The following is a 71,771-nucleotide window of genomic DNA, read 5'->3' as shown; positions in this document are numbered from 1 at the left end:
ACCCCACTCTGCTCCTGGGGATTCGCCCTTCCCTCCAGAGCACCCACCGCCAGGTATCGAGCTGGGGAGTTGCAGCCTTCGCGCTCCCCCTGTTTACAGTCTTAATGGAATTTAAACCCTCTTCTTTCTCCTTTCTCCCTTTTTAGTTCAGTCCCTGCGGCTGTTTCCAATTTTCTACTTTCTCTCCAGCTGCTTTTGGGGAGGGGTGCTTTTCCCGTATTCTTCCCCCGACCCTTGACTCCCTCCTCTCTCTGCCTGCAAAAGCACCTCCCTTCCCGCGGCTTCTTGCTCCCCAAGTCCGCCTCTCTGCACCGCTTACCTGCTAAATTCTGTGGCTCAGGTTGTGCAGATTGCCGTGTTAATCCTCCAGTCCGTTTTCTAGGTGTGTAGGATGGTTTAGTGTTGGTCTGGCTGTATTTCACAGACGGAGACACACAAAATCTTCCATGCTGTTCTGCCATCTTGGCTCCTCCCCTCCCTAATTTTATTTTTTAAAGATTGTTATGTGTTTATTTGAATATGTTGTGCAGACAGCGTGAGTCACAAATTTAAAACTTTTGTGCATCAAAGGACATTACCACGTCAGTACAAGGCAGGCAACTCAGACAACGAGAAAAAATATTTGCAAATCATATATCTGATAAGGGCCTAGTATTCAGATTACATAAACAACACTTACAATTCAACAAGAAGAAGAAAAATAGCCATATTTTTTAAAAAGAGCAGAGGATTTGAGTAGATTTTTCTTCAAACAGGATATACAAATGGCCAATAAACACACGAAAAGGTGTACCACATCAGTGATCAGAGGGAAATGCAAATCCAAACAATGGTAAGATACCACTTCATACCCACCAGGATGGCTGTCATCCAAAAGACAGACAAAAAACAAACGTTGGCAAGGAACGATTACAATTGGAACCTTCAAACATTGCCAGTCGAAATATAAAATGGGGCAGGAGCTTTGGAAAACAGACCGGCAGTTCCTCTAGAAGGTAAACGTAGAGTTGCCATGGGACCTAGCAATTTCACTCTTAGATTATATCCAAGAGAATTGAAAACATATATCCACACAAAAATGTCTATACAAATATTCAATACAGCTTTATTTATAATATCCCAAAGGCCAAACAACCCATCAACTGATGAATGGATAAGCAAATTGCACCGTATCCTTAAAATGGAATACTATTCAGTCATAAAACAGGATAAAGCACTGATTTATCAAGAATGCTTCATGTTTCAGGGGTGCCTGGGTGGCTCAGTCGGTTAAGGTTCCAACTCTTCATCTCAGCTCAGGTCATGATCTCTAGGTTCTGTGACTTCAAAGTCCCTCGTTGAGCCCTGCATCCATCGGTCTCTGGGCTAACAGCAGGGAGCCTGCTTCCGATTCTCTCTCTCTCTCTCTCTCTCTGCCCCTCCCCACCCCACTCTCTCTCAAAATTAAAAAAAAAAAAAAAAAAGAATGCTTCATGCTTCAATATGAATAATGCTTCAAGACTGAAACTGGAAAACATTACGTGAGGTGAAAAACGCCAGACACAAAAGACCACATATTGTAAGATTTCACTTGTGATAATTACCCTGAATAGGTGAATCAAATCCATAAGACAGAAAGCAGGTTAGTGGTTTCCAGAGAAGAGGGAAATGGGAGTCACTGCAAATGAGTACAAGGTTTCCTTTTGGGATGATGAAAATTGTCGGGAAGTCCATAGTTGGTGATGGTTGCACAACTCTGTAAATAGGCTAAAAATCACTGAAATTCAGTACACTTTTTAAAAAGTGAATTTTATGGTATGTGGATTATACATTAATTTTTTTTTTAATTTTTTTTTCAACGTTTTTATTTATTTTTGGGACAGAGAGAGACAGAGCATGAACGGGGGAGGGGCAGAGAGAGAGGGAGACACAGAATCGGAAACAGGCTCCAGGCTCTGAGCCATCAGCCCAGAGCCCGACGCGGGGCTCGAACTCACGGACCGCGAGATCGTGACCTGGCTGAAGTCGGACGCTTCACCGACTGCGCCACCCAGGCGCCCCTATACATTAATTTTTTAAACTGCAAAGACAAACTAATCTCTATCCCAGAATTACCTACTTTGAGCACAATATACAATGAAATGAGTGGTAAGCACACTCCAAAATATCATGACGGAAAGGGCAAGTTTCAGGGGCGCCGAGTGGCTCAGTCAGTTAAACATCTGCCTTCGGCTTAGGCCACGATCTCGCAACTCGTGAGTTTGAGCCCCACATTGGGCTCTGTGCTGAGAGCATGGGGCCTGCCTGGGATTCTCTCTCCTCTCTCTGCCTCTGCCCCACATGTGCTCTCTCTCTCAGAATGAAAAAATAAACTTTAAAAAAAGAAAATGAAAGGGCAAGTTTCAAGGGTGAGTCTGAAAAGAAAGCCCTGTGAATTCATTCCTTTGGTCTGAGGAGTGATTTCTGATACCTGTCAAAATGGCAAACCAATATAGGCTGCTGTTTCCTTCTTCAAAAAAATCAACTTTGGAGAAACTATTTAAAAACAACAAAAGGATGGGGCGCCTGGGTGGCTCAATTGGTTGAGCGTCTGACTTTGGCCCTGATCATGATCTCAAGATTTGTGGGTTTGAGCCCTGTGTTGGGCTCTGTGCTGACAGCTCAGATCTTGGAGCCTGCTTCGGATTCTGTGTCTCCCTCTGTCTCTGTCCCTCCCCCAGTCATGCTCTGTCTCTCTCTGTCTCAAAAATAAATAAACATTAAAAAAGAAAATTACAAAAAAATAAATAAAAACAAAAAAAGGAAAGTATGGCTTCCATAAAATGCAAACCAACAACAAAATGTTAGAAAAACTAGCTGGTTGTGGGAATACTGGTGATTTAGCCTGGGCGGTGGCAGCTGAAAATGACACTAAGAGGTCAGGTTGGGGAGAGATCTTAAGTTCTCCTCTTCTTTCTTCCCCAAAATGCCTCCCCTGCTTAACCAGAGAAGTCTCAGGTCATGGGTGTCTGAGGGCACCACATGTCCTTGCTGGGCTGAGGAGTTGATATACATTAATGTATGTGTATGCCTACATCCATATATAATGCATACATATGTCCTTAATATAGGCACATATATACACGTATTTTTATATATCATGAGTCTCTTAATTGCATTTTTCAGATTTTTGCTACGTATATGCATAGTGAGAGGGAGGAAACTCTACGTACCAAACAGCAGAACACATCTTTTTCTGCACATTTTGGGGTACATGTGGAAAAAATATCAAAAAAGTAGACCATAAATTGGACCATAAAAGAGACCTCAATAAATTCCAGACGAACAGGATCACATATGCCATATTGATCATGTTCTTCAGCTATAATGCAATAAAATTACAATTTAATACCAGAGGATGACCACAAAAATGCCGTATGTCTGGAACATGAAATATTAAGAAATAACCTATAGTTGTAAAGGAAACAAAAAAAGAAAGAAATTCTTAGAACTCAATGATAGTAAAAAAAAAAAAAAAAAGAAAGAAAGAAAAGAATGATAGTGAAAACATTTGTCCATAACGTTGATGGTCTGGTGAAGAATACTTCTGCCGAATATTTCTGCCACAACTGGAGTTGTGCTCACGTGGCATATCCCACAGTCTGGAATCTCTCACTTAAGGATGAAGTTGCATGGATTTTAATGGCGTCCACAGTTTAATGGAGCATTTGGATTTTTAAGGAGACCAAACTCTGATGCATATGGTCCAATCATTAAAAGTTTGCTTTCTTCTCCTGAAAATCAATAATTTTCTACCTTTGATGAAGAAATAGCTCAATGATGTGTTGTTGGGAATAATCTTAATACCACATCGAAATGCTTGACACAACACGAAGAAATACAGCCCATGCCAACAGCAAGGAAAACAGGAGACAGGAATTTGCACTCAGCTCCTACTCAAGTGGAAATGGAAACTTCCAGAACAAGTGTGACATGTTGGGTGAGCCAAGGATGGGGCACTGGAAAGAGACTTCCCTGAGGGATCTGCCCATAACTTCTGGTCTTCCTTCTAGCTGAGCATTCGTAACTATCTGAGCTGCTACATGCTTGCTGCCATTCTCAAAGACTCTTAATGAGGAATTTAGTATATGAAGTAGGCAAGTGTTGTTTTTCCCCAGCAGACATTAATGCCCCACTTCTCTGATAACCGCATTCTAAATTCACCTTGGAAAATGACCCCCTTCTTGCTCTCAGGCTGTGCAGTACATGTGGATGCCAACCTAAATTTGGAGGATGGGTACAAGTCCAGGCCTGTCCAGGGATTTCAGCATTTCCTGGGCACAGTGATTGGTTTATACCCAGGAAGATGGATTTGTAATCAATCCATCCTTTGGGAGATTTTCACAGGGTTTTTGCTGAGAGAGCCACTCTGTCCTTTTGAGAGCATAGGCAATAAGATATGTAAGTCTGGAGCAGGCTGGGGTTATCTTTGCTGCCACACGGACAGAAGGCCTAGAATGGAAGGAAAAAATTAGAACCAAAAAACAGGGACGGTGGGACCCAAGAGATGAAAAGAGACATGTTCTTGATGACATTATTCGGGTGCCTAGATCCAGCCATGCGTAAAATTAGCAGTATCTCTGGAAGTTTCTGGTTATCTAAGCCAATAGGTTCTTTTTTTTTTTTTTTTAATTTTTTTACATTTATTTATTTTTCAGAGACAGAGTGCAAGCGAGGGAGGAGCAGAGAGCGAGGGAGACACAGAATCCGAAGCAGGCTCCAGGCTCTGAGCTGTCAGCACAGACCCTGACATGGGGCTCGAACTCATGGACTGTGAGATCCTGACCTGAGCTGAAGTTGGACGTTCAACCGACTGAGGCACCCTGGTGCCCCATGAGCCAGTAAGTTCTTTTTTAAATTACACTAACTTGATATTTATCACTTCAAGGGAAAGAACACTGGCAAGTATAGCAACTAATAAAAAATAAAAAACGAAACCAGTCGGATTCGGAGCCATACTTTTGGCCCAACTGATCCATCATCAACAATGTCCAACTATGGACACCTTCTTAAAAGACAAGGAACGGCATATCCTAGTCACTCATATAAACAACTATTATTCTTTATTTAAAAATATGTTTTATTTGTTTACAAAGAATTACAAGGGATTTTAAAATATGTTGAATTTTATTTTATTTTTATTTATTTAAGTAATCCCTACACCCAACCGGAGGCTTGAACTCATGACTCTCAGATCAAGAGTCACGTGCTCCTCTGACTGAGCCAGCCAGGCGCGCCAAATATGTTGAATTTTAAAATAAATTTGGAGAGCTGCGTGTACCCCAAGACCCCATTTTATACTCCACTGAGGTCACCAGTTTGAGAAACTCTGACTCAGCTTTATCCCTCCTTCCCAGCCTTCCTTCCACAGTGGATTTACAACCATCTCGTTCTATATGGAAGTATGTCTTCTGACTGTTCTTTAGAAGCCTGTTGAAAACATTTTACCTGGACAGGGAAACGATGAGACCTTCACTTATGTAAACATATTGGCTCTTTCGTTGGCTTCTGGGCACATTTTTTGGGTGCTCTTTAGAGCTGCCGTCTTAAAATTGACGTGCTTAAAATCACATGCTCTCTGTTCCGCTGAGAAGGGCGTTATAAGGAAAAGAATAGAAGATTTAGAAAAGGAACAGCGCACATGTGTATTAAATTCTGAGCATATTTGCATGCACGAGTGATTTGCAACAGGGAAAACCATATTGCGCATCAATATTTACGTTAAAAGAGCAAACTACCATCCAACCAAATGAGGATTTCAAACCTCTCCTTGCTGTCAGCTCCCTCATTTGCACTTGAAAAGAGCTATCAGTCAAGATTGGGTTTTTTTGTTTGTTTGTTTCTTGGGGTTTTTTTTTTTTGTTGTTACTGGAGAGATGATTCTCTTGGAAGGCTATGTTTTTTCTTTTTTTAAGCTACAACATGCTTCACAACTTAAAAGTGTGTTCATCTTCTTAAAATCACATAGGCTTCATTTTTCAAGCCTTGAGTTAAAGGGATATCGCCCTGGATAAAAATACATCCACGGGGGGAAAGGGTTATTTGCAATTCAGAAATGCTAGTCTAATGCATTTGGTGGCGGCGTAAGTTGGGACCGACATAGGAATCTAATTTAAAGTTTTAGAAACCGTAACTGTTTTGGTTAAAGTAATGCGAAGATGAGTCCGTTTTCTGACAGCTCAGCAGGCCTCCCAAGCTGTGATTGTCAAAATGATAGACACTGACAAAGAAAATCAATTCTATGTCACAGTGAAACCTATTGCTGAGGTTTTTCATTAAAAAAACTGCAAGAGAAGCCCAGGCAGGACTCTTGGGCATATCTATAAGGTGTGGAAAGCAGCAGAAGAGGTATCTGAATCAAACTGAATTGAAAGATTTCTTTTCCAAGAGAGGCCCCCATTCAACCACCTTAACACTTTCTAGAACATTGCATGTCTTCTGCGCCAACCCCAAGGGTAAGACAGCTAACAATTCATTAGTAGAATTGCCATGTTCTTCTTTTCCTTTGCTTTAACAGCAAATGCCAGATGCTTAGAGCCTGGAGCCTGCTTCTGATTCTGTGTCTCCCTTTCTTCTGCCCCGTCCCCCACTCGGGCTCTGTCTCTCTCAAAAGTAAATAAACATTAAAAAAAAAAAAAAAAAAAGACTCCCTGGTTAGTACTCCTGCTGAATGGCCGCTGCTCTGTGCCTAAGTCACATCTGCCACTCTCTGAGCTCCCTAACGTGGTGCAGCAGTGATAGTCCCTGCTTTCAGTTGTCTTGGAAATGACGAGTAACTGAGGAATCCCTGCTTCCCCCCCATCGCTGTGGGGCTGGTGCTTTCTCATTTCCCACCCAGATTCCTACTGGTGTCCCACGTTGTGAAGCGATGCCTTACACCCCAGCCCTGTTCCCCACGATGGGCATGGACCGAGGTCTCTCTCTCAGGCATCATCCACATCGCCTTCCCTCCTTCCACCCTTTCCCCATACCCCAGCCCTAAGCCAAGGAAGCAGTTTGTAACTCTCCCATTTCAGGGCTCTGTAACATAATATGGTGATGCGGTATAGTGGAAGGGCGATGGCTTTTGAAGTTTCACCCAGTATTGTGACTTTAGGCCACCTAACCGCGGTTCTCGCTTTGCAAGGTCGTCGTGAGGACTCAGGAAAAGAGGATTATAAGGCTTCTGGAACCTGGTGGTACTTGGAACGGAAGGTCGGTTTCATAAGCACCGTGTATGCGCGCGCGCGTATTAGGGGCAGAAATGACACCAACTGGACCGTTTGTTTTTACTTCTATCCCTCGGATGGTCACTGACTGCGGAGCGGGCTTGACTCGGTCCCTCCTAACCTGCTCCCTTTGCCAGGCTGGACTGCACAACATGTGGGAGAACGCGCCTCCTTGTGGCCGGCCAGAGAGTTGCGGTTACTTGCCTTGTCTTGCATCACTACTTTTTTTTTTTTTTTAAGATGCAAAGTCACTTTCCTGACCCAGGTGCTGAGAGGGGTGTTAGGAGCGCGGTGAGGTCACAGGAGTTGACCTTGGGAGGTTGCCTTCAGGGAGTTACGGTAACCAAGGTAACCAACCGTTGGTTGGTTGGCCGGTGGGGGCTGAAGGATACATTGTTATGCTGAGGTTGTTTTTCCCACTAGCAAAGCATTAACTTTAAGACAGTTGGGAGTTCCCAGGGATGTCAGACTGTGCCAGTCTGGAGTATTTGTCAATGGGCTGCAGATTGTAAGGAGATTTGATTTTGTGTACATTTTCTTTTGCCTTTGTTCTCCACATCAGCCTGTGGAGGGGGACATCCAGGACTTTAGCAACTCCTGGACAAGCTGGGACACGGTCCCCACTAGGTTTATCTCGCTCTGTTGCTGAGCTGAGACCAGGTCTCTGCAGGGGTTAAATCACAACACTGGCGGTTTAAATGGGAACAAGGATTGAGAAAAGTCTGGAGAATGGCACAATTTCCCTAAAGGTCAGGTGTAATCAGGGTACCAGCTCAGAGACTGGGGGCGGGGTGGGCCACGTTGGGAGAAGGAACTCACAAAGAACAAAGTTCCTCCCATTGTGTCTACACAGCGACGTTCTGGACTCTGTGATCTGGCTTTGTCTCTAATCTTTCTAGGACTGGTCTTCATCAAAGAAAGCCTTTTGCAGATTTATGAGCTATGGGGTAATTGTTTTTCTTTTGGCAAGACAATTTAAGGGAAGTTTCTCTCTCCATTATTACATCCCACAGAGCCAAAATGAGAAACTTCAAGCTGTCCTTTTCATCCACCAGTGCTGTGCCAACTTAAACATTCCAAACAAATCACAAATTAATATCCCCTAACTAATCACTAGAAGCGGAGAGAATAATTATGGTTTAGTCAGAAGCAGAGAAAGGCACCATGTGCCGTGAAAATTGGAAGGAACACCACGGAAGGTAACCTCAAGCACCTGGACTGGAAATGGGCCAGGACCACACGGTTCACACACCGCTCAGGCACAGGTGTTCCAGTGAATGAACCAGAGCGACCTCCCAATCTTTTAAGTCACTTATCAAATTACCCCAATTCTACTCCTGTTGGTCCTTGGAGGTTGCCTTTGCAAAGACTTGCCCGGTTCAGTCCTGCCCAGTGAATCAAAGCTCATCAGATGAAAGAGGAAAAGGACCAGGGTGTTGACTCCAAGACTTCCAGTCCCCTTTCTATTGTAAAGCTGCTAATGCAACTCTCTGGGTTTATTATTACACAACAGCAGTTTCCAACTGGGGATCATTTTGCTTTTCCCCTCCCCACACCGGGGGGGGGGGGGCATTTGATAATGTCTGGAGACACTGTGGTTGTCACCACTTGGTGAGTACTACTGACATCTAGGGGGTGGGGCCAGGAATGCTGCTGAATACCTCCCAGGACAGGAAGCTCCCAGGACAAGGAAGTATCCATTGCCAAGTGTCCATGTCCAGAGAGCCTCCAAGATGGCATAGCTCTGTCAGGCTCTTCTGTTTTCCTTTTTCTCCAACCAGAGGAAGAACAACTGATTTGTATGTTCACGTTGCTGCCATGGAATAGCATCCACACTTTCCCGGGAATGTTCAACAAAAACAGAATAGAGGGGCGCCTGGGCGGCTCATTCGGTTAAGCATCCGACGCTTGATTTTGGCTCAGGTCATGATCTCACGGTTCATGAGTTTGAGCCCCGCGTGGGGCTCAGAGCCTGCTTGGGATGCTCTGTCACCCTCTCTCACTGCCCCTCCCTGTTTGTGTACTCTCTCTCGCTCTCAAAAATAAACATTTAAACAAACAAAAGCAGAATAGAGAATATAGGGTGATGTTAAAACCCTGATACTTTCATCAATTTACTGAGCCCAACGGAAAGAACTGAGCTAACTCCATTGTAAATTGGTACAGCTCAGGGAATAGGTCAAGGGTTCAAAGCTAGGATCATAGGTTTGTGGTCATATCCAGAGGACTGCCAATACCATCCAAAAGAAAGGTAGAAAGACAGGAATAAAGTATTGTGGAAACTCAATGTGTAGCCACATATCATATAATTGTAGTATTAATTCAGTTTTTACACATGGCCAACGGGGAAATTTACAAGATGCATGTAATAGTGCCAGAAAATAAGAAAGTGCTCACATAAATAAAAAATACAAGAATGGGGGTAGGGGGCGCCTGGGTGGCTCAGTCGGTGAAGTGTCCAACTTCAGCTCAGGACATGATCTCATGGCTTGTGGTTTCAAGCCCCGTGGCAGGTTCTGTGCTGACAGCTCAGAGCCTGGATCCTGCTTTGGATTCCATCTGTCTATCTGTCTGTCTCTGTCTCTCTCTCTCAAAAATAAATAAACATTTTAAAATAATTTTTAAAAATACCATGATGGGGACATGTCAGGGACACATGAGCCAGCTGCAAGAGCTCCTCCCAGTGGCCAAAGCTGGAACATCCTGAACAACAGAAAAACGAGATAGTGCGGGATTATAAACCAAAGTATAAAATAACTAGCCATGAATCCGTAATACCGTAACTAAGTGAGGAAGAATAACTAAATCTATTCTGGGTTGGGGGATAAGAAAACTCATATTTTATTTTTCGAAGCTGTCTGTTAGAGGCGTGCTAGCATCTACACTCTGGAGGCAGAGGGACTTCCTCTTCTCTCTGCCACTTCCAGCTTAGTCAACTTGGGCAAGTTGCTCGTCTTTCTAAAGGCTCATTTTTTTTTTTTTTGCATAAGCAAAATGCAGATAGTAAGGGTATCTACCTCATTATCGTGTGAGTCTCTTACCTTGGTGCCAGCACAATTCAGGAATTTAAGAACTTTTCTTTCCTCCTCTGTATTATTTGCCAGTTGGCATCTCCTTCTTGCCTCTAACCTGTGAGGTCAGTCAGGACAGGGACTGGGTCCCTCATCCCCAAAACATTCATCACATCACCGCATCCATCACAGTGGTTTCAAAGAAGCCTCTGTTGAACAAATGAATGAACCAGTGAATGGAGGCATGTGTAGATGTGATCAGAACTGCAGCCACACTGGCTGAAGGCCACGGTGTCAATAGAATGGGAATCTTGGTTTCAAGCAATGGGGACAGGGAAGGTGGGGAGTCAGCAGGTGGGGTAAGACCTTCAGACTTTGGATCTGACTGTGTTTGGCAATTCTCTTGACTGTTTCTGTCTTGGAGGGAGGCATGCAAGTTACCGAGGCCCTGCCAATCCGACTCTTGGAGATGCAGAGTCTGTGAGCACTTCCTTCCTCCTGTGAGTAGCAGATGACCTGGGAGAGCTTACTGTCACAAAGGAGCTCCACAAGAAGCAGGACTTATATAAGACACAATCATTAAAGGATATCGTTCTATGGGGTGTCCAAACATACCAGTTGTATGCTAGTCGGTAGAACATACAACTCTTGATCTCGGGGTGGTGAGTTAGAGCCCCATGTTGTGGGTAGAGTTTACTTAAAAAAAAAAAAAAAGGACCTCCTTTGGGAAGTATTGAATCTACTTTGAGCCAATTACCTTTCAGTGCCAAAAGCACACCAATAAGAACTCTGTTGTGTTTGGATTTTATAAATATATCCGTATATATGCACACATACAATTTCTTAATACAAACAAGTTACACTGTGGATTTGTGTATGTTTTTGAAATACATGTTAGATCCTAGGGTTGTTATAGGCTCTAGCAGTAAAGTTTTTATTCTTTGATTATGATCCTTTCAAATGTGTTCTAACTTCAATAAGATCATACTTATTCCTGTGATTTTAGTCCTAAAGGAACTTTCCTTGGATAACAAGGGTGCATTTTCCAGTTCTTTTGATAGCCACAGAAGATAGCTATTGCATCCAGTTTAATCGTCTCATGATTATCATGAATTAATGCTGTGTGTACTTGTGTGGACTCGCTCGATTTTCTGGATGTGTAAACAGTAACAAAAGTGGGCTTCACTTAAAATGGCAAAGCAGGGTAGCTACCAATGCCAAATTTGCCAAAGGAGTCCTTAATTCTCTGTTTGTCTGTACAGACCCAGCAAGACGTTGTCAGAGCTGGCTCAGGGTGTGATTGGTGAGTCTGCTTGAAATTCCAGACTTTCCATCACAGAGTGCTGGATGTGATAAATGGGCTGGGGTCTGATGGTTAATGACTGCTCTCAAGGACAGCTAGAGTATCCTTCAGGCTGAATTACAGTGAACTACCAAGAACCTGCTACATACTCAAAAGCTTTCTGCAAAAGCTATACGTATTCAAGGATGGCTTTTTTTTTTTTCCTCCAAACACAGAGATTTTCTATTCCCTTCTTTTCTAACCCCATCCTGGACCCTCCTCCCAGTATTCTGACAACTGTATCAGGCAAGCTGCTCATCGGTTTTCCAGCCAAACGCACCCCTTGGCATTTTAAATAAAGATGTCTGTATGATTTAGTTAAGAGGGTAAAAATTATGCACTGTGGAAGGTGCCTAAAAAGTGGTTTAGAAATTGAGATGTAAGATGTCCTTAATGCAAATGTTCTCTCTATTTTTCCTGGCAAATAATGTCTTCATTAATGCTTGCCACTAGCTGGTGCTAGGGCACCACTGAGCAAGCGTGCAATTTCATTGAATCCGTCCACCAGGATTAGTCACCCTAGGTGGGTCGTTCCTCTTTGTTTAACATCACGCCCTTATGTCGTTTCCACTCTCTGGCTAATCAACATGTAGGAAAGCAGTTCTCCAATCTTCCCACCCCACAGCTGCACTTTACAAACATCGAGGAAATTTCCTTTTGAATGAGATGAGCTTTCAAAACACCGGGATTTTCTCATTTTATTGTCACGTCCAACACATAAAGTTATTTTGATTGTTCTTCAATCTTATAATATACAGGGTGCATCTGGGGGACCAGAGATTTTAAAAACAGAGGCATCCTAATAAAGGTACGAATCCCCAAATTTATATTGTTCAAGTCCTCCTTAAGGGAAGCAACAGGGCTAGATAGCTAGCCAGAACTCTCTTTTTATTTACAATTTTACATTGGACCATTTATATATACGTTGAAAGACTCTGCCTTAAAGAGGTCTGAAAGCCTCTCTATAAATGTGGGGTCTTTCACACTACTGGAAAAACAATGCAGAAGTTCACATCCTGCTGTTTGTTGGTTACTTCTGTTATCCTCAACCAGTAAAGAATAACAAATTTTATGACAAAAAAAAAAAAAAAAGAAAGAAAAGAAAAAGCACAGAAGAAAAGTTTAAAAATATGCTGACAATTCCATTTCTGGTTAAGTTTTATGTAAATATCACCTTTCAAAATACTTAGGAAATTTGCACAAATTAAGTTTCATTTTAGTATACTATCATCATTATACATTTTGCTTTTAAAAGTCATTAGATTTAAAAAAAAAGTGGGGAGGGGGCACCTGGGTGGCTCAGTCGGTTAAATGTCCGACTTCAGCTCAAATCATGATCTCACGGTTCGTCAGTTCGAGCCCCGCGTCGGGCTCTGTGCTGACAACTCAGAGCCTGGAGCCTGCTTCGGATTCCGTGTCTCCTTCTCTCTCTGCCCCTCCCCCGCTTGAGCTCGCTCACGTTCTCTCTCTCTCAAAAATAAATACACATTAAAAAAAATCAATAAGTAAAAGTCATCGAAATAGTTAGAAATACCATTATTTGCAATTGTCTGAATTAATTGCTCTAAAGTGATCAGCTCTGGCATTTCTGATGGTAACATGGAGTGCTCCTCCCCCCTGTGGAGATCAAGGACAGGATGCGTTCTCAAAGGTTTGTGACACATGTGAGCCACTCTGTTTGTCAACAGCAAATGTAAAAGTCTCCTATCCCCGTTCTGTCTGGTATATAATATTGCACCAGAAGTTTAGAGGAAGTGGACAGCTTGGCCAGCAAGCAGCGTTTATTCTTCCTGGCGTCCTGTGTCACATCATGTGTTGGGTTGTTGTTGAGGTAGGAGGGTTGGTAGTGTGGTTAGAAAACCTAAAACAGCAGGCTGAATGAAGGTATCAGCTATTTCCCAGCGTACTGACTTGTAACTTTTAAAGTAGTGTCGAGTTTTAGCCTCAGCGACAAGGTGCTGGAAATATGAAATAAATTATTATCTTTCCTTAACTAAGGCTATCCAATGAACCAGAACAGCGATCATTTCCACTAACTGTGTCAAAACCACAACAATCACAATTCCATCTGGAAAATAATCTGTCGCTCACACAGTATGTCAAGATGATTTCCACGAGTGGCTGGCTGGCTCAGTAAGAGGAGCGTGTGACTCTTGATCTCGGGATCGTGAGTTCAAGCCCCATCTTGGGGGTAGAGGCTGCTTAAAAAAGAAAAGAAAAGAAAGAAAAAAGATGATTTCCAAATCGACCAAAGATCTACATTTTATAAATGAAATTATATAAGCACCAGAGAAAAAGTAGGCAAATTCCTTTGTAACGTAGGAGTGGAGAAAAACCTTAGTCATTATGACTTGAAATTCAGAAGCAATAGAAAAAAGAGATTGTGAATTTAACTCCCCCAAATAAAACAAAACACATCGAAGACCTTTTAAATGGCGAAACTACTAGATGCAAAGGCAAAAGACAAGAGGGGAATGATTTGCAACTTATAGAGAAGGGATTTATAGACAGCGCCTCTAAAAGTCAAGAAGAAAAAGTGATTTTTTTTTAATGGATGAAAGTTACAAACAGTTCATAGAAAATGAGAAGCAAATGGTTTTTAAAAAGAAGATAAAGATGCTCAACGTCACTCAGAATAGGGGAAACGAGAAAACCTCACCGAGGGGTTATTCCTCACCTATCAGAGTTACACACATTTAAAACTTTGACACGAAATGCCATCGGTGAGACTGCGGAGGAAACAGGAATCCTCATACATCATAGGTAGGAGTACAGAATAGCATAAGCCCTGTGGAGGAGGATTTGGCAATATCTAGCAAAACCCCGTATGCATTTATCCTTCGAAGGAACAATCCCATTTCTAGGAAACTATCCCAGCGATTCATCCGCAAACAAACAAGCAAAACACAGGACGACATGTGAATTTACTCATACATATTCAGTTACTCATGACAACATTATTTGCAATGGTAAAACACTGGAAACAGCACAAATAGCCCTCAGTAGGGAAATGGTTGAATAAAGTATGAAAAATCCGCACAATGGAGCACTGTGTGTCGTATAAAGGAATGTGGACTATCTCTGTATTCTTAAATGGGGTGATATGCAGGATATATTGGTAAAAGAAAAGGCCATCCACAAAACACTGCATGTAGCACACCACCTTTTCAGTAAAGGAGGGGAGGAAATACTAATGCGAACACACACACACACACACACACACACACACTCACACACACACACACACACACACACACTTATATTTCCAAAAGGAAACACAAGAAGGATAAACCAGTGGGGAAAATATTGGGAGGAAGAGGGAGAGCATATGAGGCAAAACAGAAATAGAAATGAGACTTCTCTGAATAAATCTAGCTATAAAGCTTTGACTTGGGAATCAGGAAATATTTTACATATTTCAAAAAGAAAATTAAATCAAAAGGCAGGGAAAAAAAGCATTTCCTTAAAATTCGAAAACAAATCCAAACAAGTGCTGAATTATATATGAAACTGATGTACCACTAAGATCACTAAGATAAAGAGCTATTTCAAGTTAACTTTGGTAGGCAGCATTTGGACTGCACATCATTAGAATATTCTGAGGCTAAAAAGAACTGGGAAGAAAATTTGAACTTCAACAGTCTTTTATGAGTCTCAATATTGACATTTTGAAGTTATTATATGTGTATGGTAGATTAATAAGTCATTACAGCAATAAAATTATTGTTAGAAATCAAGATTTTTTTAGTATAATGGAAAAGACACTTCTGTTATAAACAAAATTAAAGAATTTAAGTGTCAACCCAATGATGTTAAACTTGAAGCGGAAATATCACTACAAATACTTCAGGCTTTTTGCTTTTGAAAAACAGTGAAAGATGTGTTTTCTAAATCAGTTAACAGAGGCAATAACAGCTCAGTAGCAATGAATATACCATTCCCCACTGAAACAAACAAGGCTTTTTAGAGAAATAGCTAAAGCTAAATTGGAGGCAGGAAGTGTATGAGCTGGTCCTGGGGGCTCTGGTGCCAGAAAGCAAGGAAGCAAAGACGAATGGGGTCATGTCAAAAAGCCACCTTGTGGGGCTACCATGGCCTAAGATGGGACAATTTGAGCTTCAGAAAGAATAATGATTGCAACTGATCAACACATAACAAATGTATGAGATCCTGAGTTCACAGTGATAATCAGAAGAAGGGAGAGGGATGGCAGCAGTAACTCAAAACATTCATCGGGCTCTATTGAAGCAACTATTGGAAGCTAGAACACCAACTCTTTTACGGACCGAATGTTTGTATCCCCGCCAAATTCAAATGCTAAAACCCCAACTCTCCAGTGTGAAGGTGTTCAGAGGTGGGACCTTTGGAGCTTTCTCTCTGTCTCTGCACCACATGAGGACACAGCAGGAAGGTGGCAGTCTCCAAGCCAGGAGGAGGGCTCTCACCGGACACTGAATCTGCTGGCAACTTGATCTTGGACACCCCAGCCTCCAGAATTGTGAAAAATAAATGCCTACTGTTGAAGGCACCCAGTGTGTGGTATCTTGCTACAGCAGCCTCAGCTGAGACGAACTCTCTACTCTGAGAAGTGGTAATGCGAGGGAAAGAATTAAGCTTTCCTTCTGCTTGTTCCGTGTGAACTGTATTTCTACGTTACTAAGTAGTTCTAGTTGATGAAGAGAAGTTCTTCTTTACAAGAAAATTCCAGCTAATAAATGTGATAGAATAACAATGGTAGAAAGATCACCACTTTTCAATTCCTAATTAAATAAGTGGTCCAGATGCAAAACCTAATGGTGATGGTTGACAGGGACATTTACAACGAGAGGTCGGACTGTCCCACCTGAACCCAATGGCGTGTCCAGCATCACTGTAGGTAGGACAACCAGTAAGTACCTGCTGATGAGACACCATAGAAACTACAATAGAAAGTACCACTGTGATGTATTCTTGCCAAAGAATTGCCAAAACCTCTAAACCTAGCTTTTAGTTTGTAGAACAAACAAGGGACAAACACCAAGTTAAATGTCTCCAGAAGAAAACTAACAAACACGTGCAGAATGTAGGGCACCCTGTAGAAAAGCAGATGCAGTTTCTAAAATAAGTCAAGAGCATAAGGGAAATAGGGTGGAGGGAGCAGGGGTTGGGGGAATGTCCCGGGTTATAAAAAAGACTTGAGAGCCATGATAATCTTCAAATGTAATGAGTGGAAAATTAGAGTATGCACTGACTAATCGTTCTTATTAAGGAATTTTTAACTTCAGTTAAATGAGGTGATGCTATTGTGGGAAATGCCCTGATAGTTCAGAAAGATCTACAGAAGTATTTCAAGGTAAAATGACATGGTGGTAAGGCTATGCTTTTAATTAGTGATGGGGGAAAAAAGACAGGAAGGAAGGGAAGGAGAGAGGGGAAGAATGGTTAGATAAAGCAAGTATGACAAAAGAAAAATGTTGAAATCGCTAATGCAGAGAAATGGGTCCGTGGGGGTTAATTATTCAATTCACTGCATTTTTGCGGGAAAAAAAATGTTCATAATAAAATGTAAAAGACAAAACAATAACCATTGTGCACTTTGCCAAAAAGATTTCAGATGATCAGTGTATCACCTAGGATAGACCTTCTGGTCATGAGTTTCCTGCACCCAGGTGCTGACAGTGACCTTCCCAGGTAGTCCAGAGAAGAGAGATATGCAACGATGGGGTGACAGGTGCTCCAAGAGTCCCTCGTGAGCTGCTGTGTCTTCACTGTCCCCTTAAGAAACATTTTATTTTAAAACCTTTCTTTCCTGGAACGCCTGGGTGGCTCAGTCGGTTGAGCGTCCGACTTCAGCTCAGGTCATGATCTCATGGTTTATGGGTTCAAGGCCCGCGTCGGGCTCTGTGCTGACAGCTCAGAGCCCGGAGCCTGCTTCAGATTCTGTGTCTCCCTCTCTCTCTGCCCCTCCCCCGCTCATGCTCTGTCTCTGTCTCTGTCAAAATTAAATAAACATTAAAAAAAAAAAGGAAACCTTTCTTTCCTTTATTACTGATCAGGCTGATTCAAACAGTCCATTTAGCAAAAGTGCCCGACAGGTCTGAAACATACCGTGTGAAACCAAATGATGTGGCTCATTCATTCCCAGAAGGGAATAGCTCTTTAGTATAGGCACAGAAAAGAACAAATGTTTTTATGATCTGGACTTAAAAAAGTTAATGTAAGGAAGAGTGGGAACATACTGGATTGGGAAGAAGAAGAGCTGGGTTGTGCCAGTAAAGGACTGTAGGGTATTTGGCAAGTTGCTTAACAGGAATAAGAGTGTCCAGGGGATCCCCAGTTCTGGGCTTCTAGGAGCACGTAGTCTCATGAGGTAGTGAGCATCTGCTCGCGGGTGGTGCATGAGCAGAACAGGAGCCAGAGACAGAATGCAGAGCTAGGAGATGATTGTAAGGTTCCTTGTGACTGTGAGATCCTGGGATGCTGGGACCCAGGTGCCAGAATAGCACACGCGTGGAAGGGTGTTCATAGGTAAATAAAAGAAGCTCCAAACTCCAGTTCTGTGACGGGATCCGCTGCCTTGCCTCCGGCTGGAGTGCATCTCTGCTATGAAACACAGTAGCTTGTTTCTGGATAGGCCGGTCAATATTTGGTTTTCCAGGCAGTGATTCTGGGGTGCCCCAGAGAATGTGGTCCAAGAATTCCTGAGGGATCCTGGTAGCCCTTTCAGGCAGACCTCCCTTTGTCAACCTGTCTGATTGAAGCAGGGGTTTCTCCATATACCTAACCAAAACCCAACTCTAGAAGCAGGTATGGGAATCCAGCTGTCCTGGATGACACCAGACATTAAGGAGATTTGCAAAACTGTAAAACAGTGTCACTCTTCTCACGAAATTGGTTTTGTTTTGGAATTCGTAGTTATTTTTCATTAAAAATGTGCTATGTATGGTAACGTATAAATGGGCTTATTGTATTTTAAATAAATCTATACATATTTTTAAATGTGTATTTTTGAGAGATAGAGCACAAGTGGGGGAGGAGCAGAGACAGAGACAGAGAGAGAGAGAGAGAGAGAGAGACAGAATCCGAAGCAGGCTCCAGGCTCTGAGCTGTCAGCACAGAGCCCGATGTGGAGCTTGAACTCGTGAGCGGTGAGATCATGACCTGAGCCGAAGTCAGACACCCAACCGACTGAGCTATCCAGGTGCTCCAATAAATATATATTTATATATTAAATATATATTTATAGTATATATAACAAATATATATTTTTATATATAATATATAAAAATGTATATTTTATATATAATATATATTTATATAAAAATATATATAATATATAATATATTTATATATATAATAAATACATATTTATTATATATAAATATATATTTATATAAATAAATATATATTTTAAATTTTTAAAATTTTCCCAGTTTTAATTTCTAATGTGGTAAATATCGGTAGATATACCACGTAAACAAAAGCTCTTTGTGGTCCTAAATCATATTTGAGTGTAAAGAAACCCCAAGATTGAAAAGCTTAAGAACCATCGTTCTAGAAAAATCTGACCTCGGGGTACCTGGGTGGCTGAGTTGGTTAAGCATTCAGCTTTTGATTTTGACTCAGATTATGATCTCCTGGTTCTCTCTCCCTTTCTCTCCCTTTCTGTGTGCTCCTCCTCCCCTCAAAAAAACAAAATAAATAAAATAAACATTTAGAAAAATCTGACCTCATTTTACTTCTAGCCTCTTCTTACCAAGGATGAAACTTAATCCTTGCAACAGCTCTTGAAGGAAGACACAGATGGAGAAAAGAGGCTCAGAGGTAAATCACCTTGTCCAGAGGCTGCCAGCCCCAGCACACTTCCACTGTCGGCTCAGAAGTCAGAATTAGTTCCCTTGCCAGTTCTAAATCAATCACTGGAAAGGAGATGAGATCCATGATTGATTTAGACAGGTTGCTTAGGGATAATGGATGTTGGGGTGTCAACCACAGATTGTCCATTCTCTTTATAAATGACAAGTCCGTGCAATGAAATGGCCAAAGAGAGGTGCACTATCTCATTATGGATCAGACCATTCCCGGTGGCTACAACAATCCTCAACCCGCGGTATTAACTGTCACGGATCACCGAGGAGCTGGGACCCAGGTGCTGCAGCCCCAGGACCCTATAATGTAGCCTCTGTGTACCTCCTCCGCCTTCTCCGGACAGCTGGGCTTGGTGCTTTTACAATTGCTGGCCATATCTAAGTCCTTTTAATACAATTCTAATTGATTTCTTAATGTCATTGCCTCGGCATGCAAATCTATAGCTGTTGACTCTTCCCACAACAGCCTGAAAGGTTGTAATTTTCCAGAGCATCCATTCAGTTGAAGCAATGGTCAAGTTTCCACTTCCTGAAGGCACATTCAGAGGCAAGAAAACTGTGTTTACTGTGAAGAAAAATTAGCATCAATCATAGGTTGTACTAAAAGTCAGCTGACTGATTTAGGAAAGCTAATACACGCAAATATTTGTTTGGGTTCTCAGGGCTCAATGCAAAGCTGGAGACACTTAACTTTTATTCTAAAGGAGCCTCTTTGGCATAATGATTGATGTACTGAAGTTCTTCCAAAGCTCAAACCCAGAGCAAGGCCGCCCGGCCACAGACTGCTTCTCCAGACTTCTCACGGTGTTATTTCTGGAGGAGCTGTGGCATTGATAACTCAGGGCACACACTGATCTGTAAGCAGACTCCTGGTCTGCGGACTGGGGGGAGGGGGCACTGAGAGGCAATAGAGCCAGAGGCTAAGACCTCAGGTCTCAGCTTTGCCACTTAGTGTTGAGTGCCTTTGGGCCTTTTGCCCTGACCATGCCTCAGTTTCCCTGCTGTGAAACAGGAATAATAAATAATAATAGTGTGCACTTCCTGGGTTGTCGTGAGCATATGTAAAGCTCATAGAATGATGTGCAGCATATGACGAGGGATGTGTGTGTGTTTACTATTATTATTATCCCTCTGGGATTGAGGCCGGCAGGGTGAACCAGCGAGGTGGGTAAGGAGGTGTGGGGTTGGACTTGGAGACAGATGCTAGGGAAAGACGCGGGAGGCCCAGGGCTTGGTCATGCCCCTGGGGTTGTTGGTGCTTGTCCAGTGCTTGGGAGTGATGGGTGTGAACACGCACTTGTGGAAGAGAAATTTCATCTCCCGTGGCCCCTACTAAGCCCGTCAGGAAACTTGTCACACAATTGGCTTTCCCTGTGCAGATACCTTTTTTCTTAGATTTTTTTTTTCAAAAATTGTAAATGTTTATTTATTTTGAGAGAGAGAGAGCATTAGCAGGGGAGGCGCAGAGAGAGAGGGAGAGAGAGAGAATACCAAGCAGGCTCTGAACTGACAGCACAGAGCACCACAGGGGGTCAATCTCACAAACCTCAAGATCATGACCTGAGCCAATATCAAGAGTCTGACGCTCAACCGACTGAGCCACCCAGGCACCCCTAGATTTTATTTTCTTCAAGTAACCTCTACACCCAACATGAGACTCAAACTTATAACCCTAAGACTAAGAGTCACAAGCCCCATCAACTGAGCCAGCCAGGTGCCCCAAAGATGGCTTTGGATAAAAACGAGTTGCCCTGCCAAGGAAACCCACCCTCCGATTATGAGTACGTATACCAGAAAACATATGAAATAGAAGGAACCCAGCCGATTAAAATGCCCTCAGATTTGATTTGCACAGGGTTCTAAGTGTTGTGCTCCTCAGCATGGAGAGATTAACAAGCAAGGAGGTTGAATGGAGGTCTTTGTACTTCGACCCAACTGTTTGTTACCAGAGGGTCTGTGGGTTTGGTCCGATGCCTAGACCCACAGATGCAGACGGAGAGACACGTAGCTGGCGCGGCACGATGTGGGGTTTATTTACTGAGTGGGCTTGGGCCGCGACTGGAGTACAGCACAAATCTGTGACTCAGACCCTTGTTGCTGCTGGCAACTCCCCTGGGTGACCCCCCAGGCTGTGTGCTCCCCATCTTGTGCTCACCATGGCAACCCTTCATAACCCACAGGTCGATGACCCGGGATTAGCTGAGGAGCTGATTTCAGGGCTTGGCCACTGGGGACAGCCTGACCCCAGTGAGCAAAGCTTTCCCCCGTAAATAGCCATATGCTCTGTGTGTGGGGCACGGGGGAAGAGAGGCAGCAGGCTTCTGTCAGAGCCTTGAGGGCCCCAGAGGGGATGGTGTGGGGGGCCATGCAAAAATGGATCTTTTCGGGGCTCCTGGATGGCTCAGTCAGTTAAGCATCTGACTTCAGCTCAGGTTATGATCTCACAGCTTGTGGGTTCGAGTCCTGCATCAGGCTCTGTGCTGACAGCTCAGAGCCTGGAGCCTGCTTCGGATTCTGTGTCTCCTTCTCTCTCTGCCCCTCCCCCCCGTCTCTCTCAAAAACAAATAAACATTTAAAAAAAGAAAAAAAGAAAAAAAAAAGGAAATGGATCTTTCCCCCCACCGGTTTTATGCTCACACGGGAAGGGCAGGTACACCCAGCACAGGGGGCGAAAGGACATTTGTTTAGTGCGGTGGTTTCCCGTGGCTGCCATAACAAGGTGTCACAAGCACGGTGGCTCCAAACAACAGAAACGTATTCCCTCCCGGTTCTGGAAGCCAGAGGTCCAAAGCCACGGTGTTGCAAGACTACACTACCTCCGGATTCTCCAGGGGAGACTCTGTTCTTTGACTCCACCAGCGTCTGGCGGCTGCTGGCATTTCTTGGCTTATGGTGCATTACTCCAGCCTCTGCCTCTGGGGTCACCCCGCCTCCTCTTCTCCCTGTGACTTCTCTTTTTCTGTGTCTTATCAGGACACATTGGATTTAGGGCCCACTGGGTAATCCAGGATGATCTCATCTAAACATCCTTAAATTAACTACATTTGCAAAGACCCTTTTTCCAAATTATGTCCCATTCACAGGTTCTAGGAACTTGGATGTGGACCTATCTTTTTGGGCACAACCACTGAACCCATTACACCCAGGTACAGGTTCTATACCCAATGCCCTTAGTCCCTTCAAGAAGGTCAGAGGCCACAATACAAGGCAAACAAACCGAATTGATAATCTAGGCTGCTAGATAAAGTTTTCCAGAAGAGAGGGGGAGTTGAATACCTTGTTTCTTAGACTTTTCAATTTATTTCTCTAGGTGAGACAAAAGCAGTCAACTGAGTGAGCCTGTGTAGGAACAATGTCTTATATTGGGGGATCAGTGACACAGTGAGAGCTAGAGGTTTGGGACGGAGGTCCTTCACCTCCTATTTTTTTTTTAAGTTTACTTATTTATTTTGAGAGAGACAGTGAGCAGGAGAGGGGCAGAGAGAGGCAGAAAGAGTGAGAATCCCAAGCAGGCTCAGCACCATCAGCGCAGAGAATCATGTGGGGCTGGAACTCACGAATCACAAGATCATGACCTGAGCCTAAATCAAGAGTCGGACTCTTGATGCGTAACTGACCGAGCCACCCAGGCGCCCCTCCTTCACCTACTATTGTGTGGCCTTGGGTAATTCAGCCACTCCAATGTTTGGCTTTCTCACCCAAAAGAAAAGGGCAACAGCAATACCCACATCTGAGGGTTGTTGCAATGCATGTAGAGACTCTAGCATGTTCTAGGACGTGATGGTTGCCAAATAAACAGCAACTCCTATTGCTGTTGTGTTGTTCTTTTAAGATTTTATTTTCAAGTAATCTCTACACATGACGTGGGACTCCAACCCACAGCCCCGAGACCAAGAGTCGCGTGCTCCACCAACGGGGCCAGCCAGGTATCCCTACTGCTTTGTATTTAGAAAACACTTCCACGTGCACTATGGATTTGTTCCAGGTGCAAACAAGACTGTGGACCGTGTTATTATTTCTATTTTTGCAGGCGAGGAAACAGACAAGTAATGTGCTATTACATGAACTTCGAGCCAGACACTCCAGCATTAGACTCCGTGTTCCTTCTACCCCATGGTTCTCTCCCCTTCCGGGTGGCTCAGTTGGCAGCCTGCTGAGGGCAAGCTCATCCATCGCCGTGGAGTATACAGGAGCGTGGGGGAGAGGACCGAACAACGGGGAGGTGGGAAGGCACCAAAGAAGTTCCTAATGTTGCCACAACCATCTTTGAAGTTGTGTTGCTCTGTGTTTGGGTGTCTGACTGCCATCTGACGCCATGGCCATTGAACTCTAATCCCGTTGGAGATCTGTGAATGAAGAGTGTGCCTCAGACCCCAAATAGTTGTTTCCTTCAGCCACAGACCCAAAGAGATATTTTCATCATTGGCACGCTTTATGAGTTATTAGAATAATTCTTCTCACTGTTAACATCTATGGCAGCGCCTGACTCACAGGAAAGTGCTCCATGAATATTTGTTGAATGCTCAGTTGACGTCGGTATTTTATTTTCATTAAAGCGTTTCTGATCACGCAGAGCGCGTGTCGAGTGAGGAAGGCATTTTAGGGTGACTCACCACAAAGGGTAGAGAAATGAGTGCCGCTGGGTCTGCCTTTCTATACCGCTCATCATGCAAGTGTTGGCTTTGCCTATTGTTCCAGGACACATTTCTGTCACCGTGGATTCCTCCTACATGAGCGAAAAATTGGAATGACAGTATCGGAAGGTCTGGGGACATCTGTCTGTCACAAAGGAAGCATGGTAGCTGCCAACCCATTGTTTAGAGAATCCAGGGAATGGCTCCAGGTCAAGAGTGGATGAGGTCAGTGTCGCTTTCCATCTGGGATGGGCTGGATGGGCCATGGGGAGCTGCCTTCCCAGATGGGCTACTCATGGGGTGTGTTAATTTCCTAGGGAGGCTGTAACAAATTACCTCAAACTGGGCGGCTTAAAACAACAGAAATTTATTTTTCATAGTTCTGGAGACAACAAATCTGAAACCAAGGTGTTGGCAGGCATACCTCCCTCTGAAGGCTCTAGGGGAACCTTCCAGCTTCTTCAGCTTCCTGTGGTTTCCAAGGGTTCCTTGGCTTGTGGCTACATCACTCCAACCTGCCTGTGTCTTCATATGGCCTTCCCCACCCCCATGTTTCTCTTCTTCTCTTTTTACAAGAACACTTGTTATGGGATTTAGAGTCCCATTAATCCAGGATGATCTTGTCTTGAGGTCCTTAACTCACTTACATCTGTAAATACCCTTTTTCCACATAAGCTCACCTTCACAGGCACAGGGGGTAAGGACTTGGACTTCCTCTTTTGCGGGCCTCAGTTCAACCCATTAGAGTTGGGGCTGGCTCCCGTTTCTGAAGGCGATACTGATAAAACAATTGTGGACGGATTCCCAGTCGATTCCAAGCATACTCCTTATTTCCTACTTAAAAGAGGAAATGTTCAATTTAATTTTGTGCATGTAGACATTCGTTTTCATTTCAGAGAAGGTGACTATCATGAAATCTTGTGATTTTTGACAACTTCCCCAGAAAGATTTTGGACTCTGGATCACCAGAGGAATTTTCTCAGGAGCCAACTTCACATCTTTAAATTCCTTTTCTTCTACATATTAGAAAATCCCTTCCAGCATCTAACACATCACCTTATACTTAAAAAAATACACTGACTTTTAAATTCACTCAGTTCTATTTTTATTAGAAATAGTTGACTAGCTCCAAACATGTTCTCATGGAAGGTAAATGAGACATTTCTATCATTTTGAAAAGACACAATAAATGTATTTTATCAAAATGTTTTCATATAGAAAATAAGATCAGGAGGTCATCTGAAAGAGGACAGATGGATAGGAACGAAAGATCCTTGTGAAGTTATTAGCCATTTAAATCCAATTAATTTAGACCTTCTTCCTGGGAGCATCACACTTATGAGGAAGATGTCAACCAATTCCTAATCAAAGCTGGATAATTAAATATCCAAAGAATTAGTTCATGTTTACTTTTATTTTTCCTAGGGGACAAAATCCTCATCTCTAGAAACACGTACATTCTTTTATTATGATGAGCCCATTGGTCGCAGCATGATTTGTAATTCAAAAATTTAGAAACATCCTAAATATCCATCTGCAGGAAAAGAGTTAAGTAAATAATGGTCTGGTCATGGTCTAGTGCTCCACACCAGCTACAGAGATATACTGGAGCTCCACACTCAGTGAGGAAGAATGTCCCAGTGGAGGGCGGGGGGTGGGGGTGGGGGGAGAGCAAGTTACAGAGAAGGATTCGGAGCAGTTAAAAGTTGAAAACATGTACAACAAAGCTACATGTTGGTTATGGGTGCCTACATATACAATAAGAAGAGTGGTAGAGAAATATACATGTTTTCCAATGAAATGTATGCAATTCAGGAGAATGGTCCCTCTGGGAAGGATAAGAGGAAGGAACTGATGTCAGGAGAGTACCCAAGGGACAGTATGTGCTGGGGGTAGGGGGGTTTCTTTCTCAAAAAAAAAGTATGTAGAAAACATGAGAATACATTTGGGTTTGCTAGAATGGAATTTGGGCATGTGGGGCTTTCTTTCCCCCGTATGTTTAAAATATTTCATAATTAAAAAAATAAGTTCCCCATTTTCCACTGGCTGAAGAAACTATATCTTCAAAATGCACTACTGTTGAGCTGATAGGGAAACAAGTGATTAAAAAAAACTTTTTTTTTCCAATATTTACTTTTGAGAGACAGAACTCAAGCAGGGAAGGGGCAGAGAGAGGGACACACAGAACCCGAAGCAGTTCCAGGCTTGGAGCTATTCGCACAGAGCCCGACATGGGGCTTGAACTCACGGACCGTGAGATCATGACCTGAGCCGAAGTCAGATGCTCAACCAACCGAACCATCTAGGTGCCCAGGAAACAAGTGATTTTACAAGAAGACTTGTGGGGGCTCCTGGCTGGCTTAGTAGGTAGACTGTGCGACTTTTGATCTCCAGGTCACGAGTTCAAGCTCCACGTTGGGCGGAGAAATTACTTAAAAAAACCAGAAATGACACGTGGACCAAATAAAGGAGGTCCAGAGGATGAATAGAGATGCCTGCACCCTGGTTATGCTTCAGGCACATTGTAAATCTGTAATTTTAGGTAACCGTTTGAACCCCAATGTCTTCATCCCTAAAGTGGGGTTAATCTCTCTTGCCTACTTCACAGGGATGTAGTGAGAGTAATTGGGGCTATCATAATTGAAGCAAGAAGTGGTCGTTGGAATAATTGCTGCTAATGACTGAGCAGTTACTGTGTTTTCAAACAGGCAGTAAACATTCATTATTTATTTTAAGGCTGATAACAACTCTATGATGTAGGTATTATTTTCTATGCGTGTGTGTGTGTGTGTGTGTGTGTGTGTGTGTGTAAAAATAGTAAGGCTCAGAGACAGATGGTTTATTCATGCTCTTCCCTCCAGAACCAACCCCTGCCAACAAGGAATGAGCAATGACGAGGGGTGGGGGTGAAGTTACCTACAGTGGTCGGTGACCCATGTGGCCTGGCACAGGGAGTTCTGACCAACAAAGACGATGGGTAATAGCCAAGCAAAGCAGATTCCCTCGGGCATCAGAAGTCTTAGAAATGCAGTGAATCGGTCCAGTGGTGGCAGAAACCAAAGTTGAGGGAGGCTGTTGCTCTGGCAGGGTGCACGTGCCTCGGGGGCACCACTGGCCCATTTGTGATTTAAGCTAGGAGATCTTGGAAGTTCTAGATCCGCAGAGGCCAGGAAACAGCATGGCGTTGGCCGGTGATGGTAGGAAGGACGGGAGGGAATTCTAGATGTTCAACACAGAATTCCTGCTCTTTCTCAAACCCGAAATACCCACAGCCTTCCCCAGTGACCTGATAGTAACTCCACTTTCTAGTTGCTCAGGGCAAAGTCCTTAGAGTCATTTTGATTCTGTTTTTTTTTGTTTTTTGTTTTCCATATCCCACGCCCAACCCATCAGATAATTCTGTTGACTTTATTCAAAATACAGTCAGAACAAGACCACCTTATGCCACCTCCACTACAGCCATCTGGTCTGAGCCATCAGCATCTTGAGCCTGGATCTGATAACACTGGCCTTTTCTTTTTTTTTAAAGATTGTATTATTAACTAATCTCCATACCCAACATGAGGCTTGAACCCACAACCCTGAGATCAAGTGTCACATGTTCTACCAGCTGAGCCAGTCAGGTACCTCTATCAGACTGGCTTTTTAATTGACCAGTTCCCAACCAAGAGTGAGAGTGATTTGTTTAAAGTTTTATTTATTTATTTTAAGGGGGTGGGGAGGAACAGGGAGAGAGAGAGAAAGAGAGAGAGAGAGAGAGAGAGAGAGAGAGAGAGAGAATCCCAAGCAGGCTCCATGCTGACAGCTTGGAGCCCAATGTAGGGCTCGAACTCGTGAACTGCGAGATCATGACCTGAGCTGAAATCAAGGGTCAGACGTTTAACCAACTGAGCCACCCAGGTGCCCCGAAAGTGATTTATTTAAAAATGTCAGATGTTTTTTTTGAAACAGCACAGCTCTGCTCAAAGCCTTCCAATGGCTCCCCATTAAGAGCACCCCCAACCTCTCTGGCTTCATCACCTACTTTTCTCCCCAGAATCCATACTGTTCCAGCCTCCTGAGCTTCCCTGCCTTCCCCAAACACCAGATGGGCAGACGTGCTCCTATCTCAGGCCTCTGATGTTCCCCTGCTGGGAAGGCTTTTCATCCCGATGTCTCTCTGGCTCACTCCTTAGCCTCTTCAAGAACCTTTCCAAACCTTGGCGAGGCCTTCCCCAACCCCAATTCCACGCTTCAGTCCTCCACCTTACACTGCTTCTCCCTTCCCCTGTTTCTCTCCACTGTCTCTACTGCCCGCGAAGCTTCTACATACTCTATGACTTATTTGGGGTGCAGTCTGTCTCCCATGCTAGACTGTAAGCTCACGTGGGCAGGGATTTTTGTCAGTTTCGGTCACTGTGTATCCCCAGGACCTAGAAGAGGACCTGAGAACAAATGTTTGTTGAATGAATGAATGAATGAATGGATTATTCATCCCACAAGAGAATCTCTCTCTTTCCAGAACCCCCAAAGACCTCGTTGACACCAAACACTCCCTTTCCAAGTGGCCCTGTGCCATCCACAGCTCCAGCCTCATCTACGGGGTGGACGTCAGAAGCAAAAGGAAGCTTCCACGGGTCCCTTTAGTTGGAACATTCTTATCCCTCCTGAGGTCACACACGGGACGCTCTAAGTAGTGTTAGTTGTCCAAGCACATATTTCAGATGATGTCTTCAGTGGCTTCCAGAGGGCAGCCGTCATTTCAGAAGCAGCTCCCTGTGACTGGCATGTGACTTTTTCCCCCGAAAGATTTGCATCAGTGGGAAGGTAGAGGCAGTAAGAGAGAAGGGAGCAGGAAAGGAAAAAATGGGAGAAATGAGGTCTCAGGACTGCATATGATTCTGGCGGGGAGCCCTTGGACGCAGAGGTAGAACACACAGTGCTTTGCTTCAGTGTCTGATAAAATGACCGCCGGAGAGAGCAGAAATGACGAGGAATCGTTTGGGGGAATCCAGGCTGGCCCTTAGCCTGTACGAGGCAGATACGTGTACCTTGGATGCTCCGGACTAAAAACAAAACAAAACAAAACAACCCACATTCTTCACAGCAGTGGGTCAATCTTCATGCTTTGACTCCAAGATTTTAAATTTATTCTGCAGTATTTCCCATGAATGGTGGTTACATAATTTATATTTACTGAATTTAAGAACCCAGGCTCTATGACACATCCTAACACAATGTTAAGCCTCAGGTAGAGCACAGAGAAGTGTAGTCTTTTAGGCAAGGCAAGCTCTCCAACACACAAGTGCACGACTGAGTATTCCAAGCATGTGTCCACACCCAGCCGGCTCTCGGGGACCGGCCTCTCCCACTTTCACTGGACTTTTGATTAGTCGAGAAAGGTTTCATGTCAGAATACACATTATTGCCCATCGAAGCATTTGTCCCAAGCCGCCCCATGCCCTGGATACTAAGAAAGATGGATACAGCAAGGGGTTCAGTTACTTGTTCTTTCCCGGTTCATGAAAGGTGGGGCAGGAGGCAGAACTATGTGTTGGTTTTCAACTGGCTCTTTCAGGTTGACAAAAAAAAAAAAAGAAAGAAAAAAAAAAAAAAGGTGTGCATGTCCGTGTGGCAGGGGTTAATACAAGGCTCTGATCTGGTGTAGTTAACTTAAGCACGCCGGCTCCCAGGTGCCTCTGACGGGAGAATGGATGCTGTCATTTCCATGAACTTCCAGCACCCCTTGGTGGCTCCATTAGGGCGCAGTCCTCTTGTGCGGGGAGCGTGTGAGGCGACGTAACTGCACACGTGGTGTGGCTGAGATCTCTGTTCTCGGTCTTGAGGCCACGTGGACGTGGCTCGTTTCCTGTTAGAAAAGGGATGCTTTTTTTTCTTCACCGTCTCAAGGACTTTCTTACAAAGAAACTGTAGCCCAAAGAGGTTAAATGACTCACCTGAGGCATTCCTGTTGTAAACTAGAGAACGGGACTCAAATTCTGGTCCTTTCCACTATGCTTCATCGGTTAGGAAACAGGCACCCAGAATTCCTGATGTCTGCCCCATCCAACGATCCCGATTTAACCAAAACAGAGCGCTGCAAGGAAGGCATGGTACTCAGGGCTCTCGTGCTCCAACTTCCAACCTTTAGGAGCAGGGATAGGTTGGGCAGGGAGAAGGCCCCAGGTGTGGCCCTGGAGGCCACACTGAGCAGTGTAGGTGGGCATGGGAAACAGATCAACCGCCAGAGAGGGACAGAGCGACAGAGGCGGGGCGCCTGGCCACTGCGGTCTCCAGAGCGGGTGGAACATTTGCAGCGGAGGACCACAAAGCAGGAAGATGTCCCAAGGACAGGAATTCCGGAGTGACAGTCTGCCCCGGGGCCCACAGGCGGTGGGAACACCCTCACAGGGCTCCCTGCCTCTTCCTGTGTAGCCAAGCCCCACACACCTGAGGCCGGGTTCCCAGGGAGGACTGGCAGGTACAGAGGGTAACTGTTCCCTCACCTGGCTCCCATCCAGTGCCGTCCAGTGTGGAGAAATCAGGAGCTAGGCAAGACCTTGTTAACTCTTTGGTGACCAGAAGGCAAAAGAAGTCCCAAGGTGCCACTTGTCTCATCCCATTCCTCACCTTGACCTTAACCTCTCTACTTTGACAGAGCCCTACGTGAAAGGTGTGTTTGTGTTTGTTTCCAGTGGATGCATTTCCCGTGACCACTTAAAATTCACTCCCAATCAAGAAAAGAGGCATATGTTTCCATAACTTATAATCTTATCTGGAGGTGTTCTGAAGTGTGACCCAGACATGATCTTTCCAATCAAAGGCCCGACTCATCATTACACGCAATCATCTGTTTTATTTTAAAACATGTCTATACTGCGTTGAGCACCAACACAGATGTGACCAAGAAACCCACAGTCCTGTCCCAGCAGGCGGCGGGTCCAGTGTGTGACTTGGGGCGGACGGTTATGGTTCACAGTGACAGAAAAAAAGAAAAGGGCAGGAAAGACAAAACGGACTTTGTCCTCAATTCCTGTTCAGGAATCTGAGCGAAAGAAAGAGAGGGATCCTTAAGCTCACAAAGCTCTTCAAAAGCCCCTTCTCTGAATTAGCGGATGTTCAAATATAGACCCTGGGTTGGTGGGCCAGCCGGACTTGGTAACAGAAGAGCAAAAGCTGTTTAATATAAGATCCCCACGTTACTGCAAGAAAGAGGGAAATGGGCTGTGCTTTTTTAGTTTACTTTTTCGTACAAGTGGAGAGGACATCAGCGTTACACAACCACAATCGTGACAGACCATCTGGTCAGTATAAAAACTCTGCGTTTGGGAAAAAGATGTCACCTGACCTACGGGAAGAAATGGACTGAGCTGGATGGTGCCTACACCAGATGGCAGCTTGGGTTCCTTTACTTTAATGATCTTTTCAACGATGACGCCACGGAAGGGTGTGGTATGTGTCGTGAAGACTGGGAATCTCACTTATTTTTACATCAAGCCCTTAAATCCACCTGCTTCCTTAAAATTACTATCGTACGGGATTCTTCTCGTGTCCACATCGGTCCTCTGAGGCAGGAAGTAAAGGTTAGAAAATTGGCAGGTTCTGTTTCTCAGGCCAGAGGAACGCACAGGGTTTCCTTCTGTTTCTTGGTTTCTGGAACACTTGAGCCTCAGGCACCATCGGGCCTCCAGCAGCCTCCTTGGCATCCAGGGCTCAGACTTCCCTATTCTCAATCCGGAGGACTTATGTCATGGAAAGAAAAAAGACTGCCCCAAGAGTCCTTGGCTCCTGGGCCCTCATCTGAGGGAAGAGGAAGCAGCAGGTAGGAGCAAACCTTTGAGTCACCAAGTCATCACTGGAGAAGGCAATAAGCAAGCCTAGAGCCTGCCTGATGACCTTATTGTGAGAAACACAGTCCCTTCTCCAAACCATAGACTTCCTGTTTATAATCTAAAATGGGTGTCTTTGAAATGACTTACCCCGGGCCAGTGAAAGGCAATCGCTCATTACATGTTATACTAGGTTAGATTTCTACTTGATGATTCACATGAAATTTGAAAACGGGCCAGACTACCTTGGAATGTGTGTGTTTCAACTGATCAGAAATTGCAAAAGGCTTTTGCCATTTACGAATATAGCACTTGAACCCAAGGGCTCCATTGGTATGAATATTTCCAGACTTGTTTGCCTTTTAACAATAACAGAGCATGGTTGGAATGAAGACCTGATTACAGTTTCTAACATCGATTAAATTATGTCATCTTAGTTACAAATCAATTTACGCCGTTTTGCTCCATTTTCTATGCACTCTGTCTTTTAAATCATCCGGTATGAAATTTATATTTAAAAAATTTTTCAAAAGGCAAATGCCTAGAGGAGCAAGTCGTTTGCATTGTCTTTCCTTGAGTTACTTTGGGTAAGCGGAGGGATCACCATGGATTTGGAGTGGGGTCGCCAAGCATTTCCATGGGTCATCTTCTTCCACGTGCCCCAGGATGGGGAAGTCGGAAACTCTCTTCTAAACATGTTGGCAGAAGGGCACAATTTCTCAGCTCTTTAGGGCCTGTGAAAACAAAGAGAAAGGTGGCTGTCACTTCGCTTACTGGCACCGTGAATAGTAATCCCATGAGTCATGGTCCTATTGTCCTCTTGTCTAAGACTCGCAGTTCTGGAACCCGGACCTCTTCTCCTCTCTCTGCTCATTCCTCCTGCATGCTTGGTCCTCACATGGCCAGGGGCAGACTTCCAGGCATTTCCAAGCACATAAATCTGTGATGCTATTGTGGGCTGTGTCCCTCAGCCCCCAGTTGTAGAACATTTTCCCTCTCTGCCACCCTCTACCCCACTGTATAACATCTCCCTAACAGAAATAAGAAAAAGACTTCCTCTGGTTATGAGTTTGAATCTTCTGAGTTCTTATGGAATTTTCAGAGACAGAAAGCACTCCTTCCCCTCCTCAGTGGTCAATTCTAGGAGTTCACTACCATGTGTGTGGGTGTGTGCAGGGCAGAAGTGGAGGGAGGAGACCTCACTACCAGAAGAATTCTCATCAGAACGGTGACCTAGCTCTGCAATGAATGCTCTTCTGGAAACCACCCAACTCCCTCTGATGCCTGGGAGTGGGGAGATTAGGTATCAAGGTGAAACTTGGTTTGGGTTTTCTTTCAAGTTCAGTTAGTTGAAAAATTAGGACAAGAAGCCAAATTTGGTTAGAGCTCAATAGGAGTCAAATAAAAGCCATCTCTGGCTCTAACTCTCTCTCTCTCTCTCTCTCTTTCGAAACTTAGAAGGGCCAGTTACCTGTTTCTCCCGGGGAAACTTCAGATGTAGCCCTCACAGAGGTAAGGGGCTTCTGAAAAGGACTCTTTGCTTTTAAAGTAAACTCTATGCCCAACGCGGGGCTCAAACTCAAGATTATGAGATCAGCGGTTGCTTGTTCCTCTGACTGAAGCAGCCAGGCACCACTGAACGTGATTTCTAGAGGTTTCTATTGGCTCGAGGTTGGGGTTCTAGATATGACCACTCTCATTTATCTACCACATGGGTGTAATTTCTTTACTTACGAGTACCTTCCTGACATTTTTCGAGCAACCAAAATGATGATCCCACCAATGAATCCAATGGCTAGTAAGACTCCAACTATGATTCCAACCAGGGTCACTGTCGCCAGGCCATCTGATTGAGGAGGGAAAAAAAAAAAGCATGAACCCCAGATAAATGATACACCTGTGTCATTTATAAACAATACCGCTGTCCCACTAAAGACAGCAAATAATGTTCTAATTTGCTTTTCCTTATCCAGTAGGAGTTGACTTAGAAGAGAGGAAACCTTGGGCTACTCTAATCCCATCTTATGAGTGGCAAGATTCCTGGGTCTCAGGATCTATCAAGCATATCACTCATACTGGGTGGCTTCACTGTTTATTATTAGGTAGTGTTTTTCTGCTGCTTTTAAATTAGCCCCTACTTTTATTCTTAGTAACAATAAATTATATGACACCATTCTCCATAGCTGTCATTAAGTGAGTAGACTCATTTGTGGTTTATTTTCAGATTCAGGTAATTTTCTTTTCTCTCTTAAAAGAGGTTTGAAACCTGTTCTCAGAAGGTTCTGTATTGCACTCTTGTTGACTACAATCCAGGAAAGAATGTCATTCATCAAAAGATTAGCTTCAAAGAAACTTTTTTAAGCTCCCACAAAAATATTTTGATAACAAAATCTAGCTTACCTTTCTCAACTGTTGTCTCTGTGTCTTCACCTATTTTCTCTGGAAAGAAAGAGATGTAATGATACAGAATTATTAGGATTTAATAACTATAATTTAACAACTGGCAAAAGATTAATTTACTCTAAGTGGAAGGCAGCAAGGCACAAGCAAAGAGGATAATTTCTTAAATAAATTGGATCAGAGGATTTTTAAGCAAGCTCTGACATGATCCTATCTTCAAAAGTATTATTATTGAATTTATGAATGCTTCTTCACACCTATGGGCCCATAGCACTTTGGTGTATCTTTTTTCTCACCCACTTTTGAGAGCAGAGTCAAGGAAATTGACCCACAGAAATCTTACATAAATGGTCACAAAGTTTCAGAGGTTTGAATGACACAAGAAGCCAAGGCTGTCGATTCTATGGTCCAATGTCAAGACCGTAGAAAACTCATTCACAGTGATGAGTTTGATTTTGAAAGATTTTGTTTTAGAACAATATACTCTAGTTCTGGAAGATGGGCCCAGACAGTGATTTGTCTTACGTATCAGTTCCCTGCTTTTTCTTTAGTAGCAAAACCCACATCTTACAGGGCAGCAATATGCCCAGCTGAGTTTAATGAGGGAATATACCTTAGGGCACCTGGGTGGCTCAGTCAGTTAAGCACCTGACTTTTAGCTTAGGTCATGATCTTGTAGTTCATGAGTTCAAATCCCACGTTGGGCTCTGTACTGACAGCTCAGAGCCTGGAGCCTGCTTCAGAATCTGTGTCTCCCCTTTTTTTCTGCCCCTCCCCTGCTCACGCTCTGTGTCTCTCAAAAATAAGCATTAAATTTTCTTTTTTTTTAATGAGGGAATATACCCTTTGTGTTTAGCCTCTGTTATTTTAGGATTTCTCTCTGTAGCCAAACCTAGTCCCATAGTTACAATGTGAATATTCTCATTAAGCTATCACATGGGTTTGAGTTATTAACTTAGAGTAAGTAAGTAATAAAGCTGCGGGTTTCTTTCAGATAATTTTACACAATGTCTATTTAAAAATATACGCTTTGGGTTTTATTTTTCCCATCACCCTGCTTGCACACTAAGTCCTTAACTCCTCTGGGTGGTGGTGATTTACCTAGTTTGCAGATGGAGAAAAAGTCAAGAGGCTTTGATTCAATGAAACAATAGAGACGTGGATCAATTAGGTGCCTCCCTAGGACTGTAGTTCACAACCTGCAAATACCGCAGATATCCAAGAGCTTTTCTAATCAAAGGGGAAAGCACCATCTGCAAGATGCTTAACTTTTCCTAATGCTTGAATTTGAAAGAAGTCTTCGTACCAAGGCTCTCTTCCAAAAAAAAAAAAAAAAAAAAAAAAAAATGCACCTTTTCAAGATGGTCCCAGGATAAGAGTGTCTGAATCCAGCTCTGCCGGCTGGCATGAGCTGAACTCATAGCTGTGGAGCATTTATATGGAGCTCAAGCTGATGGTGCTATCCCACCTAAGAAGGGGGTGAGGCTGTTGGGTCTGAGGCCAGCCCAGAACAAAGGTGTCATGGAATCACTCCTGAAAGGTCATCTTTGGTTGCCAACTACCAGTAGAAAAAAAGTCAACCATTCGCTTGTCATGAACTAAACTGGTAGCTGCTGATTCCAGACTTACAACACATCCTCATCCATTGTGACACCGTTGGCCAGAAAACATATTACCAAAAATTCATGTGGAAGATTCGTTACCAAATTAAAGCTTATTAGTTCTATATTCCCTAGCTCCCACCCGGTGACGGTGGCTGCAGTCATGAGAATGTGTCATACATACATGTGAACGTCATCATACTTGGGTGTTTCGTGGGAAAGACATCTGCTGCCCTAATAAAATCAGCTCTTAAAAACCAAGTGCTTATAATTATATTTTAACTCACATGTGAAAATTTCTGGGATGCTGGTGTGTTATGGGGAAATGTGCGGTAAGTCACAGTTTTTGTGACAGGGTAGGGCAAGAGACAGGACAGGAGACTAATCATGAGTATTTTCCAGAGAACTGAGAATTTTGTTTTAAAGGAATGGGAGAGGTATCCTGGTATTATAGGAAGAAGGCTCCGTTTTCTGCAGGTAATTAGCCGTCAACTCATTTACACGCCAATGATTCTCCAAAATTTTGAAATGTTTTCCAGTGACCATATTGATGATTCTTTCCTCCCATAGCCCTACTTGGTTCTATCTAGTGCTTAAATGGTAAGCGTTTTTTGGGGTGCCCTGGGTGGCTCAGTCGGTTGAGTGTCCTACTTCAGCTCAGGTCATGACTTCACAGCTGTGAGTTCAAGCCCCATGTCGGGCTCTGTGCTGACAGCTCGGAGCCTGGAGCCTGCTTCAGATTCTGTGTCTCCCTCTCTTTCTGCTCCTCCCCCACTCATACTCTGTCTCTCTCTCTCTCTCTCAAAAATAAATAAACATTAAAAAGAATAAGTAAATGGTAACCATTTCTTTAGCATCTCAGAGAGACTTTGTGGCTTTATTCCCAAAGTACTTCATACAGCTTTTTTCTTTCCTATCATGGTAAAATACACATAACATAAAACTATCCTCACCATCTTTAAATAGCCAGTTCAGTGGCATTAAACACATTCGCTCTAGTGCCACCACCACTGCCGTCCATCTCCAGGACTCTTCCTATCTCACAAAACTGACACCCCATAGCCATTAAACCAACTCCTCACTCTCTCCTTCCCCCAAGCCCCTGGCAACCACCCTCCTACTTTCTGTCTCTATGAATTTGACTCTAGGCAGTCTAGTACCTCATATAAGTGGAATCATACAGTGTTTGTCTTTAGGTGACTGGTATGTTCCAGTTAGCATAATGTCCTCAAGCATCATCCATATTGTAGCATGTGTCAGAATTTTCTTCCTTTTAAAGGCTGAATATTAGTTCATTAAATGTATATACCACATTTTGTGTATTCATTCATGTTGATGGACATCTGAGCTGCTCTCGTGTTCTAGCCATTGTGAATGATCCTGCTATGGACATTTTGTGCACAAATATAAAGCAATTAAAAAAATCCTCAGAAGCATTATAGTTTTTAAAAACAGAATGGTGATAGGGGCGCCTGGGTGGCGCAGTCGGTTAAGCGTCCGACTTCAGCCAGGTCACGATCTCGCGGTCCGTGAGTTCGAGCCCCGCATCAGGCTCTGGGCTGATGGCTCGGAGCCTGGAGCCTGTTTCCGATTCTGTGTCTCCCTCTCTCTCTGCCCCTCCCCCGTTCATGCTCTGTCTCTCTCTGTCCCCCCCCCCACCAAAAAAAAAACCAAAAAACAAAACAGAATGGTGATAGGGTCTAGAAATGTATACTGAACAATAAAGAGTAATTTTCTAGGTGTTCAGATGGGCAACTGATTGGAGGAACCATTAATTTAGGTAAGGTCTTAATGTTGACTTTCATTTAAAGATGGAAACACTCATCTAGATAAAATAATTAGCAAACATTCAGTGCAATTATTGGAGGATCACTTTTTTCCCTCTCCCACCCCCATCTACTCTAAAAGAAATAAAGAAATTTAAAAAATCTCAAATAGGAGCCCCTGTGTGGCTCAGTCTGTTGAGCGTCCAACTTTGGCTCAGGTCATGACCTCACAGTTCGTGATTCAAGTCCCTCGTTGGGCTCTGTGCTGACAGCTCAGAGCCTGGAGGCTGCTTCGGATTCTGTGTCTTCCTCTCTCTCTGACCCACCCCCACTCATACTCTGTCTTTCTCTCTCTCTCAAAGATAAATAAACATTAAAAAAAATCCCAAACAACTGAATTTCTCCTAAAAAAGCTCTAGAAATAGGCTTTTTCTTTCCATTGCTAAGTTATAATGGCAATTATTTTTCCTCCTTCTCAGGAAGGATGGAAGGAAGGATGGAAGAATGGTCTATACCCATAATAATGGCAAAGACCCAAGACAGTGCTCCATTCACATTGCTGCAGGTGTCACCTATGAATCACAAGGACAGCCCCCAATCCTGGTAAGACTGGTTACATAGGTTGCTTGGGTTTTCTGCTCCTGGGAGTCAATGTGAAGTTCTTAGTGTAACATTGTATCAAGTTACAGTCAGCAACATGACACTGGTAGCTAACTTGCCCCTTAGGGACATTTTCACTAGTTGTCATTCAAAGTGGAGAGCTGTGTTCAGCAACCCAATAAATCAGATTCAGTTTAGCAACCCTATAAGTAGAATTCTGAAGCTAGCACATAAGTCTTGGTTCAGAATTCACTGTTATGTTCCAATATATGCGCCACTAATCATTAGATTTGTTCATGGATATTTGGAATGCACTGATCATGCAAAAGAAGATCAATACCTATTGGGGCGACTGATTTTCTTACCTATGGAGTGACTGGTCACCACATTCAAGGTTGTGGTGCTCTGGCTTTCTTCATTGGCATGGCCTGTACTTTCTTGAGTCGGCCCATCCTCTATGTGAAAGTCTGTTATACTCTCTGTATTTGTTGGCACCTATTGGAGAAGTAAATGAGACAAAAGAGAAATAAAATCTAATGTTTTAAAATATATATTCAGCCTCATAACAGAAAGGGATTTAAAGTGGCATAAATATATAAAATATATGATGACTTAAATTTAAACAGGAAACAAGAAAACAAACAGAAATGACAGAGTGGGGATAGGAATAAAACCAAACGTACTCCACAAATAAATATCAAATGTTGACTCCATAGGGTCTTAATTCTTTAGAAAATACCAGGTCACTAGGCTTTAATTCTTTATCTCCCTGAACTTAAATGGCATTTTTCCTTTATTTGGCACATAATATGTTGTATCCTCTTTCAATGCCCTCCCTCCTCCAATTAGAGTAATAACCGAATTTTATTGAGAGCTTACTATGTGCTAAGCCTTTTAAATACCTTCTCATTTATTCCACAAACAACCCTCTAAAGTTAATCCTAATATTAGTCCTATAGTCTGGATGAGGCCAAGAGAGATTAGACAACATGCCCAAACTCAGACAGCTAACAAGCAACAGAAGGTGACTTAGAAGTGATTCTGTTGACTTCAAAGTTCATGCCAATGTGGCATTGGAAAAATAAGCTCATCAGCACAGGCAACAAAAGCAAAATTAGATAAGTGGGACCCCATCAAACTTAAAAACTTCATGCATCCTAAGACACAATCAACAGAGTAAAAAAGCAATCTGTGGAATGGGAGAAAATATTTACCAATAATATATCTGATAAGGGTATAAAGAACTCCTACCACTTAGCAACAAAGAATCAAATAACTTGACTCAAAAATGGGCAGAAGGGCTCGCACAGACCTTTCCCCAGAAATGATAGACAATGGTCAACAAGCATATGAAAGATGCTCAGTGTCTTAACATAAACATCAGAAAAAGGCAAATTAAAACCACCATGAGATGATCACCTCACTCCTGTCAAAAGAATGGTAAATAACGTACTGGCAAGAAGGTGGAGAGACTGAAATCATTGTATCCTGTTGGCGGGGATGTAACATGGTGTAACCGCTATGGAAAACAAGATAGAGGTTCCTCCAAAAAAATTAAAAATAGAACTACCTTATGACCCATCAATCCCACTTCTGGGTGTATACCCGACTGAAAGCAAGATCTGGAAGAGGTGTTTCCACATCCATTTTTCATAGCAGCACTGTTCACAAGATCCAAGAGTTGGAAGCAACTCAAACATCCACTGACCAATGAACAGATGCACAAAATGTGGCACACACATACAATGGAATAATAATCAGCCTTGAAAACGGAGGACATTCTCACATGCACTACAACATGGACAAATCCTAAGGACACTATGCAAAGTGAACTAAGCCAGTCATAAAGTATCCTTGCATGTGGTTGCATGGCTGTGGGGCAACTTCCTCTCTTCCTGGGACACTCACCAGACCTGTCGGACCAGTAGACTCCTCAGGGTCTGCACTGGCACCTGTGGTCACCACATTGTCTTCTGCACGTAGGGTCACCATGCCATCTTCCACACCTGGTGTCATAATGTCATCTTCTGGCCGGACCGTGCTAGCTAAAAAAGAAAGACTGGGTCAGGGCTTAAGGTAGAAATTGTGTGGGCAGACCTAACTGGCCAGCTACAATCAGATTATTTTCTTTACCATTTCTTTTGGGGATTGTTTTTGGGGGGAGGGTCGTCTTTCCAGCTTACCACAAACCACTCTCCTTGCTGTACCTCTGTCACATACAAGGACCTGGTTGTCTCCATAGCAAGGTAAAGGGAGATAAAACTACAAAATGGTGAGGCCGCCAGCCCTTCCCCACTGCGGTAACAGGAGGGATATAGACCTTGCCTTTTCAGTAATGAACCAGGTTCTTCCTGGTGTCGTTTCATACAATGAACTAATGTATTCGGGTTGCTAGAATATCATTTAGACCTGGAAAAATTTTTAATTAGAGTCACGTGGAAAGACTTCTAAAAATACCAATTTGGTATCTTAAACATTCTGAATCATAATGTCCAGAAGGAGATCTCCATCCTTAAATATCAAGCTTGCTTTCCATTTAATTTTGAGACTGCTGTCTCCTTGAATGAGGAGAACCATTGCCTCTGACCACAGACCTCATAGGTGAGGTCAACTTCTTAGTTTATAGTTGAGGTTACTATCTATGGGAGATAGTAATGTATGTAACGTGCTGAGGTAGCCAATAAGATTCTTAGTGCACAGAGAGCTAAACTAATAAGGGACCTCGGTGCCCCAGGCTGGGGTTTTTCTGCTTTAACATTGAATGACCCTGTTGTACAAACCAGAAAGGTTTTCAGAGGAGCAGGGGATGGGTGGGGTGGGATAGCAGGTTGAATTCCACACAAAGGTGGGGTGGGGGAGTGGAACAGATAACAACAGTGGCCTTTTCTTGAACCTCTGTCTCAATGATCCCAAACTAAATCACGACCAAGCAAGGGCATCATCTCAACTCATCAAATAACCCTTTTCATGAGTTAAAAATCTGACTCATTGGCCACGGGCTCCCTCCCCATACTCAGAGTGGCTCTGGAAATTCCACGACTAAATACAGTTGCAAACTAAGCAAACACACGTCCTAGGAGCAAGAGGGGCTGGGGTGCTTGGAGGCTTCTTTGTGTAATTAAAGAGTTGATGTTTGTATCCAGGCAGTACTCAAGTTAGCAACCCAGACCTTGCCTTAAGATACCTTATTTCTCCCTATGCTTAGAGAGCCCAGCCAAGGGCACAGCTAATAAATATTTGATCATAACTTCTTTGCTGATGCATAGAGGTAGAAAGTCTCAAGAGTAAATTCGCTTGCTCTGTGAGCCTTCTCTTTGCATCTGGAGTCCTAATCCAGGGCTGCCTATCTATGGCTTTGGTTGAGCCCCCTAAGCATATACATTTATTTTTTCATCTGGGGGGGAAATGGCTTTCACCAGTTAGCAATAACTGAATACCTTCGTGCAAGCAGCCTCCCCTCCTGGCTGCTTGCTGGGGTGGGGGTGGGGCCAGCGATGGGCTCCCACCAGGATTTATGACTCTGGTGGTAGACCAATGTTGAATGTAAGAGGGAGATATCCCTTTGCCAGGCAAGTTGTCCTTATTAAACACACACACACACACACACACACACACACACACACACACACCTATACCCCTTTTCTTCCCCTCCAGGTTTGAACAGTTAACAAATCATGAATTTTACAAATGTTTTCTGGAGGCTGCTTAGCAAAACCATTTACTATATGGTACCTTCCAACTTTACAAAACACCCTTGCTTTAAAAAAAAAAAAATCAACTACTGAATGAAATTGGTTTGAATTCTTTCATAGAAAGTTCAGCTCATTGAAAGCGTAACTTGATAAAAAATTCCTTCTTGTTCTTTTCTATTCTTGGCCCACAGAGCCAAGCACTAAAATCGCCCTGAATAGACAAAGGGCGTTTTATGAATGACACTCATGATTAAGATGCATGGCTTTTGTCTCACTGCCCTGGCATTCTTTTTGCTCCATGGGAAAGTTGATCTTTAACAAGGGATCTTCAATTGTCCCTCGTATTATTTTGGCGGAAGGCTTTCCTGGGTGAAGAGTTCCTACCAGCCCAGCTGCCGCGTTTCCAGCCAGCGATTGATGCCCCTTTCCCTTCAACGGTGAAATTCAAATCATGTCTTGATGCCCTTCATCTCGGATTCTTTTTCCTCCTAAGACACGTGTGTGCGCAGGCAATACCCACAGCTGTTTATATAAGCGCAGTGAGGAACGTACAATCACAGGGTCAGTTCTGCTGCCGTGTACCCTCATGATCTCACAATTCCAGCCTCACCCAGATTCACCCAGCCTGGGGGTCAGAATCAATGGAAGTTTCCAAAGATGGTGGCAACCCGTCCATTTGCTTTGGAATTTGTGCGTAGGTGTTATTCTTTCAAGAGCTCAGCCAAACTTTATATTACCTATGAGAAGATGTGATAAATCCATTTTACCTTGAGGTTCTTAAGCTTGAGAACAAGTAAGAACTGAGGAGATGTTTATTGGCTTGAAAGTGCTAATTATGATCACTTTTATCTTTGCATGGAAGCCCGACCTCTCCAAAGGAATTCTTCTAGTTTATATACAGTTAGGAGAGGGCCTTTCATTTAAAATATCTTAGGGGCGCCTGGGTGGCTCAGTCGGTTAAGCGTCCAGCTTTGGCTCAGGTCATGATCTCACGGTCCATGAGTTCGAGCCCCGCGTCGGGCTCTGTGCTGACCGCTCAGAGCCTGGAGCCTGTTTCCGATTCTGTGTCTCCCTCTCTCTGACCCTCCTGCATTCGTGCTCTGTCTCTCTCTGTCTCAAAAGTAAATAAACATTAAAAAAATTAAAAAAAAAAATAAAATAGAATATCTTAGAATTTAGGTGCAAGGTAAATCATGCTGCTACTGTAATAGTAATAGTCCCAAGTTCTTGGTCAAAATGTTTTAAATAAGTGTTTTCAATCTTCTGGTTTTATGGACATTCCTGATAAGTGGGGAGTTCTTCCATTTATCTGTTGGCCGTTAAAAATATCTTCTCTTGTGGCCATTTTTCTCTTGTGGCGCTCATCTTTTTTACAGTTTTGTAAGTGTTGTTTATACCTTAGGAATACATCCTTTGGGGGCACCTGGTTGGCTCGGTTGGTAGATCTGGATCTCAGGGTCATGAGTTCGAGCCCCCTGTTGGAAGGAATATACTCTTCTTTTTTTTTAAGGTACTATCTTTTTAACAAAAATGTTTGTTTATTTATTTTGAGAGAGAGAGTGCGTGCACGTGTGTGCGAGTGGAGGAGGGGCAGAGAGAGAAGGAGAGGGAACCCCAAGCCAGCTCCACACGGTCAGCCCAGAGCCCTTATGGTTTTGTTCTTACACTTCATATTTCTATTTGCCTTGTGCTTCTTTTGAAGGATGATGTAAAATGGGGATATAATTTGAGTTCCCCTGAAAGATGAGCCGGTTGTCCCAATAAACTCTCCTTCTCCCCCTGCTTCAAAACTAGCTCTCACTGACGCAAAGGTCTTCTTTCAAGTACCATGTCATGGTCATGGGAGGAAGCTTTCAGTATAAGGACCAGCTGCAGTGGCTTGGGCACTGCCATCTGCCCCTTCTTCCATGCCACCCTCTGTCTTCAGATTCTTTCCAGAACCGATATTCCGAAATCCGTGTTCCCCTTACCATAGGCTCCCCCTTCCTCCTCATATCAGCTAACCGCTGCCGGATGAATTCAACGCCACGGGTGTAGGGGTGTAGAGAGTGAGGAGGAAGGGTAGACTACTTCAACAGAAGTTCATCGAGGTCTTTCCAAGTTGCATGTTCTACTTAACGTGGGAGGCCCAGCTTTATAACATCACCCTCCCCCCGCCCCCCACCACATTTGTGCAGCCACGTAGGGTTTGTTTATTATCTTTCGGCTGACTTTATTCCAAAATGGCCTTGTGGGTGAGTTGCACTGGCATCATTGTCCCCTTTATCAGATGAAGAAAGTGAGGCCGACAAAGATCTCCCCTTGACCAAATTCTACTTAGGTGTCCCTACCCATCCTTGCAAGAGTCTTGTTTCTTTCTTTCTTTTTTTTTTTTTTTTTTAACATTTATTTATTTTTGAGACAGAGAGAGACAGAGCATGAATGGGGGAGGGTCAGAGAGAGAGAGAGGGAGACACAGAATCCAAAGCAGGCTCCAGGCTCCGAGCTGTCAGCACAGAACCCGACACAGAGCTCGAACTCACGGACCGCAAGATCATGACCTGAGCCACCCAGGCACCCTGCAAGAGTCTTGTTTCAACAAGAGTCTGAAATCAGCTCCCAACTGACCAAGTTCCCCATCCCCCACCTTTGATGTCTAAGTGGTAGGCCTGCCTTGAGCAAGAATCCTGTCAGGCCAGTTTAGCAAGAACCCCCTACCCTTGATGTGTCTTCTCCATAATTGGCCATTCACTGCCCCCCCCCCCCCCACACATACTCTGCTCCTTGCTTATAAACCCCCAGCTACCTTTGCTGCATTTCGAGCTGAGCTCTATTTCTCACCCCCCTTGGGATAAGTCTTGAATAAAGTCCTCCACCTGTTTCAACAAGTGTCAGAATAATTGTCTAACACTGGAAATTAAATGATTTGCCTGGTTCACCTGGTTGGTGAGCAGACACAAAGCCATGTGTTGTGACAGCTCATCCGTGTAGTAACCAACACAACAAAAGACATCTTTGTGCCACCGTGGCCGCGGTGGCCCAGAAAGCCCGCAGCCCCCCACCCTGGGTCCTGACGTCCTTCCTCTTCAGCCCCCATCCTCTCATAAATTATAATCCTGGTTGTCAGAAGCAACTGTTTCCTGTGGCATCACACATCCTCTTATGAAATCCCATCTGGTTAGAATCTTCCAGTTTGACTTGTGTAGGAACCAGAATCTCAGCTTCCTCAAATGAGTCCCTTCGAGGACTAAGCTTTCAGAAGTGGTATAGAAGGAAGGTGTGACCTGCTTTATAAGAGTGTGACTCTTTCAGCAGCTCTCCCTTGCTCTGCAAATGAAGGCGGCAGCAATGATCAAGACTGGAATCTTCCCAAGGCTCACCTGTATATCCCCAAATAGTCCATGTGTATCTACTACGTGTTGGGTCCCATTCTGGGCACTGAAGACAGAGGAGTGAACAAGGTGAGTTCTCTCGTGGATTTGGGTACCATCAGCGGTGGTGGGGGGATACTTCCAACAAGCAAACAAGGAAAACCTCAAGATAGCTTTCTTCCACCCCCTTAGATCTGTCCTCAAAGGGCACTTTCTCGGGGAGTCCTTTTCCCATGACCGAAGTGAAATTCCCTCCCTCCACCCACCCTCACACATATACCACAGTACTCAACCTCTCATGCTGTATATCCACTAACTGGCTGTCCCACTAGAATATAAACTCAATAACGGCCGTTTACTTCAATGTCCCCCCTTGCCTAAAATATCTGGTACACAGGAGACACCCAGTAGGTATTTGTTGAATGAACATGTGAACTGTGGACAGGAAGAGCCGGTCTAATTAACCTGGAAGCTGAGAGTGAGCCCGCGGCACCACTCACTGAAGAGACAGAGAGTGGTCAGTGGGGCTGGATGAGAAAGAAGCAAGACTGAGGAGGTGTGGAGGGCCAGTCAGGTGGGATTTTCCTTTCAATCGGAGGGTGAGGGGAAGCCAGAAGATGACGTTACTGGAGTCGGAATGCCATGTGAACGCTGGGGGTGGGGGCGGGGGTCTGTCAAGGATGGTGCTGGGATCTGACTGAGGCAGGGAGACCACTCGGGCTACCCGGCTGTCCTGGCAGGAGCGGCTCACTGCTTGCACCAGGGCAAGGGGAGAAAAACAGACAGGTAATGGCCGGGACGTGTCTGAAGTCATCACCCACCAACGATCAGAAATAAACACAAAACATCGGAGCCAAGAATTCGTTTTAGCATCTGTGACAGCTGCGTTGAGAAACAGCATTCGGAGTGTGAATGGATGTACTGACTGTATGATGCTGAGTCTTTTACTGGACTTCCCTTGTTTCGTTAGGAGAGCCACGGAAGTCCCCTCCCTAAGTTTAAGAGCCTCTGTCTGGTTGCCATGTCCGCAGGCGGGAGAAGCTCCCGCTGCCCTCTTTCTGCTGACCTGAAGCCTCAGAAGCAGACAGCTGGAGAAGCGGCCTCCAAAGCATTTTATCTTGAAACAGGAAAGTTGATTTTTAGCAATAAAGAAGTCACACGCTGAGCTAGCCCCGGGGTTTTTCAAAGAAAACCTGTGGTGTTCGCCAACAGATCAAGGCAGTCTTTCGTGGTCCCTGGTGTGTTCCATGTTGAGCTGTTCCAGCGTCTAAATGCACAAGTAAAGCCTTTGAAGATGGAGAAATACGTGGCCAGGGAATGGTTTCCGTGGCCACTGAGAAATAGAATGCCCCCCCTTTTTTTTCTTACATCCTAGGAAATTCTGGTTTTCCCCAGTAGGGTAATTACCAAGCGATTAATTCTAGCATTCCCCACTCCCTACTTACATTTAGGATGAAGTAATGCTTTTAGAGAGAGGTCAAAACACCTATTTGGAAAACAAAGGCAAAAAAAAATTAAAAAAAAAAAAAAAATGTCTGCTTCTGTTCCTTTGCCCAGACATAGGCCTCTGCGTATCACTTTTCTATCATGTCTCAATGCTGTGCTCCAAAGCCTGAAAATAAACACACCCAGAGCTGTGGAAAGGTGCCAACCTCCAACATTTTCTAGCACCCTGCAGACCACCCACAGTGATCCCCAGATACTCAGATCTTCATATGGTTCTTCATCTCCATTCAAACGGCCCCAATTTAGCTGTTTGATGTTATTCCCTTAGTTTCTGCAACCAGAAGAAAGGTGTTGGGACTTAGCTTTTTTTTCTTCACCACATCTTTTGAGTTACTCCTCCTGTCCTACGGGCCAGCCCATCCTCTGACCCTTGTGAAGGAGCCTTTCCTTGGAATATTGAAAACCACTTGCTGACGCGGAGCTGTGCGCCTGTGCTCAGCTCCTGGCAGACACTGGGTTGTGGTCAGTATAATCACTGATGTGGCAATGGGTTCCCCCTCTAAGCCACCCTCTCCTTGGACCCTGGTAAAGTGCTTACTGGATCAAAAGTGTGGCCATGGAAAATCTAGGCAGCTCCTTGAAGGCTTGGCCCTGCCACTCGGTATCCCATGATGATTTTCCTCCAGGTGGCACAGTGCTACTTAAAGTCCACACTGCCCCATGGTCCCAGTGCTTGGCACCATGGTAAGCCTTTTGTAGATGTTTGTTGACCAACGGTTGGAAAGAGAACACTGACACCCAAGTAGGACGTTCCTTTTGAATTATCCCTTCCATGACAAAACCCTGCTACTGTCCACTGTGCTTCCCTCAAGAGTTGTTGACTACCTTCCCCCTTCCCCCGAACGTGGCTGAAAATAGGACAATGCCCCTCCGAGGATGAGCTCTGTGGCTTTGCTGTTCAATCTGTGGTGAGCAGCAGCCTGCTGCTCGGTGTCTCATCCTGGCAGTCCCTGCAGGCCCAGACCAATGGCGAGGAGTGACCATCCACTGTTAGCACTGGGGACCTGTGCCTCCCCTGTGAAATTCAAGAGAGACGTGTCAAGGCTGAGATCACACAGGTATCACTAGTTCCTCTGAAGAAATCAGAAGAAATGCCACACATCAAGATTTGGAGCAGAGTTCCTTGACTTTGGAGACGGGGCCCCACAGTGCCCCCAAAAGAGGCAGAATTCTGAAGAGCTCTGTAGCTGAGCATGGGCAGTAAAAGAAGGGAGAGGGGGCCATGTGGCTGGGGACTCATCTTTCAATTCCATAGCAAGGGCTCACACCCAGTCACTGGCAGGTGAATAGAACAGAACATGCAGGCCATTAGACGTGACACCAGGCTCCCAGCCACCTGCCTTCTTTCTCTCACCTGATGGGGGAAGATCAGCTGAGACCCACTGTGTGCCCTTCACAAGTCTTCACAGTTAGTCTCCACGGCTATCTGAGAAGCAGGTATTTTGTTCTATTTATTTTTCAGTCCAGTGTAATTAACATATAGTGTTATATTAGCTTCAGGGGTACAATATAGTGATTCATAATTCTATACTTACTCCATGCTCCTCACGATAAGGGTACCCTTAATCTCCCTCACTTAGTTCACCCATCTTCCCACCTACCTCCCCTCAACCATCCATGTGTTCTCTATAGTTAAGAGTTAAGAATTTTTTGAGTTTATAGTTAAGAGTCTTTTGGTTTGTCTCTTTCTTTGTTTTGTTTCTTAAGTCCTACATAAGAGGGAAATCACATGGTATTTGTCTTTCTCTGACTTATTTCACTTAGCATTATACTCTCTAGATCCATCCGTGTTGTTGCAAATGGCAAGATTTCATTTTTTAGGGCTGAGTAATACTCCATTGCATATATACACCACATCTTCTTTGTCCATTCACCTATGGATGGACCCTTGGGCTGCTTCCATATCTTGGCTGTTGTAAATAATGTGGCAATAAACATAGTAGTGCATGTATCTTTTCGAATTAGTGTTTTCATTTTCTTTGGATAAATACCCGGGAGCGGAATTATGGGATCATAAGGCAGTTCTGTTTTTAACTTTTTGAGGAACCCTCCACACTGTTTTCCACAGTGGCCGCACCAGTCTGCACTTCCAAGGAGGTAGGTATTATAATAATGGCTGCTATTTTTGAATTTAGGGGAAAATGTACAAACCGTGGTGCCCAGCACTCTCTCCTGATCTTTACAAAAGCCTTGCAAACGAATGTCATTCTCATTTTGAAGCTGAGGACGGTGACCCTGAGTAAACTGCCCATGTAGCCAGCAAGTGGGGACACAGGGATTAGACATCGGATCTGTCAGACTCCAAGCCCCGCTCGAGCCACCGTCTCACACAGCCCCCGTGTATCCTGGTTACTTTCCTGCAGCTCCCCTCATAATCCCTCTACTTCATGTGGCAATGACTGGGGTGGCACTGAAGCAGCTCCCTGGGCTTCTGGATGCCAAGGGCACCCGAAGTTTCATTTTCTGACTGCACTGTCGTCTAAACCCCACCTACTCTTCTACCTGGCCCCGGTGCGAGACTCCTTCCCTTAGAGCCTTCCCAAGGTGACAAGAGAAAGTAATTCCTCTGAACTAGCACAGGATAACACCGACACTGGCTACTTTTTCTCTGCTAGCATCTATAAGCTTCCTGAGGGCAACACCCCCTTCTGCTGGAGGTTTGCAGCCTCCCACCCACCAGCGTGGCCTCTGTGAGCTGAATGAATACATGAATATCCCCCTTTTCAGTGTTCACATATCAACTTACCCACTCACCACCGTCCCCCACCCCCCCCCCACCCCCGCCCACCACAAACAGGGCCCAGGACTCCTCCAGCGTTAAAACTGGATGCTGTTGGTTACAACCTCAACCAAGATTACTCAGCCCGGGGAGAGGTTTTCTGTTGACCAAGAGCAGAATGTTCTCTGTAAAAGAGGAAATGAGTTCAGCTTGGTAAACTGGAATCAACACCTCCGTAATAACTTTTCTGGAACTAGCTGGGTCTGGCGTCCCGTTAGAAAGGCCACCTCATAGTGAGGACTGTTGAGTACTTGAAAAACCAAATGACTAAAAAACCTGCTTTAGAAGTCATGTCCCGGAGCAGTGCATCTCAACCGCGTGGTGGACCATTTGGGAAACACTCGCCATCTGCTCGGAAACTGAGCTTCTGATTCATTCAAGGCTGTCAGCTGAGCAAGCCCTGATTTTGCAAGAGTAAAAAGAGAAGCCCCTTTAGATCTGACCTCACCACCTACCCATGCAGCTTGCAGACAGCCCAGCTGTGCAGCCAGGAGGATGAGGCCTTGCAGGAATGTGCAGAATGTGGCTGTGTTTCCATTAGCTGCCCTCGGCCTTGATCCTGAGCCTGGCTGGGGAGTCTGAAGTGTGCTTCGGTAGATTATTAAAAATAATTGTTCTCAGCTGGTGGGGGGGGGGGACAATCTCTTCTGACCCTCCTTGCCACCTTTCTCCCCTTGTTCTGATGAATGGGGAGGAGTTCAGGCAGCAAACTGTATGTCCAGGGTTTATTTCTGATGCCATTTTGATGATCTCCCCAGGTACCCATCAGATACATCAAACTGGATGTCCAACTATTACCTCAAAGTCACTGCGTCTAAAACAGAGTACACAGACTTGAAATCCTTCTTATAACATTGGTTCCAAACTTATCATCCCTCCAACCTGCTTTTTTTTGTATTTCTATCACCTGCCTCCTTGTCATTTCTGCCCAAAGTTTGGATCACTGTGTTTCCTCCCTCTTCCTCCTGACAAATGTTTACGATGCACCAACCATATGTTCTTTTAAGTGCTGAGTAAGGAATGGCTCCTGCTCTCTTCTCTAACGGGCAAGAGGTGTATACAAGTAACTAAAATACAGTGATAAGAATAGTCAAAGCAGGGGCGCCTGGGTGGCGCAGTCGGTTAAGCGTCCGACTTCAGCCAGGTCACGATCTCGCGGTCCGTGAGTTCGAGCCCCACGTCGGGCTCTGGGCTGATGGCTCAGAGCCTGGAGCCTGTTTCCGATTCTGTGTCTCCCTCTCTCTCTGCCCCTCCCCCGTTCATGCTCTGTCTCTCTCTGTCCCAAAAATAAATAAACGTTGAAAAAAAAAAATTAAAAAAAAAAAAAAGAATAGTCAAAGCAATCTTGAAAAAAAAAAAAAAATCAAAGGAGGCAGACTCACACTTCCCAACTTCAAAACTTACTACCAAACTGCAAGGCAGCTTGCCAAAACTGTGTGGCATTGGCGTAAGGACAGATGTACACAACAATGGAGTAGAATTGAGGGTCCAGAAAGAAATCCATCCATTTATGGTCAATTGATTTTTGACAAAGGTGCCTGAGTAACTCAATGGGGGAAAGAATTGCCTTTTCAACAAATGGTTCTGGGACATCTGGACAGCCACATGCAAAAGAACAGAGTAGGATCTCTACTTCGTATCACATAGAAAAAGTAACTCCAAATGAGCCAAAACCCTAAATTTAAGATCTTAAACTATGCAACTATTGGAGGTAAAAATAAGAGTAAACCTCTGTGACCTTGGATGAAGCAATGGGTTTTTAGATATGACACCAACAACATAAGCAATAAAAGAAAGCGAGATAAATGGGACTGCATCACAAATTTTAAAACTTGTGCTTCAATGGACACCATCAAGAAATTGAATGGGAAGGATATTTGCGATTCATATGTCTGATAAATGTCTAGTATCCAGAATGTATAAAGAATTCAACAGGGACGCCTGGGTGGCTCAGTCAGTTGACTGTTTGACTCTTGATTTCAGCTCAGGTCAGGATACCAGGGTTGTGGGATCAAGCCCTGAGTTGGGCTCCACGTTGAACATGGTGCCTGCTTGGGATTCTTTCTCTCCCTCTCTCTCTGCCCCTCCCCTGTTCACGTGTGTGCATATGCTCTCTCTCTTTCTCTCAAAATAAATAAACATGTTTTAAAAAGAATTCAACAATAAAAAGACAACTCAATTTTAAAATGGGAAAAGGATTTCAATAGACATTGCTCCAAAGGAAGATAGGTTAATGGCCAGCAAGTGCATGAAAAGATGCTAAACATCGTTAGTCAATCAAAATCACAATGAGATACCACTTCATACCCATTAGGATGGCTTCCATCAATAAATGAAATGAAACAAAAAACCGAAAATAACAAGTACTGCTAAGGATTGGAAAAATTGGAACCCTTCTGCATCGCTGGGAGGAATGTAAAATGATGCGGCCACTTAGAAAACAGTTTGCAGTTCCTTAAAAAGTTCAGCATAGAGTTACCGTATGACCGGGCGATTCTACTCCTAGGTATATCCCTGAGAGACATGAAAGCACATCCACGTAAAGATTTGTGCATGAATGTCCACAGCAATATTATTCATTCTAGCCTCAGAGCGGAAGTGACCCAAGTGTCCAGCAACTGATGAGTGGATATGTAACAGACGGTATATATATCCGCACAATGGAGCATCATTCAGCCACAAAAAATTAATAAAATTCTGAGACACACACACCACAACAGGAACGAACTTTTGAAATCATGCTAAGTGAAAAGAAGCCAGGCACAAAAAGCCACATAGTGTACAATTCCATGTATATGAGATACCTAGAGTAGGCAAATCTATAGGCCTAAAAAACAGATCAGTGGTTGCAGGGGGTGGGGGTAGGGGGACGGGAGAAATTCCTAAGGGTTTGATTATTTTATTTATTTATGATTTTATTTTTAATGTTTTTTTTTTTTTAATTCTTGAGAGAGAGAGAGAGAGAGAGAGAGAGAAAGACAGAGCATGAGCAGGGGAGGGGCAGAGAGCGAGGGAGACACAGAATCTGAAGCAGGCTCCAGGCTCCCAGCTGTCAGCACAGAGCCCGATGCGGGGCTCGAACTCATAAGCCAGGAGATCATGATGTGAGCCGAAGCTGGACGCTTAACCAACTGAACCACCTATGTGCCCCATTATGAGTTTATTTTTAAATAATCTCTATACCCAACGTGGGGCTCAACCTCACAACCCTAAGAGTCACACGCTCCACCGACTGAGCCAGCCAGGTGCCCCTGACTCTTGAACTGGAAAGGGTTAATTTTATGATATGTGAGTTACCTATGGATAAAAAAAATGTAAATAGTGTTGTGTGGTTAAGAGGCGAATAGTAAGAATGCAGGAAATGAGGGAAGAGTAAGAAATCAGGAAATACTGAGCTACAAGTCAGTAGCTGGCTCTGATTCCCCAAATCTGACCTCATCCCCCCCCCCCATTCTGTTGTCATCACACTTAGTCTCTTATCTCCTGACCCCCCCATCCCACCCCACCCCACTGGTCCCATAAACTAGATTCAATCCCATATGGTTCCTGTCATCATTTTTTTTCTGACAACTGCTAATTCATGGCCCACCTCACTCCCATTCGTGGTTACTGCCTATTGCCTACAAAAAAAGGTCCAACTCTCTCACTCATCAGGGGTTCGTCCTTCCCCCCGACTTCCCTTCCTCCAACACCAGTGAGCCTCCATGCATCTTCCCACACAAACTCCAGGTTGTTCCAACTCCCATGCATTTGCTCAAGCAGTCTCTCCAGCCTGGACTGCCCTTCTCTGCCACCTTGTCCGGCCAATCCTACCATTTTTCACAGTCAAGATCAATTCCCATCTGCCCCATATGGTTTTTTTTTTTTTCCAACTGTTGACAACCGCAAGAATCTCATCTCCAAACTCTGAGCACATAATGGTTTGTGCTGCTCAGGACATGTTGTTTTATGTTGTCTTGTATGTTCTTTTTACGCTTACACCACACCCACTCGTCTTGCTTCTCTCTGTGAGCTGCGATCCCGCTTCGTGTTCCTTCTTTCTCTCTTAAAAGTGTTTTTTTTTTTTAAATATGTTTTTATTTATTTTTGAGAGACAGAGTACAAGCGGATGAGGGGCAGAGAGAGAGGGAGACACAGAATCCGAAGCGGGCTCCAGGCTCCGAGCCGTCAGCACAGGGCTCGAACTCGTGAACCACAAGATCATGACCTGAGCTGAAGCCGGAGGCTTAACCAACTGAGCCACCCTTAGCTCTTAAGTTCTTAATAACATGTGTGTCCTATAAATATGTAAAGGGGCAGGACCATGACCTTCAGTTTGGTACCCCAACGCCAGCCAGCTCTTCAATCTGAAATATGCATCTAACAAATACCAGGTGATGTTGTTACTGTAAGGGTACTTGAAGAAACCAATTGGCTGATTTTCTGGGTGTCCTTGGAAGCCTTGAGCCCAAGTATGGGTGGCTGTCGCGTTGAGTGGTTAGGAGCATGGGTTCTGGGCTTGGGCTGCCTGGATTCAAGTCTCACCTTTGCTATTTACTACCTGCCTGTGTGTGTAAGTAACTGAACCTCTCTGAGCCTCTTCACTGGCCTATGAAATGCAAATAGTTCTTACCTTGCAGGTCTGCAGCACGGATTAAATGAAGCAGGGCTTGGAGAGTGCTGGAAATTGCTAAGCACCCAGTAGAGGTTAGCTGCTATTACATAGTTACTGCTGTTACCACCACCCAACCAGAATCCAGTTCCCTTGGCTTTATAGATCCAGAAATTTAATCTTACTATGGGGTGATCCAACTCAGATGATACTGTTTCCCATCAGCCAAATTCACAAGAGGCCAGGAAACCAAATAGTTTATTTCCAACAGGAGACAGCTTTCCCACACCAAACACACCATGCCCTTCTCAGGAGTGAACTACCTGGGATGCTGTTCGGTGTGTATAAAACAAAGGCAAAGGGTGGGGCTCTTGGGTGGAGTACATTTCCAGACTGTGATGGAACAGAGGTCCCTGATTCACCATAGAACACTGTGACTGAGATCAGAACACCCATGGCCACCAGATAGGATCTCCTGCATACTAGCTGTAAACAGGGATTACATGTGCCTTGCCCGACTCACAAAGCAGTCACTCAATATGTACTGGGTAAATAAATGAATTCCTTGGGTAGGGCGGGTTTACCATCATCAAATCCTCATCACTTTTCTCTCCCTTTCTAGATTCTCAGCAAACTGACACCTTCTTCCTCAGGCAGGACACTATTTATCGATAACAGCCTTCAGTGCTAGGTTGCGTCTTATTCTCCTGGATAGAGACATTGTAATGAATTGCAGGAAAATACTGCATTCTCATCACATCTTCTAGCACCCCTTCTCTGCTTCCTATCTGTTGTCTGTGTAATTGACAGTACTTTGCATGCTGTACACGTTAACAATGTCAATGTCATTCATTACCCCCTGTGTTCAGTGATACTCTCTCCACTGCCTGGGGCATTGGCAGCTCTATCCCCCTGGACCCTGGTGGAGAGCCCATCATCCTCCAGAAAGATGATTATCCTTTTGTTGATTTCCCCCCACCCCCTGCATGAAATTGAGTGTTACCCCAAACAATTTCAGTCTGCAAGCTCCCCAGACAACTAAGTGAATGAGGTGCTCAGATCTGCAGACTTCCTTCTGGACTCAGAGTGATTCCCCTCAGAGGGCAAGCCCACCTCGTCTGAGCAGTTCCCCAGGCAAAGGCACCCAGCCAGACAAAAAGAAGGGAGAGCCTGCCCACCCCTGTGTGTGAAGCCCGAGGGAATTCTTGCCTTGGACTGGTCCCCCCACCAGGTGCCAGTGGTTGATGGGCCCTGGAGTGGGGCAAGGAGGAAAGAAGCTGTCACCTCATTTTCCCCACTTGCATGAAGTTGGCAGAATTCCAGCTGTTCCCTAACCTGGCTCTGTCCTGTAGCCCTCGGATCAAATGCCTGATCTCTTTCTTTCCCCCAAAGTTTTAAGAAATCAGTAGGGAACGGATTCAAAATTTCAATCGAGGTTGCTTCATTTCTTATCTTCCCCCCCCCCATGGGAATCTATCAAGACTCATCTTGATAACTGTTGACTTGGCTGTAGGAGGGCTCCCCACCCCGTGCCCCCAGTCATTTGATTCTCTTCCAACAAATCGCTCACGCTGGGGGTTTCCTGGAGGGGTTTCAGGGTGGCAGGAATGGCAAGGCTTCCTTCGAGAGCCTTGCAGGCTCTTATTCAGATTATTCAAATGAGTTTCACCAGGGTAGTGCTGGGCATTTGGGTCTTTTGTCTCTCTACATCTTCCCCTGAAACATTTCCACAAGTTGTAACCTGGCATGCCTGTTCTTGGAGCCCAAAATATGACAAATATTCAGATAAGCCAATGGAATTTAAAGCACAGGTCCGTTGCTCTGCTGGTGAAGACTTCAGGGAATGCTTTGTAATGTTAGGTGTGCCTCTCCCGAAAGTGCTCACAGCTCAAATCCAGTACCTGGCCCTGTACCAAGCACTCAGGAGATGCTCGATTACCATACGGGGAAGGAATTAATGAATCCTATTTCAACGTACTGTGATGTCTTCATTCTATAGGAATATTATAGCAAGTAGTTAGTGTAAAGGACTTTTTATACCTTTATATATATATATTATAATATTATATTATATATATTTATATTTATATATTTATTTTTATGTAATTATACAAATTATATGATTATATAAATTATTTATATTTATATGTGTATAGTTGTATGTTTATATATTTAAATTATATAAATTATATAATATATAAACTATTTAAATTTAAATTTATATAATTATTAAAATTATATAATTATATTTATATATTTATATATATTTATATATAAAATATGTTTATATTTATTTATATTTATTTATATTATATTATAATATTATATATATATTCATGTTTAAGGAGCTTAAAATGACATAAACCTTCAATTTCAAGTTCAACTTTTGGTTCTTATGTGGTTTTGTAATGTAGTGAAGAGAGCCTGGGGTTTGGAGTTAGACCCATCTCTGAAACCCAGTTCTGGCATATTCTGAAGATAGTGATGTATAATTTAAGGAGTTGCCATGGTTAAATGAGGGAACTGTGACATTCCCAGCACGTGGCGGGGGTGGAAATGGGAGAGAGGTGGTGTCCTCCCCACTTGGCCAGACCACTCACTGTCACGCCAAGGTTTGGGGGCTTTACAATTCTTTGGTAGAGAGTTACTCATGGACCACTCATTTTAGAGGCCAGAGAAAGAGAGAAGGAGTCGTATACCTCCGCTCAGCCAGGGTCCTGCCTTATCCGCCAAGTTCTGACTTAGCCTTCTCTCACCTGGATCCTTCTTAAAAATTTTTTTTTTCTTTCCATTAAATGCTATTTTGGGGGCGCCTGGGTGGCGCAGTTGGTTAAGCGTCCGACTTCAGCCAGGTCACGATCTCGCGGTCCGTGAGTTCGAGCCCCACGTCGGGCTCTGGGCTGATGGCTCAGAGCCTGGAGCCTGTTTCCGATTCTGTGTCTCCCTCTCTCTCTGCCCCTCCCCTGTTCATGCTCTGTCTCTCTCTGTCCCAAAAATAAATAAACGTTGAAAAAAAAAATTAAAAAAAAAAATGCTATTTTGGATCTCACACACCAGTGTAAGGGATAGACTTCCCTCGCGAAGACTCTAACAGACCTGGTGTTTATTAAATGCTTGATAGATGTCTTTAAGTGAACAGAAACTCTCAGCAACTCATGAAGGTCTCAGGGCCTCTGAAACTCACTGCCAAGAGTTTCGGGGAAATCACAGGGAAATTTGTTCACCGCATGATTAATCCTGGGTGGATTGGTCCCGGAAAAATCACATGTGGGTCTGTAGCGAGCAGCAGCCTGCAGAATTTTACAAAAGAAACCATACCGGATGGGCCCCGGGGTACGTGTTTTGTATGAAAGTTCAGAGTGAGGGTGGGGCCTGACGATCCAGGAGAAGGCCAGATGTGCGGACAACGGTATTCCTCTGGAGCCACTCAGCTCCAAAGACGATGACACATAGGACCAGAGTACAAAACTGAACCAGATCATACAGCAGAGGAAGCAAACCCCGTAGGGAGTAGGATCCTGTGAGAAGGATAATAAAATTCATCCCCATAATTACCCCCGGCCCAACTCCGCAACAAGACCCACAATAGCTCAGCTCAATGAAGTTATTCATCCATATTCACATCGCCTCAGTCATTATCCTCAGACAAAACCCCTCCTGGGCCTCAGCTGCTCGAAGGCAGCCCAGCAATTCAGTGTCCACACACAGCTTGGGGCAGGAGGGGGGGTGTGGGGGGGAGGGGGGGAAGGTGGGGGGTGTCTGCCGTTAACAGATTTTCTAGTACAGATTTTCTAGTACCGACTGTGCTGGTAGTTTTTCTGCTTTGCTTTGTTTTCTTTTCTTTTCTTTTTTTTTTTTCTTTTCTTTCTTTCTTTCTTTCTTTTTTTTTTTTTCAGACAAGGTTTACAGAGGCCTAAGTCAGGTTCACGCCTCGGGCAAACCCCTCCTTTAAAGCACCTCTGACATTCAAAAACTGGCGTAAGGATAATTACAGCCAACGCTTTCCTAGGAGGAAACAGAGGATGCTGCCCAGCTGTTGCCTTCCCTTAGCTAAATTGGGATGAGGCTCAGTTTGGGGGTGTCCCACACCTTGGCCTGGGGGAGCACGAAACGGCATCCTCTGCACACTGTGTTGCCAAAAGGGAAACGTAAGTGAAGGGCAGAGCTGTGTATGTTCCAGTGGAAAGAGAAGTTCCAAAGATAGGACCTGCCATGAATAGCCCACGGCCCTGTAAAAACAGTTGCTCAAGTCTCTCTGAAGCAGACGGCCTGGCACAGAGTAGTACACCCTGTATAATTTCCCCAGGGCTGGGTATTATTGTCTTCGTGCGGAATTATAGCTGCCTAGGTGAGGTCCACCCTCCCACCAGCCACTCCCTCCCAGAAGGATTTTTTTTCTGGTAGGAGACCTTCCTCTAGCCTCCATTTGGAAAATACAAGAGTTTACCTTTCAGCAACCTCCAACTCCAAAGATCACGAGTGAGCTTACAGCTCCTCCAGCCAGGATTTAGTGAGCAGCTACTTCGTGCCAGATATGGTTTTGGCCCTAGGGATCGAGACTAGGACAGAGCTCTGTTCTCCAGAGCTTATATTCTATGCGGGGAAACAGATAAAAATAAAGTGGATGGAAGAGTCCGAAGAGGGAAAGGGGCGGGGGAGGCATAGCTGGCGGGCAGGCGGAGCCCCCACCAGCAGATCTAATGCAGTTAAAGTCCAAGGAGACGCCAAACACTCACTCTGTCATTGGTGTTGGCCGAGTTCAACACAGGGCCCCAAACCAGCTTATGCCTCAAGGCTCACAACAGTCCTCCACTGCCCCACGCTACTCAGGAGCCCTCCGCTCAGTCCTGCTACACGCGGCATCCTCTCCACGGAGGAGAACTGACGCCTCTTCCAGACAATCCCAATGATGGGGGTCCCTGGGGTGTCCAACACGTTGCGCACAGGGTGTAAGATCAGGCGGCCACCAGAGGGAGACCATCGCCGCACAGGGGAGTCCTCCCCACCCCAGTACTGCTTAGTGTCCCTCCTGATACCCAGGGCCAACTTCTTCTGAGGCCATGTGCATTCCTCCCATGCACAGCCCTATAGGAAAGCGCAGCCCAGCCAGGGGAAGGCTCCTTGCTTCTTGCCTTCTACCCTAGGTCTCATGAGCTGAGCAGGGGGTGGGCAGGAGGTGGCCTGCCCTGCAGGGACATCCCTCTCTGCTCCCCACCCCTGCTGCCCGTGGATGCGGGGTCTCCTCCTCACACCCTGCTCAGCCATTGCTGTGGGGACTCGGCACCAGCTAAGCCACCGTCTCTCCTTCCCGGGATCCTCCAGCCTCGCGGGCACACTCCCAGCTCCCCTCTGCTCTCCTGGGCAACTTCAAATACCAGGCCCAGGCATTCCAGCAAGTCCCAGCTCGCACTCGTCCCCACCCTGCCGGAGCCGTTCTGCTGGGTCTCACCTCCTCCTGCCGGGATCCAGAGCCAGGCGCTTCCCAAAACCAGGAGTAGAACCGGCACCTTCCACATCTTCTTGGTTGACTGGTCCTCTTTGGGGCCCGTGCAGCTGGTGTCTGTGCCAGGGGAAGATTAAAAAGCCCTGCAGCCAGAGGCCCTCGCCCAGTGGAACCAGAGAGCAGGGGCTGGAAGGCGGGGAGCAAAAGCCTCAGCGCGGGAGGGGTCCCCGAGCTTCCTTCCCCCACAGCAGCGGAGGAGCAAACTTGGCAGTTGGAAACTTTGCAGAGAGTGAGAGCGGAGTCAGCATTTATCTCTCCCGAGGAGGGCGGGGAGCAGCTGGCCCTAAGGTGGTCCCAGTCCAGGGCTCACTAGGACCGCCCTCTGCCTCTGTTTGGCTAGCACGAAAGCGATGACCTCAGGCCAGGTTTAAAGTTACAGGGCTGCAGCTGTGGGGGGCTGCCAGGGCTTGTGGAGGGCCCTGAGCCCCAACAGGAGGGAAAGGGGACGCAGGCAGTGAGCAATTTAGTTTTTAAAACATTTTATTTTATTATTGTGGTTTTTTTTTTTTTGTTTGTTTTTGTTGTGTTTGGTTTTTTTGCTTTGTTTTGTTTTCGGAGTAAGGCACAAGCCTACGTTTTTCTTGTTAGGAGGAGTAAACTCTTCCTCGTGTGGCCAATAATTTTGGAACCAAGCATGGGATTGTTCTCGCAAATATTGAAGTTGACGGCTTTCTTCAAAAGTGGCGGTCCTCATCTGGGTGGGCCCGGAGGCGGATCGGGCTGGTGGATCGTGCCTTGTCTGGGGGACCTGAGCAGGTGGGCTCTGGGATCCTGGCTGCCTGAGAGAGATGGTGGGGACTTTCGGGGACTCCCTGGCTCTGGCAGTTTTAGAAAAAAGGCTGAGTTTGAGGTCTGCTTCTCCTCCCTTTGGATGTAGCGCTGTGGTGCTGGACGGACGGACAGATGGACGGCCGTGTGCCGGGAGTGAGGTGTCGTAGCCCAGGAATGTCAAAGGCCCCACCTGGTCACCAAATCTGTGTCCGCTTCCAGCCCACACTCATCCTTTTTAATCCTGGAATTTGGACTCATGATCCCTGCTTTACTGGTTTAAGCCGTTTCTCAGGTGCTGGATGTTAGCAATAGGCAAACTTGGTGTGTGTGTGTGTGTGTATGTGTGCGCGCGCACGCGTGTTACTTTTTTCCCTTCTGAACCGTAGACGCATGCCCCAAAGCTCCTGACTGGTATGAAAGTTGGTTATTTTCAGATCCTCATCCCCAGACCCTGATTCCAAATTTATTTTGTCATAAGAATCACAAGGGGGAGGTTGCTTTAAAAGCTCAGATTCCTGGGCTCCACCCCCCAACTCCTTAAATCAGACCCTTTGGGAATTCACTTGTTAAACCAGTGTAGAACTTTGTCCAGAGGCCTCGATTCTCAAACACCAAGGTGAGACGCCTCAGTGCTGTTAGATGCAGGTGGGCTTCTGAGGGTCTGGGGTGGGGGAGATTCCACATTTCTAAAGGTCTAGGCAATGTCTTATCCTGGGGCTACAAGATAGGAGCTGAAACCTGACCTAAAGAGAGGGAAGGGACCCTGGGTCAAGGGGTTGAAAAGGTAAAGATAAAAGGGATAGAGAAGATAACCTGACTGCCTCTCCCATCTTGTTAATAGATTATTATTACCGCATTACCAGGAATGTTTGTTCACAGACTGTTCATCATCTGTTGAGCCTGTTAGATGGAGAAAAGATGCAAATCCACTCTAAAGAGAGAGAAAGAAAGGGAGGAAGAGCCCATCTTCACTTGGGAACAGGGGTGAAATGAAGCCTGTGTGGTGGGGATGGGTTAAATTCAGCTAGTTTGGAGGGGGGCTGGGGCTAGGTTACTACTCAAGGAGATGCCCCTCTCCCCACCCCCACTGCCAACCCTCTCCCCAGGGATGTGTCTAGGTTCTACAAGTTTGGTCACCGGACCTTCTGGTGGATGATGGAGGAGGGAGACGTGATAGAGAGTTGCATCCTGTTGGAGGCCATCCTGGGGACGGTGAGAGGGGGAGGACCAGGGGAGTCTATGGACGTGGTCTAGGTGCTGTTGGTTTGAGTAACTGGGAAGAGTGGGCTACAGAAGCTGGTGAGGGACCTTCCTGAAAATGCAGACAGCACAGGAGAGACAGGAGACGCTGTCTCGGGCACAGGGGTAGGAGGCAGAGGTCATCTGAGTGACTCAAGGTTGGGCCAAGAAGCTGCAGTGAAGCTTAATGGACCTGGCAGCCTGAGACCAGCCCAGATGAGGGGAAGAAGGAAACAGGTAGAGTACATGCCGGAAGATGCCTCCAGTCTTTGAAATAGCTTGTGCTCCAAAAACAGTGACTGGTAAGATAATAGTGACATTTTCTCTGTTCACCAGGAACCAGAGCCCTGTGTCACTTAATCTTCAAAATACCCCTTGGGTTGAGAACACTGATAATACCCATTTTGTATATAAGGAACATGTTTCCAAAGGGGTTTCCAGAACAAATGTGCATCAAATTTGTGTGAGGACTGGCTGGTTAGAATTAAGACACTGAGGGGCGGGGCGCCTGGGTGGCTCAGGCGGTTAAGTGGCCAACTTCGGCTCAGGTCAGGATCTCACAGTTCTTTAAGTTCGAGCCCTGTGTTGGGCTCTGTGCTGACAGCTCAGAGCCTGGAGCCTGCTTCGGATTCTGTGTCTCCCTCTCTCTCTCTCTCTACTCCTCCCCAACTCGTGCTCTGTCGGTCTCTCTCTCTCACAAATAAATAAGCATTAAAAAAATTAAAAGAAAAAAGACACTGAAGGGCTCCTGGCTGGTTCAGTGGGTGCGTTGGTGGAGTGTGTGACTCTTGATGTTGGGGTCCTGAGTTCGAGCTCTACACTGGGTGTAGAGCTTTCTTAAAAATAATTAAGGGGTACCTGGGTGGCCCAGTCTGTTGAGCATCCGACTTCAGCTTAGGTCATGATCTCATGGTTCATGGGTTTGAGCCCCACATCAGGCTCTGTGCTGACTGCTCAGAACCTGGAGCCTGCTTCGGATTCTGTGCGCAAGGAGAAGATGCAAGGTCAGAGCACCCGCCATGGGACCCTGAACCATGAGGTTGCCGTAGAGAAGCTGTCAGAATCTCTCCTGCTCCCTGCATGCCCTGAGGCCTGTCCAGAGCCCCGGAGCTTCCCCCCCCACGCTGCCTGGGAAGACCTCTCAAGCATCTTCTCTTGCTTCTCAACACGCACTGCTCCGGGGCCAGGATACCACCCGAAATGGTAGCCGATGTCAAAGGCACCTCTGTGACGCAGGAATAAATCACGCACTTAGGTGTACGAGCAAAATGTATTTAGCAGCAAGGGGATGAGGTTGGGGGTGGGGAAGGCGGGTCGGGAGTGGTGTGGGACTGAAGGAGTGCACAGCAGCTTGGTTTGCTGGAAAGAGCCTCAGTGTTTTCGAATCGAACTTCAGCTCCCTGGTGGCCTCTGGCCACATAAGTCTCAGTTTCTGCTTCTTTAAAATGGGCGTGTTATTCCTATTTTGGAAGGGTCTATGCACAGCCACGAGTGTGCCTGCTTTGATCGCCACGATGGCTGTTTCTGCCAGGCCCTGCCTGGTTCTCAGCCTCTTGAGTCCTCCAGTGCCCACCTGTGCCCACCTGTGCCCACCAGCGCCCACCTGTGCCCACCAGCCAGCCCCTACGTCAGAGGTTCTTGACATGGGCCCGATGGAACCGGTTCCTTTCCACCTTAGGACACCCAGCTGGATCAGTACATGGGGTCCTGGCACCAGCTTGTTCTCTGTTAGGGCCAACCCTCACCTTGGGCCTTGCTCCTCTCCTGGATCCCTGTCCACCTCCCTGGGCCCGAGGACCCCTCTGGGAAGTCAGATTATCCCCCCATTTCTACCCAGGAACTGGTGTTCTGCACCAGGATCCTACCTGGAGGCTGGATCCTGCCATTCCACACATGGTGGGAAGCTGGCTTGGATTCCTAGTTGCCAGAGCACCACCCTGCGCTCCCAGGAGCCTCCCCAATGCTGACCGCCCCTTCCTATTGTCAGAATCAAACTCATGCCCTATTTCAGTGGCGGGCATACCATTTTGCTGGCAGACCTTCAAAAGAATTTTGAGAAACTAGATACAATCATTTTTTTTAATGTTTCCTATTTATTTTTGAGAGAAAGAGAGAGTGTGAGCAGAGGAGGGGCAGAGAAAGAGACAGAGAGAGACAGAGAGAGAGAATCCCAAGCAGGCTCTGCACTGGGAGCCTGGGCTCCATCCTGGGCTCCATCCCACGCACGGTGAGATCATGACCTGAGCTGAATTCAAGAGTCAGGCACTTAACTGACTGAACCACCCAGATGCCCCATATACCCAATCATGTTTAACCACAGAATTAAATAAGTATACGTTTAGTGGGAGGTAGTCTATATTAAACACTTGATAAAAAGAAATAAGGTGAAGACTGACTGTGATTGGAAAAAATACTCATGGTATGTTTTGATGATATGAACTGAATACGTATTGGCATGGAAAAATTATATAAAAATCTTATCCATGAATTTTAATCCATACATTTTGACATTTTTTGATAGCAGATCCAGAAAACTTTCCAGTTACCCTTAAAAGAATCAGCGTCACTAATATTCTTTTGTATTTATTTTTATTTTTCATTGTATGTATGTATTACGTAAATTATATACCCAATGGGGGCTTGAACTCACGACCCTGAGGTCAAGAGTCACGTGCTCTACTGACTGAACCAGCCAGTAGAGCATAATTATATATATAATAGAGTATAATAGAGTATACTCTATGTAGAGAGTATAATTATAACATCTAATTATAATGTTATAATAATCACAATTATGAATTATAAAAATATAAATTCATTACAGAAACTGTGGAAAACAGGAACATAGAGAAATTATCCTACGTCCAGATTTCTTTGTGCATTTGTTTGCAACTTTTTTTTGACAAGGTTTCAACCCCTTGCTTTGTGTTTTGTCCTATTTGTTTCATTGTTATCTCTGTATTGAAAACGTTTGAATATTGGTTTTGTTCTGAATCACTTGAGAGGAACGGAGATTATGGCCTCCAGCCCCGAACACCTGGGTGTGAATTCCCCAAGGACAAAGACATTCTCTCCTAGCGGCAGTAGGATTAGCAAAGTAAGAAACTTGATATGAATACCATACTATTATCTAATCCACAGCCCATATTGAAATTTTGACAACTGTCCCAATAGTACCCTTTACAGGTTGGTTTGTTTTTTTCCCCAGAATCAAATCCAAAGCCACACGTGTCATCTGTCATCGTGTCATTGAACTTGACTGTCTTGTCTTCCCAAGATTCCAGAACACTGCTTTTCTTTGTCTTTCTTGAGCTTGATGCTTTTTGAAGACGGCAGGCTAGTTATCTTGCAGCCTGTCCCTTCCGTCTGGGTTCCTCGGATCTTTTCTCCTGATTATATTCAGGTATGCATTTTTGGCTGGAGGGCTGCAGAAGTGACCCGTGTTTTCTCAGTGCCTGAAGGAGGAGGCAGAATGGCGGTTCCCAGTGCAGTTGATTGTTAACTTTGACCCCTGGGAAGGCCTTCTGATGCTGAATTCAGAACCCCCCAAGGTAGTCCCAGCTCCACCCTTCACAGGATGCATGCAAACCAGGAAAAGCCAGTCTATATACACAGGCACCCCTGGGGCTAAAGATATTTTTTTTCCGCCCCAGAAAATGCCCCTTAGTAAGACTTGAGCTTGTAGAAGGAGCTGCCTTTTGTAAATGGAGAGGGGTTATTTGTGAAGATGCTGATGTATCCCTCCCTGTGGCTTTACAGGAAAAGTTATGGATGCTGAGGATTTGAGAAGTTGCTCCCTTGCTGGGATGCCCCTGGGGAAGTCTGTGTGTGTCCCCAGTTTGAAAACTCCTGCCCTGTCCCTCTGCCTGGGTGGATCTCCTCCCCGCATTCCAGCCACCTCATCCCATCCTGATATAGTTGAAAGATTGAGCCCAATGTCTTCTAAGCTACGGTGCCGCCCCTGCCCCCTTGAGGATGTCATGAGCTCCCCGAAGCCAGGAGCTTACTGATACAGTCATCTTCGTAGCCTTTGCTTGTGACAGGAAAGCTTGAGATTTTATCTGACCTGCTGGGAGGGAGATCCTCCCCATCCAGGGCACACACACACACACACACACCCCGTCCGGGCTCACCCCAGAGACTCAGTCAATGGCAGGTGATACACCACAGGCCAGTCTAATTCCAAGGACAAAACCAAGAGCAAAGGGGCGCCTGGGTGGCTCAGTCGGTTAAGCATCTGACTTCGGCTCAGGTCATGATCTCATGGTTTGTGAGTTCGAGCCCCACCTCGGGCTCTGTGCTGACAGCTGGAACCCGCTTGGGATCCTCTTTGCCTCTCTCTGCCCCTCCCTCTCTTTTGCAAAAATAACATTAAAAAACAAACAACAAGAGCAGGTGTTGATAGGGCGCCCAAGAGACTGGGTTCTTGGGATTTTCCAGGAAGGAGAAAGCCCTGGGGCGCTAAAGACAGTTTTACCCATTTCATCATTCTGTTTGGTCAAGCACTGCTAGCCATTCATGCGGCCACTCATTCACTATTGTAATTCATTGACTCACTCGTTCCAGAAACGCTCACTGATGCGCGTGGCCTGCCCCGCGTGGCACTGCCATGGGCATTCTGGTTGTGGTGCCAGGACTGTGACATTTCCCGCGTTTGGCTGGAGCTACCCCACCCACACGACCTGCCATCAGCCTCCTCGGGCCAAAGGTCCACTTTCAGCGCCCTCCCCCGCATCTTGGTACAGGAGAATTGACTCTTCTCCGCCCAGGCGGGGCCCTGTGTCTGTCTTGGGACAAGGAACAAGGTGTGTTGTTCCTTTTTTTCACTGGTCTATTAAAAGCATCAGGCTTTTGAGTGAAGCAATAAGGAGAACATTCAACGCTGTGGATCAACAGGCTTCTGTGTGCCTCGTCGTCCTGGGGAAGCCTTGGGCCTCTCCGCTGGGCACAGAGTGAGGTCCACAGACGCCAGGAGAATGGAGAGCTCGGACCTGGCCGTTCCCCGTTTCGCAGACTAAATTTGGTGCTGGTTTCACGGGCCACCAAAGAAATGCAAAAAGCGCTCACTCAGGCCACTGGTAATTTTTTTTTCCACAACAACGAACTGCTTATTTATATACAACCTCCCCCGCCCAACCCCCTCCCCCAGCCCCAAAAGAGAAAAAAACTGGCTGAATCCACGAGTTGCTTTGAATTCAGGTATTTTGGATGGTTGGGAGGAGAGGGCCACTGATTACTTTCATGCGTTGGGAGCATAGTCAGTTTTTTGTTTGTTTTGTGTTCTGTTTTGTTTTATTATTATTATTTTTAATCAACACTGAGTTTTTAATGGACAGACAACCATCGGGGAGGAGGGAGGGTGGCGTTTTTTACAATTTAGACCTATGCACACAGAAAGCCCCTTTCATTGCTGTGTTCAGAGAGTCCTTCATTATGGAGACTCAGCACTGCTTGGAAAACAATCTGAATGAATGTGTCTCAGTGTGGGAGGCTGGGAAGTCGAGTAGGGACAGGGCTGGGAGGCTGGTGTTTATCTTACTGTTCTCTTCAAGGCTGGTGGCCCTGAAGACATCGGTCCTTGGCTTTCTCTCCCTCAGTTTCCCTGGGTGGAAACTGAAGCTTGGTGATGAAGCCCCTGTGTATCAGGAAAATCACTGACGTGTGAGGCGTAGCCGTGTGCTGAAGGCTTGAACGACCTCACCCTGCATTCCACCAGCTCCTGCTCACACGCTGAGGGCAATGGCAGCAAACCCTCACCACGGACCTCATGCTGTCCCGCCCTCCTGGAGTCCCCTGCCCAGAGCTGCTGGTGGCTTTCCCCAAAGATGAGGCCAAGAGGACCAGAGGATGAGCCCCAGCCCTATATCCCTCCACTGGGTATAATCCCTATGGAACAGTCTGGCTTTTGTTGGTATTTTGGAATCTTCTGTTGAGGTCCCAAATCGGTTTTAATCATCACTGTTCAGGAATCTAATTCAAAAAATTCAGACGTTAGTGCCTGCCAAGAGGTGGGTTTGGCCATGACAGGAAAACAGGAAAAGGCTTAAAACTTAATAAAGCTGGAAGAAAACAACTTTAATGTCAGCAGTCCAATATCCAGAGCCCCTGCCCCCCATCCTGTCCTCAACTGCCTTTGGATAGAGCCAGGCATCCCGAGATGGGTGAGAGGCACAGAACAGTTTCTGGGAGATGTTATTAGAGGGATTTAACTGTTTTCCTTAGCAGAGCCGGGGAACCTGGTCACCTTTTTATTACTGGCACCAACAGCAGGAAGCTACAATACAGATGATTTATTCTTTCATTTAACAACTACCTACGGATCATCCGGCAGGGTGCCAGGCGGTGTCCTGAGCTCCAGGGACATGGCAGGGACAAGGCATCCAGGTGGCTGTTTCTGAGCCCTTTACATTCTGTGGGGGAGACAGATGATAGGTCCACAAGTAAATCCGGTAGGTAGGGGTGGTGGAGACTGTTATAAAAACAGTAAAAAAAAAAAAAAAAAAAAAACACCTCAGAGAAGCAAAGAAGCAATCTTGCAAGTGGGGTTGGAAACCACCAAAGGCAGTGCTGACTTTCCGAGGTGACACACGCCGACAGGAAAGTTTAAAGGACATCAATTTTCTTTTTCTTTTTCTTTTTTTAACGCTTATTTTCTTTAGTTTTGAGACAGAGAGAGAGAGCACAAGTGGGAAGGGTCAGAGAGAAAGGGAGACACAGAATCCGAAGCAGGCTCCAGGCTCTGAACTGTCAGCACAGAGCCCGATGTGGGGCTTGAACTCCCCAACTGTGAGACCATGACCTGAGCCAAAACCAAGAGTTGGACGTTCAACCGACCGAGCCACCCAAGCGCCCCAAACATCAATTTTCAAATTCTCAGCTAACTTGTGTTCTCTTTGCCTACATGGCTCTAACACATTTTTCTTCCACTTTGCTGTAGAAAGACAAATCTGTTAATCACCCTTAATCGCACAATGATGCATGGCCTATAGGATGTAAAACCCCTGTAAGGGCGAAAAGATGACAATTCAAAACGATGGCAGATGCATGGTCTTCTTTAAGTAAAGTACCATAAGCCTATAGGAGAGCTTTATGTCTTTTTTTGTCATATGGATATTTCCATGGAATGTGAAATCTAGTTTTAGAATTGGGGTTTTGGGGCGCCTGGGTGGCTCAGTCGGTTAAGCGTCCAACTTTGGCTCAGGTCGTGATCTCGCGAGTTTGTGAGTTCGAGCCCCACGTCGGGCTCTGTGCTGACAGCTCAGAGCCTGGAGCCTGCTTCAGATTCAGTGTCTCCTTCTCTCTCTGACCCTCGCCTGTTCACATTCTGTCTCTCTGTCTCTCTCTCTCTCAAAAATAAATAAACATTAAAAAAAGATGGGGGTTTTCGGACCCAAGTTGGGTCATTCTGAATTCAGATATCAACACTGATGACAATTTGATTTTATGACCTGGCCTCTTCCATATCCTGGCTCTTGACCCAGATGTGTGGCTCTGAGGGAGAGCTCTGGGAGACCAATGCAGAGAAAGGACAAAAAGAAACAGTGAAGGCTAGGGGGACGTGATGGATGTTTCTGACGTGAGAAGGAAGAGTCAAGATGCTCAGAAGGAGGACAAAGGGGGAAAGATGCTCCCTGGGTCCTTTGGGGCTCTGTCCAAGGTCAGGGTGATGGCAAGGAGATGGAAACCTCAGTCAACACATGGGCCAATGTTCTGCTTCCAGAACCATCCAACATGGCAAGGATGAAGAAGTGTGGCACTGTGGAGGGAGGTGTCCAGACAGGTTCTCCAGAGACAACCCTGAACTGGCACAGCTGGCCCCTCATGGAGGGAAGTCCCTTATGTCCCCCTCAGAGGAAAGAGAGAGGCCAAGAGGACCAGAGGTCCTGACACAAGCCTGGGTCAGGACAGGGAGATCTCAGAGAGCAATGACCTTAGCACAGAGCAAATAGCAGAGTCGAGAATCAGTAATAGCAGATGCCAGCTCACGGATTAAGAACAGACAGGACCAGTGACCTCACCAGCCAATTCAGCAAGGATGGAGGTCAAGCCCAAAATGTGCATATGCATGTGGATGTCTAACTGTCATAGACTTAATGTTTCTGTGTCCCCCAAATGCATATGTTGAAACCTATTCCCCCAATGTGACAGTGTTTACAGGTGGGGACTTTGGGAGGTGATTAGGTCATGAATAGGATTAACACCCTTACAAAAGAGATCCTTCTGCCATGTGAGGACACAGTGAAGAGAGCCATGTATGAACCAGGAAGCAGAATCTCTCTCATCAGACACTAAACCTGCCTGTGCTTGACCTCGGACTTCCTAGCCTCCAGAACTGCAAGAAATAAACTTCCATTTTTTGTTTATTATTTTTTTAATGTTTATTCATTTTTGAGAGACAGAGAGAGACAGAGCATGAGCAGGGAAGGGGCAGAGAGAGGGAGACACAGAATCTCAAGCAGGCTCCAGGCTCTGAGCTGTCAGCCCAGAGCCCGACGCGGGGCTTGAACTCACGAACTGAGAGATCATGACCTAAGCTGAAGTTGGACGCTCAACTGACTGAGTCACCCAGGCACCCTGAAACTTCCATTTTTTATAAGCCACCTAGTGTGTGCTATTTTGTTATAGCAGCCAGAAAGGACTGACACTAACTTTGTAGGACAATGCTACATTGTCTTCCAGAGTAATTCCTTGTTTTAAATGACACCATACCCCCTACCCTCTGGAAGCTGTGCCAGTTTCTATTAGGGCACATTCTGCCAACACTCGTTAATGTCAGACGTTTTAATACTACAGCGAATTCTTTTTTTTTTTTAATTTTTTTTTCAACGTTTATTTATTTTTGGGACAGAGAGAGACAGAGCATGAACGGGGGAGGGGCAGAGAGAGAGGGAGACACAGAATCGGAAACAGGCTCCAGGCTCTGAGCCATCAGCCCAGAGCCCGACGCAGGGCTCGAACTCACGGACCACGAGATCGTGACCTGGCTGAAGTCGGACGCTTAACCGACTCCGCCACCCAGGCGCCCCGTTACTACAGCAAATTCTTACACAATACCGTGTGTTAGGCACTATTCTGTATTTTACGTATACTAATTTTCATGCAATCTTTGTGACCTCATGAGTCGGGTACTACAGTAAAAGCCTGCCATAATCCTATAAATGAGGTCCAGAAAACACAATTGTTTAAGATATTAGGTGGCGTTATTGTGGGGTTGGGGAAATGAGAACAAGGGCTGGGTGGATGATGGGAGCCAATTTCCAATAAGGTTTTACTGGGCGAATATTCCATTTTACATAGAGGAAACTGAGGCGTGGAGAGGCTGTTGCTTTCTCGAGGCTTGGAGGAGCCATCCTAGGACCCAGTCTGGCTTTAGAGTCTGTGGTCTTGCCTCCAGCACAATGCAGATCTAGAAGGTGTAAAATAGCACAGTTCGCTGGGGCTCTGTATGCAAATTAGTACCTGATTACTAATGAGGCTGATTATTGTTCCATAGGTTTATCCACCATATACATTTTCTCTTCTGTGAAAGTCCTGCTTGTATCTTTTGCCCATTTTATTATTAGGTTGTTCACCTTTCTCTTATTGATTTATGGGAATTTGACATATGTATATATTATATCCATGCTACCGATCCTTTGTGCTTATAAGTGTGCAAATATATCTCCCAATTCATGGCTCACTTTTTCTTTATGGTGTCTTGTGGTGAACAGAATGGATTAATTTTAATGTAGCTCACTGTGTCAAGTTTTTCTTTTAAGTCTTATGTAAAAAAAAAAAAAAAACTTTCCTTATTCCAAGGTCATAAAAATATTCTCTGATATGTCCTTCTGAAGTTTCAGATTTTTGCCTTTCACATTCATGTTGTCGATTCACATGGAACTGATTTTGTAGGTGGTGTGAGGTAAGGGTTCCCCCGCCCCCACCCCAGATGGATAATCAGTTATCTCAGGATTTATTGCCTAATCCATCCTTGACTCACAGAACTGTGATGTCTCCTCTTTATGTATCAGGTTTGCAAATAATTAAATCTATTCTGCTTCATTGATTGGCATGTCTGTAATGGCATAAATATCATACTATCTGAATTACTATAACTTCATAATAA

At 45.1% G+C, this 71,771-nt stretch overlaps 1 protein-coding gene and 1 long non-coding RNA gene across 3 annotated transcripts; one reads left to right on the top strand and one right to left on the bottom strand.

The window, feature by feature from the left end:
* Positions 1-24,089: 24,089 nt before the first annotated feature.
* LOC122479952 lies at positions 24,090-46,050 on the top strand. Its single transcript, XR_006296488.1, has 4 exons — positions 24,090-24,291; positions 38,139-38,238; positions 45,219-45,367; positions 46,018-46,050. It is a non-coding gene; the product is annotated as an uncharacterized LOC122479952 (long non-coding RNA).
* Positions 30,876-59,985, bottom strand: PDPN (podoplanin). 2 transcript variants are annotated; one of them, XM_043573796.1, is made up of 6 exons: positions 59,603-59,985; positions 40,144-40,280; positions 38,601-38,730; positions 34,269-34,307; positions 33,603-33,714; positions 30,876-32,602 (listed from the first exon to the last, which is right to left on the bottom strand). In XM_043573796.1, exons 1-6 carry the CDS (start codon positions 59,667-59,669, stop codon positions 32,596-32,598), a joined length of 492 nt encoding a protein of 163 aa, XP_043429731.1. In that variant the 5' UTR covers positions 59,670-59,985; the 3' UTR covers positions 30,876-32,595. The 2 variants fall into 2 exon arrangements, with proteins under 2 accessions (XP_043429731.1, XP_043429732.1); XM_043573797.1 differs by having other exon boundaries at positions 33,609-33,714; positions 59,603-59,936.
* Positions 59,986-71,771: the final 11,786 nt, after the last annotated feature.

Source organism: Prionailurus bengalensis, chromosome C1, assembly GCF_016509475.1.
Source record: "Prionailurus bengalensis isolate Pbe53 chromosome C1, Fcat_Pben_1.1_paternal_pri, whole genome shotgun sequence".
NCBI classification, from domain to species: Eukaryota; Metazoa; Chordata; class Mammalia; order Carnivora; family Felidae; genus Prionailurus; species Prionailurus bengalensis.
This window is presented reverse-complemented; position numbering and strand designations above follow the sequence as displayed.

What these genes read in the sequence shown, in the direction of transcription:
- PDPN (XM_043573796.1), bottom strand. Translation starts at nt 59,669, where the DNA reads ATGTGGAAGGTGCCGGTTCTACTCCTGGTTTTGGGAAGCGCCTGGCTC. An exon ending in CTACTGGTCCGACAGGTCTG is followed by an intron (nt 38,731 to 40,143) that starts GTGAGTGTCCCA and finishes CTTCTCCAATAG; the next exon opens with GTGCCAACAAATACAGAGAG. An exon ending in AGAGACAACAGTTGAGAAAG is followed by an intron (nt 33,715 to 34,268) that starts GTAAGCTAGATT and finishes CTCCTCAATCAG; the next exon opens with ATGGCCTGGCGACAGTGACC.